Source organism: Brachyhypopomus gauderio, chromosome 16 (genome assembly GCF_052324685.1).
Source record: "Brachyhypopomus gauderio isolate BG-103 chromosome 16, BGAUD_0.2, whole genome shotgun sequence".
In the NCBI taxonomy this organism is placed as follows: domain Eukaryota; kingdom Metazoa; phylum Chordata; class Actinopteri; order Gymnotiformes; family Hypopomidae; genus Brachyhypopomus; species Brachyhypopomus gauderio.
The window spans coordinates 4,791,986-4,862,928 of NC_135226.1; the positions used below are offsets into that span (position 1 = coordinate 4,791,986).

Consider the following 70,943-nt stretch of genomic DNA (forward strand, 5'->3'; position numbering starts at 1 on the left):
ATCCGAGATTTCACTTCAGTAGCTAAAATGGCAGATCTTCTCAGCACATTCCTCTCAGCTTTGCCCTAAGGAGTGAGCATATTTCACTGCTACAGCCCATGCATGTACTACACTAATTCTACGGCAGCCTCTGCCCTCGTGTTGGGGGTACACTGGTCCAGAGTCCACTACAACACTCTGCATGCTTGCACGCAAAAGAGTAAGAATTTGCTTGTACACAGACCTCTGTCTGACAGTGGAGTCCAAGAGTTCACAAGAACAGGCATTTGTCTCTCAGAGAACAGGCACAAAGAAAGTCTAGACATTTCTAGAGAGAAAATATACCCTGGTGATTTTCTCACTACCACAACACTGGTTATGGGAACCGCCCACACGTTCACACCTGCTTTGCCTTTCTTGAGACCAGCGTCGATACTGGGCAAACCGACATCACTGGGTTCATTTCGGATGACCAGTAGGCAGAAGACGGACGAGCCCACGCAGGTCAGGCCGGAGATGAAGAGCGTGGTCCTCCAGCTGTAGCTCTGTGCCAACAGGGCGGCGACGATGGGCCCCAGGCCCCCAGCCAAGTTCATGCTACAGGAGAGGATCGCCCACCACGTCCCAAACTGAGACGGCTCGAACCACTGAGGGCAACAAGACCAACAGCAGATATGTGCTAATTAAATGTGGCCATTAAAACTTTTTTTAAGCACAACAGTCAGTGATCCTCCCCACCCACTGATCTCTGACAGTCGCTTGTCAGTGTCGGCACAGCAAACGACAAAATCTTGTAGACGATAACATATCTGCTAATTTGCATTTTGAATACAACGAACACATTTTCTGTTGGTAAACTCAACAAATAAACGTGAACGTGTGGACACGACAGCTAACGTGACAAGCATTAACTGAAAAGGAACGTGTATAAATATAACTAATGTAAATAAATCAGCACGTTCCACACCTTTCGCAGAACTTTACCGCAAGGGGGCCATCCCAAGCCCTGACCCAGGCCGTTCAGGAACCAGAGAATGGAGAACACGGCCACCGTGGAGGACTGGGAGAAGAGCACGTTAATGGCTCCCACCAAGCAGAGGCCAGTGGAGAACAGCCATCGTGCACTGATCTGATCAGACAGCACCCCGCTAATAAACTTGCTAACTGCATAAGCCAAAGATTGGCTGCTAGTGATGAGACCTGCAAACAAATGAAACAACTGTGAGGAGAACTTCTTCAGATTTTAGATTATGTCTCTGAAATGGCAGGATTTGAGAAAATAACTGTCAGACAATCTGTCATTTCAGGTTAGCTAAACTTCAGTTACTGTCAAGGTACAATTACAACAAAACTAAACATCTTGCAGGGCATTAGGGCTGTGTGAAAGGTACGTTTGTTCATACAGCACATTTCATACACATGGCATTTCAAGGGGCTTTACAAATAAAAAAATAAAAACACAGTATAAATACAAAAAATAAAGTTAATTAAAAACAAGAGTATGTACTATTAACATACAAATTATGCTAAATTAAGGGATTGAAGAAAAGATAAATTGACAACATGGCCAGTCTAATAAACTACAGATGACGTGCTTCTAAAACATGTAACTGCAGGACATACAGCTCATACAAACGTAAGACGTCAGAGTGAACCATCATGGTGAAACGCGCTGATCTCACCTAAGTCATCCTTGTCCAGCTTTATATCTTGCATCAGGGAGGGCATGACAAAAGAGAACGTCTTCCTGTTGAAGTAATACAACGTGTAGCCCACAAACATGGCAAGGAAAATCGAAGTTCGGTAGTAACCATATCCAGACTTCGCCATGGCTGCTTCAGATCTCAAGTAATGACAAAGAAGACTTCAGGACGGTGTCCAGTCGAACACGGGTGTTAGTGCTTAACCCGTGTAGAGTGGGGATATGAACTTTGCATCAGGAGTTGTTGAGAAGCACTGTAGGTAACTGGTAGGATGGGGGAGAAAATGTTGTAATCAATAATGAGGTTAATGGTCAACCTGGAGGTGTTCTGAGGTTCACTGTTGTTTTCAAAGGTACGGCAGTCTGAAGATATGCTGTCATTACACCTTGTACGACATTGTGACATTGAGGTGTACCATTTCTTGTACTGTCCAAAACCTTTAATACAGCTTTGCCTTGGAAATCCAAATGTTCTGTAAATTGGGTTGCCGAGTTCAGCATGCGATGTTCCTGAAGATAAACTTCAGCTGGAGAGATTAATGATTTACTTTGGGTAGTCTGCCTCTCAGTCAAGCTCCAGGATAGGTCTGATCACTGGGGGTGACCGAGCAGGAGATAGCAGGAACCACAGCCTCTAGGGGACTGGCTTCCTCCAAAGCTTGGGTACTAGAAAATTATAGATGTCTCAGATAATTATGTTATGGTTGAAGCTAATCCTAATTTAATAATTTTTATTCTCATATTTACCTGATTGATTATGCATGCATGCACACAACCTCTCTATCTCTCCCTCACACACACACACACACACACACACACACACACACACACACACACACACACTGTTCTCAGGTGTTGTACATATGAGCTGGCATCTTATTAGGAAAGTCACACTCGACACGTAGCAGTCTGCCAGCAGTCTGAACTTCGGGACATGTACTATTGAAAGGTCACATCACTTCTTCAAATCCATTTCATGTCGAAAATAATCGATGGTTCGATAATCTGACTAGACACATGCTATTGTGGGTATATAAAGGAAGTACAAGCACTAATATATTTTCTCAATGGTAACATGTAACTTAAGCTTAGGATGCGGCTATTTACTTCCGTGAAAAAAGTTAGCAAGGTACCTCGAAAACGTCTAAAGCGGCGAAACATTTTTGAACTTTAAAAACTTTCCTTGTCGACGTGTTGCAGAATAAGCATCCAGGTTATTTTTTTCTTCTGAAATTTTTAATCAAATTCCAGAACCGCAGTTCCTCGAGCTGATGTGATGTTGGTCTCGCCTTTCCCAAACACTCTGATGCATTGTGGTTAATGTAGTCTTTCTCTTCAGGAATGGGCGTATATACCGTTCTTTCAACAAGAGTGATTTTCAACATGTGGATATTGATTTATTGATGTTGTGTTATAGTACAACTATAGCTTATGTTATGACATCTGTGATATGTAAATACAAATCCGATATGTGTACACCTAAATTGCATTTCATGACATTGTACACAGTGTGTACATATCTAATGATGAAGTTGACCTGAATTTAGCTAAATTTGATTAAAACTGAAGAATTATTATTTAATAACAGAGTTATTAAAACTCTGGAGCTTTGTGGCAACTGTTTCCACTACAGGTACGTTCCTGTGCTAATGTCGCCATTTGTCTTCTGTGTATGGGTATACAAGAATGGTAAGCAGTAGAAAGTTTTTTGTCTGTCTTTTCTCTTTAAGTCACAAATGCAGTTTCTTAATCGAGTATTGATACAGCAATATACCTGGATTAAATCAGAATTTATGTTACTGGGAAATAGTGTGAGTATGTGATAGTCATGACAGATTTTTCTCAGGTGTCACAATATCCTTTCAGATTTGTTGTATAAAATATTATTGATTATTGAACTCATTATGTGATTCTGTGATTGTGATTCTGCAATTCTTTATTTCAGGTGTTACTTCTGTTCTCTGAAGTGCGGTGAGGGCTTAGCAGCAACATTGCATTAATTTATTCTTTGATAAATGTTTGAAGCAGTTTACAGTAGGATCTTGCAGAGTCAAATCATTTCAAATAGTAATTCCGCACATTTTACAGGGTTTGGAATGAAAGCACCTGCTTCCCTCCTTGGAAAGGTCTTCCTCGGGCTGAAAGGGTGTGCAGCTGCCTTTCCTGTTCTTTAACCTCTTTCTGGAACGTGTCATCACCCTCACCGCATATGTGCTGTGCAGATGTCATGAACGCAGCACTGGGCTGAGGGAGTGCCATCACCCATCTCAGCACAGGGGCTGCGAGCGGAGAAGACAGGGGGAGACCTGGAAGCTCTCATGTTGCTCTGGTCATGGCAGCGGTTTGGTTTGTGCTGGCGTGTCCTGCTTCGGGACTCCACCTCACAGTGGAAAACGGGAGCTTCCTCGAGTCCGTGTGCTTCTGTTTTGAGACCTTCAGAAAGAAGTGATTCTATAAGCTCAGTAATCCCAGTAATCCTCCTGGGCGTTTTATGCACACACCCTGTCTTTAGCCTCGTGTCCATCATCACCAGAGAGACGCTGAACTGGATCCCGCTGCGTTTCGGCTGCTGCGCATGCGCTGGTGTGAAGCACGCGCAGCACGGTGAGCTCTTCTCCTGTTGCCTGGAGCGCCTCGACACCGCAGGGGTCACGTCTGCGTGAACCCGTCACGTGCCAGTTCTGCTTCAGGGAGCGTCCCTCCTGTCACTGCGTGTGCCTGAGGGAAAGGGTGGTGTAGCCATGTCCAATAACTTTCATCAAAACACAAGCATTAATATATAATCAGATGCTCCGTTTAAAGAAGAGATGCTCAACAAAGGCTAGTGTCACCCACCCCACTGTGCAAGCACCGAGCAGTTTCTTGGAACACACTGTAGCACTGAACACACTCGTTCCTGCTCTGGGAGAACTCGTGTAGGTTTCCATGTGATAAATCTTCGAGTAGTGTATAGTCATGGCCAAAAGTTTTGAGAATGATACAAATATTAATTTTTACAAAGTCTACTGCTTCAGGTTTTATAATGGCAATTATACTCCAGAATGTTATAAAGATTGATCAGCTTAACAGCAATTAATTTCAAAGTCAATATTTGCCTAGAAAATGAACTTTATCGCCCAAAACACATTTCAACTTCATTGCACCCTGCCTTAAAAGGACCAGCTAACATCGTTTCAGTGAATGCTCCATTAACACGGGTGTGGGTGTTGATGAGGACAGGGCTGGAGGGCTTAATCAATCTGTCATGATTAAGTAAGAATGACCCCACTGGACACTTTAAAAGGAGGCTGGTGCTTGGCATCATTGTTTCTCTTCTGTTAACCATGGTTATCTCTAAAGAAACACGTGCAGTCATCATTGCACTGCACAGAAATGGCCTAACAGGGAAGAGTATCGCAGCTAGAAAGATTGCACCTCAGTAAACAATCTATCGCATCATCAAGAACTTCAAGGAGAGAGATGCCATTGTTGCCAAAAAAGCTCCAGGATGCCCAAGAAAGACCAGCAAGCGCCAGGACCATCTTTTGAAAGTGTTTCAGCTGCAGGATCGGGCTACCAGCAGTGCAGAGCTTGCTCAGGAATGGCAGCAGGCAGGTGTGAGTGCATTTGCACGCACTGTGAGGCAGAGACTCTTGGAGCAAGGCCTGGTCTCAAGGAGGGCAGCAAAGAAGCCACTTCTCTCCAGAAAAAACATCAGGGACAGACTGATATTCTACAAAAGGTACAGGGAGTGTACTGCTGAGGACTGGGGTAAAGTCATTTTCTCTGATGAATCCCCTTTCCGATTGTTTGGGACATCTGGAAAACAGCTTGTTCGGAGAAGACGAGGTGAGCGCTACCACCAGTCTTGTCTCATGCCAACTGTAAAGCATCCTGAAACCATTCATGTGTGGGGTTGCTTCTCAGCCAAGGGAATCGGCTCTCTCAGTCTTGCCTAAAAACACAGCCATGAATAAAGAATGGTACCAGAATGTCCTCCGAGAGCAACTTCTCCCAACCATCCAAGAGCAGTTTGGTGATCAACAATGCCTTTTCCAGCATGATGGAGCACCTTGCCATAAAGCAAAGGTGATAACTAAATGGCTCAGGGAATAAAACAGAGAGATTTTGGGTCCATGGCCTGGAAACTCCCCAGATCTTAATCCCATTGAGAACTTGTGGTCAATCATCAAGAGACGTGTGGACACAAAAACCTACACATTCTGACAAAATGCAAGCATTGATTGTGCAAGAATGGACTGCTATCAGTCAGGATTTGGTCCAGAAGTTGATTGAGAGCATGCCACGGAGAATTGCAAAGGTCCTGAAGAAGGGTCAACACTGCAAATATTGACTTGCTGCATTAACTCATTCTAACTGTCAATAAAAGCTTTTGTTACTCATAATATGATTGCAATTATATTTCTGTATGTGATAAACATCTGACAAACACACATAAAAACCAGAGGGCAGCAGATCATGTGAAAATATAATATTTGTGTCATTCTCAACTTTTGGCCATGACTGTACGTTTGACGAACACGCGTTGCTCTGCGATTTGCTTTTATGGACTATTCTCTTTTTAGCCAGTAGAGGGAGCCAAATCTCATTTGCATGGCCATGAGTTTTAAAGCTGAAAGGAATGCAGTGATTGTTGTATGACTCATGTTTGTCTTGACATTATTTAAAACGCACTTCGAAATAATGACAGAAATTATTTAAAAATCTAATATTTTTGTTAGTAAAAAATCACTTAAAATAAAGTTGTTTTAATCCGTTGTTTTATAACTTATTAATTATACGTTGATGTGATGCACAGTGCACAACAGCCCAACACTACGGCGCAACTGAAGTGCGTGCGGAGTGCCTTGTGTGACACAGAAACAGCTCGTCGATCGCCAAATATTAAATATTCTGTTTAGTAACTGTTTAGTAACCTGTCCAGTAACAGGACGTGATGGATGGGGAAATTGGATGTATGCAGAAGTGTTCTCTGTGTATTCCAGCGCAAATGGACAAACACAAATATAATGTTAAGAACAATACATTTTGTGATTACCTCAGATAAATAATGTAATCCCGCGGAGGGATATGGTGTACGCGTAGGCAGACCAACCCCGTGTGTCGGTACAGTGGCCTGAAAATGAGATCCGGTTCAACTTCCATGTCTTTTCATACCAAAGATCCCTCAGGTTATACTTAGCGTGCAAGGTCTTGACATTTTTGTAAAAGTCCAACGGGAATCTCATTTTGCGGACTACGCGGTCACCGAGTGGATCTTTAATTAATTTGCGAATAAAATGGTAAGTCATGATGTTCGCTCGCAAGTTATCCGAATAGATATTCGACGGTAACGTGTTAGCTGGGTTGCTAACTGCCTGGCTGGCGCGCGCGCGGGCGGCGCTGAGGTGAATATCTGAGGTGAATAATCTAAGGTGAATAATCTGGGGGGGGTTAGTTTCGCCATTAACCGAACAAGACTGCAAATCCACCACAAAAACATAATGTCCGTGTTACGTCCCACCGACGTGTTCAGACGATAAACGAACGGCGGTCCGTGGCTGTCAAACGAAATGTGGACGACAAGCTCGACTTTTGAACGGCGGCTCTTTTGACAGACGACGCGTTTAGGCCCGGTCTAAACCCCACACCCGTTTAACGGTTTAGTCCGGGCTACTATTAACGGTACGAGGCCCATTGCCTTTAGGAGAACACGGGTGGGCGGGATAATCACATGTGGTACCAAAATAACCCGGCTACACTAACATTAGCGACGCGGCGCAGCGTTTCCGCAGAACCGGACAGTCCGGGTTTGGACCCCGTTAGTCGTTGTGTTTGGATGTTTTAGGAATATGGCAGAAAGGTGAGTTGTGCGAGATCGATAGCCGGCTGCAGACGCACCGCTGAGCACTGCCCCCACCCTCCCTGCGTGGACCCGAACCAGCGGCGGTACCGCAGCACCCTGGCACTGAGTTTGCAGCACCCAGAACGGAGTGGACGCCGGCCTGTGCTTTCCACGAGTCGTACGAACATCGTGGATTTGTAGCAACTCGTTGAAATCTGTCTCATCAATGTTCTTCAATGCAGAATTTGACCTTAAAGACATTAAAGGAGTAATAACTCTGGTCACGTCCAACACGTAGCCCCACACACCTAATGCAACACTTATCACCTCTTTCACTGTGCAAAACATGTAACCTCCCTTGATTGGGAAAACCTGCCTTCAGATATGATACTGTTTGCACCCTTCATATTTATACATGTCAATAATTATAAATAAGGAGAAAGAAGTGTCTGGACTAGTGACGTTATACTAGCACATTATACCAGTTTTAAGTTTGTTCAGTATTGTGGTTGTGGGTTTGTAGTTTTTGTTTTGTTCATCATGATGAATAGCTGCAGGGCAAATCTTGAATGTCCTTGGTCAAATCTGCAGTGCACACATAGGCCTACCTCCTTGTGTAGCGCCCCTGTGGGCCGGACCACACCAGACCAGACCGGAGGACTTCTGTTGCATGACAAATATTTGGTCCCTTGTGCTCTGCTTGATTGTAATTGCTTCGTTAAAAATGGCTGTTCAGGGCCCTCGACCAAAACCTGGCTCCTCTAAAGGGTTTCACCTCCCATTCTCTGATGTCACAGCATGTGCTTTCTGACCAGGTGTCTCAACTTCGCAGCGTTTCAGCTCCTGAACAGTAAGCAGCTTCACCACAGGAAGACTGTAGTCTAACGCTCCTGAAGGCCTGGCTCAGCAGTCCCCTTCAGCCTGCGCTGCAGTAGTCTTGTGTCTGTGAAGCTTTCTGTGTCTGTTCACACAGCACACCTCCTACACTAGGGTGCAGATTGTGAATCTAGATTCTTCCTGTCTCCACACATGCCCTGGCTATATTGTCTTCATAAAAAATGTGTGTAATGCACAGATTTATGATTTATTCTCCAGAACCTTGGTTTGCATTTCTGTATTGTAAAGGTCGTTATTGGCAATTACAGCAAGGCACACCAATAAAAAAAGCAATAGGCTAGACATGGTTGTTTTCCTAATAAACATTCCTAGAGTCTCTTTTAAACATTTATAAACTTAACGACTGAATTTATTAAGGGCAGAAAATTCACTGCCCATAGAGCATTTGTCCGTGTGTGAGGTGACTGAACTGTGATGAAATACAGTAAAATGTCCCTTCAGCAGCACCCACACAGTTGAGCAGCTGCGTAATGAAGTGCGTTTTTGTGAAGTGCAGTCTTGTACTACCTGAGCGACACTCTTGGGGGCACCCTCTCATTAGACCCAGCATGGCTATTTTAGGTTGAGGAACATTTGCACATGTCCTTCGTCACAGTCTCTAAGTCAGAGGTGTAGAAACGCCACACAGCTGGTGTGTGTTTGTGTGGTGATGCTGCCTTGAGTCTAACTTCATCTCTCTTCCTCACAGGCTGATCAGTTGACTGAGGAACAGATTGCTGGTGAGTGCACTCTTTTTTTTGTTTGGCCTAACATTGCTCTCCTCACCCCTGCCAACCCACACACTGGAACCTGAGCGAAGCAGACATCAGCCACTTTAACCACTGGTTCTGTTTTTAGGGACTTGTGGTCATATTCATAAGTGCAGATGCAGCAGTTCTTGTGTAAATTGCTGGCAGAGTCTCTGTGGGATAGTGTGGATAAAACTCTGTCTCTCCTACTCCCTGTACATTGAAGGGTGCTGGCAAGATACTAACGGGACTACTGACTTTCTTTCTAATTCACTAGAGTTCAAGGAGGCATTTTCCCTCTTTGACAAAGATGGTGACGGCACCATCACCACCAAAGAGCTCGGTACCGTGATGCGCTCGCTGGGCCAAAATCCCACAGAGGCGGAGCTGCAGGACATGATCAACGAGGTTGATGCTGACGGTGAGACTTACATGCTGCTGAAGAGTTCAGTGCAGGACAGTGTCCTGTCTTTGTCCTGCTGAGTAGTGATAACACTTGTCTTGTCTTTGCTGTGTTCCACCACAGTCCTGCTGTGTTCTTGTCAGGTTCATGTGCAAAGTGAGCTGTATAAAAGTAAAGGCTGTAGTTGGATTTCTTGATTTTGCCACGCGTGTTTTATTTATTGCTTTGCTGTAGTGATTCTGATGAACTGTGATATGTCATCAGGTAATGGAACAATAGACTTCCCTGAATTCCTTACCATGATGGCCAGGAAAATGAAGGACACAGACAGTGAGGAGGAGATCCGGGAAGCCTTCCGGGTTTTCGACAAGGTATGCATCCCTGTTCTTTCCTGGACGCACAGCTCCCAGCTTTGTTTCTCTTACCTCATTTCTGTCTTTTTTTCAGTGGCGTTTCAGTTTCAGCCTGACACCACCAGACACATTTAAACCATCCAGCCAGTAGTCATTAGCTTTGGGTGCATGGCATGTTTATTATGGGATGTTAAACTCACACTGACATGAGTGCGGTGGGTGCGTGATGTTTTTGGCCTGGTTTCCTTCCCTCTTGACAGGACGGTAACGGCTATATCAGTGCAGCGGAGTTGCGACACGTCATGACTAACCTAGGTGAGAAGCTCACAGACGAGGAGGTGGATGAGATGATCCGAGAGGCCGACATCGACGGTGACGGGCAGGTGAACTACGAAGGTAGGCTGTCAGACACAGGTGAACTATGAAGGTAGGCTGTCTGTCTCAGGGAGACACAGGTGAACTACGAAGGAGGGATGTCTGTCTCAGGGAGACACAGGTGAACTACGAAGGTGGGATGTCTGTCTCGGGGAGACACAGGTGAACTACGAAGGTGGGATGTCTGTCCTCGGGGAGACACAGGTGAACTACGAAGGTGGGATGTCTGTCTCGGGGAGACACAGGTGAACTACGAAGGTGGGATGTCTGTCTCGGGGAGACACAGGTGAACTACGAAGGTGGGATGTCTGTCTCGGGGAGACACAGGTGAACTACGAAGGTGGGATGTCTGTCTCGGGGAGACACAGGTGAACTACGAAGGTGGGATGTCTGTCTCGGGGAGACACAGGTGAACTACGAAGGTGGGATGTCTGTCTCGGGGAGACACAGGTGAACTACGAAGGTGGGATGTCTGTCTCGGGGAGACACAGGTGAACCGTGAGGTTAGGCTGTCTGTCTCTGAATACTGGGTGTCTTTCCAAATCCCCTGGTGTGGCTCTGCCCACTACAGTTTTGCTTACACTTACAACCCCTCCATCGTTTCAGACGAGCTACATGTATTTCTCGTGTGGCGGGTTGTGGAAGGTCTGATGGCCGTTATGAAGTTGTGCTCTTTTGCAGCATGAGTTGCAGCCTCTCTAATGAGAGTTTTTGAAAACGGACTTGGGACAATGCATGCAGTTAATTTCCTGTTAATTTATTTATTTAATGTCTAATGTTTGAAGTTAAATCTGACTTTTTTCCCTTTTTTCTTTTTTTTAGAGTTTGTGCAGATGATGACTGCGAAGTGAGAGGTCAAAGGTGAAAGGTCTTGTCCTTTCTGCATCTCTCTCATTGCTTGTCCTTCAAAAGATCACTCTGTCTTTAGAAAAAAAATCTGAAATTTTCTTCAGCAAATAATAATAAATAATAATAATACAGTTACAAATTCCGCAGACTCCAACCAAACTAGAACTAAAGAGTAATTTGTGCAGAGTAGCTTCAGCAGATGTGAATGGACCAAGCATAACTGCATGAGTGATTTTGGAGCAGTTGTCTCCAGATCTGCCCCAGTTAGGCACGGTGTGGCACACAAGTTGACTGAGTTGAAGACCATATGTACGATGGCAGCCTATTCCTGCAGTTAACATTTATCTTCAAACGATGAGAAAAATGGCTAAAGAAACACAATAAACCAAATTCAATGTGTTAAATGTTATCAAGGTCAGAGTTGTGATTGATTAGAGAGCAAAACTAAGACGAACTACTGTTGCATGAGCCCTTTGTGGTGAAGTCCTGCTTTAACTTTTTAACTCAACAGCTGCAGTCCAGCCTAAAGTTTCTAAGGCAAACCACTGGATGTTTTTACACAGCCACTGTATTATAAATCATACCGTGTACTTCAACATGTTGGAAAGGTGTATCCATGCGGTTTGAGCGCAGTGTCGGGCTATGTACATCTGGACAGGGAGCTGGAGGGAGGTTCCTGGAAGGTTCTGGGGTTTGGATGAGTTCTGGGGGTTGGATGGGTTCGGTCCAGTCATGCTGGGCGAGATGCCTGTCGTGTACGTTGCACAGAAGGCGGAGGCAGTGTGAGCGGCTGCATTGTGAGTGGAGGGTGTGACTGAGGGGGCGCTGTTAAGGAGTGATCATCAGTACTATTATCAGTGTAAGGAAGCACTCGTCAATGCTATTACCAGTGTTGAGCTTTTTAAACGTACCTGTCTTCACTGTTGATGTCTGGTGAACTTTGCATTGCCTGTTGATGTTACAGCATGATGTGTGACTTTTGTTTTAACCATGGAAATGTGACATGTACTCTTAAACTTCGAACTTCTAGTAAATTAGGAGATGGAAAATGTATTAATATATACACATATATACACACACACGTATTTACACATTGGTGTAAAATATATGTTTGTTTTCAACCAGGGAAATTGACTGCTCTTTATGCCGGTCATCTCTCTCTTGTGGGTTTGTCACGACCACTTGTTCAGTGCTTCACAGCTCATCTTCGCTTTATGTGCAGTCTGATTTGGGGGGACGTGTATGAGGGTCTAGTGTGGAGGGACAAAGAGGGCTTCAGTTTTGACCATTTAAGCTGTGTGTTTGGCTTGTAGTGGACTTGTACTCGGAAGCTCTGGAGGTTGGTGGTGTTTTCCGAGTTTTTTAGTGATGGGGGTGAGGAAAGGGAGAGGGGGAGTGTAATAGGACTATGCGTTGCTCATTATGTGATAAATATAAACAATATAAATGTTTCCAATAAAAATAAATGTCCACGTTTCTGCTCCCACTCCGGTGTTGCCTGTGTTCCTGTGTGTGCGCATGAGTTCTTGTGTGTTCATGCTCAGCGCTGTTTTGATGGTCTTAAGACCGGTCATGGCCTGAGGTTTCAGTGCTGGGTAACTCAGGGCTGTAAGGGACGGAGATGCAATCTGGTGTCAGCACATGCTAAATTTCTAAATATCTAGTCCTAGAATTGTGAGGAAAATAATGCAGACCACTGGATAGGAAGACTGGGCCCCATATAACATGGACATTTGGGTTTACATTATGGTGTGTATTATCAAATATAACTCAAGTGATTCCACCTACACGTCTCAGAAAAATGGCTTGTTAGCCAGTTAGTGCATAAATTGTACTGTACTGTTGCTGCGCTCACGTGCCGCTAACCAAGAGCAATGCCTCTGGCTCAGACTGTTATCTCACGTCAGTTATGGAGTCCAGCACTTTTTGTATAAAAATAGCAGAAAATACTTTTGATCGTTATTTTCGGCAGATGAAACATGGTAGCTACAACGTCAGTGCACATGCCTGCCAGTTATCTAATGAAGAATCTTGAATGTTTTCAAATTAAAATACAGCACACATTACTTCGTTTTTATTGGAAAGGATTCTAAATTCAGCAAAGTATTTGAACGGTTTTGCTAGTGTATATAAAGATATTGTCTTGGTTCCTACACCCTATTTGGCTGTTTTAGGTAGGCTATTGTTTGTACCATATATGAGAGAGAGAGACTGACTATTGGTCAATGTTACATACCACAGTTTTTATTTCAGAGAACCAAAGAGGGAAAAAATAAACAACAAAAGCAATGTAATTAAAATAAAATGGAATATTATTTCTGATATCAAAAAATAGATAAATAGTTCAAAAACCTTAAAAAAAACGAATCAACATAGTTAAAAAAAATGACCAGAATCTTGTTCGATACTGAATATGTACAATATCGTCTTTTTCTTGTGTAGAACCTGATGCAAGAAAGAACTCAGCCATGCACCTCGAGAATCTTTCATGTTTCATAAGGAGGTTGATGGTGACCTTATGAGAAACAATAATGAAAACATGACTTGGAGATTTCATCTAACACATGGGTTAAAGTTCTCCGTCACTACGACGGATTTCCGTCATTTGATTTTTTTGGGGAAAAAATCCGTCAAATCATAATAAACAACACACGCGCGTGCTATGTTTTGTGGCCGAAATATGATTCTCACTGGCGCTCATTAGCGCTGGATGGATGACGGCGGTGTCATTTGATTGACTTGCGGTTCATTCCGCCTTCAGATTTGCGGACATTACGTAGAAAGGTTTTTTACCCCCCTCCTGCCTAGCGTGACCGTAGCGCGCGACTCCGTACACCTACGCGAACGGCGGAGGCTACTTGCTGCGTCACATTCTTTTTGCAGTGTAGTCCGAAACGATATGTGGTAGTATAAAGAAACACCCCTCAAAAACGGGAATGAACATTTACCTGACCAATTGTTGCATTAGTGCTAGAATTTATGCTAAAGTACTTTAAAATGCTTGAAAATGTAACTACTTCGTTTCACAACAAATAGCTATCTGACTGAACAATTCTCTTGTATTACGTTAACAAATACGAGCCTCTTGTAATTCCAGGACGAAACATGAGAGAACGTGAAGACGTTAAGATTGGGCGTTTTGAAAATAAACAACCATTAAATAATTTGATAAAAAGCGAATTATTTCGAGTATATGTATAAATATTTAACTTAATTAAATTTAACGTTGAAAACGTGTTGAAATGGACCTTGAAGGTGACGTACAAGTGCTTTAATTCCACCTTGTAAAGGTGTATGAACCCGGCAAACATGACTTAGTTCACTGCGCTGAAGCGCTGCGCGCGCGAAGTTAGTTACTAAATTCGAGAAGTGCACGGGTGGAGCCAGCTCGATTACGTCATTTTCGGCGTGCGGACCCTCGCGCTGCTCACGCCACTCGTGCTGCGTCATGTATAAAGGATTAAACCAGGCTTAACATGGATGGTGTTGTTCTGTTTGTATTTAAAAGCTCTATCCAGTGGTGTGATTTAATTTGCCATTTTTGGACATTACATTTTTTTGTAACATACCTACTTAAAGCAGGTAATCTTACGGCTTATGTTTTTGCGATAGTGAATCTGATAAAAACAAGAGAGCTTCATACCTTTTAAAACTCACCAGGATTCACTAAATTTGACTTGATCTTTAAATAATTTTCTGGAAGAGGACCCCCAGATAACTCCCATTAAATACACATTTAATACATTTATTGCTCAGGTGTTCATTCTCTCTTCTGTCCTTACACAGGCTGTTTAGATAAATATACTTTATAAATGTGTTTATTGTGTAGAATTAGGCAAAAGAGGCCGTGTCCCAACTACACCACATTTTCAGTAATTGCTGGCATTGTCTTTTGCCAGGAAAAATTTTCAGTCAAATGAAAATTTCTTGCTTTAACCCATGATCTAACATAAGAGCACCAGATGTCAAGACCAAATACAGGAAGTAGTTGTGATTAAATAAAATAAAGCAGTGGGACAATTACCTGTTATTAATTGCCAGCTTTTCCAGGTGGACTGAAAGTAGTTCTGCCTGGCACTTGTTTTTCCACATTTTGGGAAGTGACAGTGACTGCATTTTGAGTATTTGTTCCTTGCATTGACAAGGAATTGGGAATTTCTCTGTTGATAAAAATTCTTTTTTTTGTAATTTAATGCAATATTACACAATCATGTGTTGGTGTAATGTAATGGTCGATAAATTGCTTAACTCCTATAGTGGTCTGTCATATTACTGAGGTTTTCTATTAGTGATCAATGATATAAAAATCATTAGTGTATTGGAAAACCCGGCATTAAATAATGAAATAGACATATTTTTTTAACTGCAAATATGTTATTTTGTTTGCTACACAGCTAACAATTGTTTTGTGCTAGGATAAATAATCTGTTGTATAATCTGGAATATTATAAAAGTAGCTAGCAAGCTTCATGCTTCAAGCTGCATTTGAAGCTCTGTGGCAGTCCTCGGTCTAGCCTTGGCTAATTGGCCTTGACAGTTATATGACATTTAAAAAAAAGTTTATGGTATATTGATGTATAACATGCACAATGACCACTGTACAATTAGATCACAAACTGCATGCGTGAATGCAGTCACTGTTAAATCAAATTACATTAATGATGGAAAGTATGGAAATTGATATCTAGTTCATTTTAAACAGAACAGAGCCCATGATCTATGGAATTGGGGGGAAAAAACATTTATCTGACACGGTTCATCCTGCGCTAAAATAGAGACGGAAACTGTTCCACTAGCAGTAACAGAAGCTCTTCATGGATCTTACAGGACCATGTGCAAGTGTCTGGATTCACTTTGTGAATGTCGCGGAACAGTAATAACAGTGGCGTGGCACCTGGCGAGTAGCGTGAGTCAGTAAAGTGTCCCTGATCTTATCACAACGAGAATATCATGTTTAAATTAAAACACTGGTTAAGACTGTCAAACAGTGGATCTCAATAAACCCCATAGTGCTACTGCTATAAGCTGAACATTTTCAGTTCTGCATTTTTGAATGAAAGCTTACACCTTTTACACCAGAGGGTGCTGTTCTTTCGTATTAAATATTTTAGAGGGGTTGCAGGAAGCATGCAGAAATGTTTATTTTGAATATATACTTATGTATATGTGTGTGTAAAAACTAAGTAGTCTAACCAATCTAATTTCCCTCTGGGATCAATAAAGTATCTATCTAATTAAAAGAGAGAACGTCTGGGATGTAAATTGCTAGGCGTCAATAATTTTGCCCACGTTGGACCTTTGTGTCTGACCTTTGAGTCTAACCTTTTGTGTGACAGCAGTGATGCAAAGACAAACAGGATTTACATGCTATATGACTATTAGACCTTCAGACAGATTTGAGTGGGTATTAGACCATCAGACCTATTTGAGTGGCTATCAGACCTTTAGACAGACCTGACTGGGTCAGATCTTCAGACAGAGGGGCGTGAAGTGGGCATCAGATCTTCGGGCCGAGCTACATGCTGTGAACACTGCTGTCTGAATGTATTAATTTCAGGGCAAAAGGAGAAGAAAGTGAGCTCTTCCCCATTTACATACACAAGCACAGGCCACTGACCTGCCAGAGATTGTCTCTGAGTCACTGACACTGCCTGGAAGGCTGCCTGGCAGGATGGTCTGATCTGTGTGTCAGAGCTGAGCCCCTCAGGCTGCTGGTTTGTAGGTCAGGGGATGTCCCCCTTGCAAGGGTCTTTTCCACTGTCTCCAAACAAAGAGGGTGAAAAGGTGAACATATTTTTTTTTTTACCAAGCATGGGGTCTGATAAAATGGCTCATGACGTGATAACGTATTCTAGCCTCTGGCTTTAGTTCTTTGAATTCCCCCTGTTCCCAGTGATATCTGTGGTATTTAAATGGTTGATTGAATGATTAATATATGATATGATAAATATATCAAAGGCTGAAAAACCACAGATAGGGAGAACTGGTTTAAACTTTGATGGATTGATAAACTTTAGATTGATGACCAATGACCTTGTGAAAAGAGCATAATTGAAGTCAGGTGTTCAAATCAGTTCAGACATACAGGGTACCCGCGGGTCCTTAAAAAGTCTTAAAATGTCTTAAATTTAGTTTTCCATATTCAAGGCCTAAAAATGTCTTTAAATGTTTGGAATTTTATGAGGGGAGGCATTAAATTATTATAAGTGTGTGTTGTTCAGTTGTTCTGGCGCGATGTGAACTTTGCCGAATCTAGCGCTAGGACCATGCAGAAAATAACCGCTCCAGGGTCCTAGTGCTAGATGCCTAGCGTTGGAGTATACGGCCTCAACAACGTCAACAATTTTCGTTCGCCAACCCCCCTCCCCCGTCAACGATGTGGAACACACCTGCATCCCCAGTAATAGTATTATTTTTTCTTGTGAGAGGTATTAAAAAGGTCTTAAAAGTCATTGAATTTGAGATTTAAAAATGTGCAGATACCCTGGACATAGTTTTGACCTGCTCTGACCTACAACAAACAAATCCCTAACATTTTGGTTATCTGCTCCAGTTACAACAATTCTGCTGTAGTATAATATTGCCAAATAAAAGGAGTTTCTAGGGGATCTGTGCACAAGTGCTCAGTACTAGACATGGTTAAATATTTCTTAAAACAGTCACTCAAATGTTCAAAATTTAGCAATGCCACTACTTTCTCAAGACTGGTGGTCAAGGCAGGATGGCATAGCCACAGGAAACCTATATATTTCTCTCTCACTCTCTCTGTCTTTCTCTCTTTAATCTAAAATACCACTGAAAAAGGAAACATACGCCAGATGTCTCGCTGTGAGTTTGATTCAAAGTCAGACTATTCTAACTGTTTAAGTGAAGTAATACAGTTTGAAAATGAAATGTCACAGTGACTGTAATAGTGACTTCAGTCCGTACATAAACACGTACCCTCTTAAATGATCACTCTCAGGTGTCCTGCCTGTCAAAGTAGCATCACTGTGTCGCGATGAATGACATCAGTCGTTAGCACGGTGCGGTCTTTGCCGGCGTGAGAAGAGAATGTTGTGGTGTTAGTGGTATCCATCTTCCATCTTAAACGTGACGTCTGATCATCTCTACCCATTGCGTACACAGACAGCGGTACTGATTGTAAGTGACGCACACAGACCTCATAAACGTCAATAAACACCGTGGATGCTTTCCTATGGGTGACTACATCTGACTGTAGAAGTAATTAAACAGTCATGCAGTAATTCAGAACCAATAAATCAGCTGTGCTCATGCTGCACTGACATGATCAAGAAAAAAAGACCTAATTTTCTTTTTTGCTGATAATGTGTAAATGCACCAGATCTTACACTGCGACTGCTGTGCTGCTGAGGTGCACATGTGGTCTACGGTCACGCCGGTGTGCAGCTGTAAAGGAAACTTCACTCACTGAAAGCTCAATTGGTATTTGCAGAACATTCATTTGTTTTCATTCCCTCAGTGTGAGTAAGGACCCAATTGCTTTATGATTGTCGGGACCCTTTCCTAAAGATCTTGCCCACTCCTGTTCTGCAGACCATGAAACACCCACACACGAACATGCCTCACAGTTGCTGATACAGAAGATGCCACCCCAATCTTCATGTGCATTTTTAAAAGTCTCAGGACAGTAGTCATGTATGTTCCACGAAGGCCCGGACAGATATGCTGAAGGTGCAGAGACGTCGTCGGGTCCGATTCGGCTTTCACGTGCTGAAAAGTGAAGACATGAGCAGCCCACACTTCTCCTGAGTGCTGCTTCCTGAAGTTGCACAGTATCACTTCCTGTTAAAGCCCAAGCATGCAGTGTGACCACCTTTAAATGCAGAAGCCTTTTAAAAGCACAGTTTAACAGCTCAGTGTGGCTCGGTTACAACCACCAAGTGCTTCTGTCAGCAAAAGAAACTCGTGCTGTATCCTTCAGTTGTACAAGCCCCAGACACAAAGACGAAAGACTCTCCATGGACTGGCAGGTAAATCTGCTCTGCAGCATTGTGCCAAAATCAGAAACCAACCCCAATCCATGCGGCAGGAGACAGGTGTGAGGAGGTGGTTCTGCAGCCAACACCGACCCAGTTCAAACACACTCACCACCACAACACACCCAGACCCAGTTCAAACACACTCACCACAACACACCCAGACCCAGTTCAAACACACTCACCACAACACACCCAGACCCAGTTCAAACACACTCCAGGACACAGAGCCTGCATAGCTGCTCAAGTTCAAACGTCTGCTACAGACACAAACTGAATCCTCTTGGAGAGTCAGGAGAACAGCTGAACCCCTGGCCCTCAGGAGATCTTCCATACACGTTGTCTAAGGAGGGTCCTCAAAACCACCCCTGAGTGCAGCCATGCAACTTTTTTCACAGACTGTGCCCAGACAGTCGTCAGACTGTCCGTGGAATTGCAGTGGTCAGTCCCAAGGCAGCAGGGACTGACCACTCTGAGCGGTCTCTCTGGGCATCCATCAGTCTCCCCTCACAATGTTGACCTCAGACACACTTCCCATCGTTCCTTGTCTCCTTGGGCGTACTGCAGTATTTCTAAGGGAGAACTATCAGAGTACTGTTGCTGTCCTGCCAATACTGTGATAGTACTGTCCTATCTCCTGTCCTGCAATATATATGTTTTTGTTACACTCCATAAATATATGGATAATATATAGATAATATATGGATAATGATATATTATGTAAGCTCTGTATAGCCACTTGCAGTGCTGATTCATCTACAGTCCCGAAACACTGCGCACTCTTCTATATGTACAGTGCGTCAACACTGCACACTGCTATTAGTACAGAACGTACATTACATATATTTACATACATATGTATTCTCATGACTACCCTCATCACGTTCCCTAACTACACAGACTACAATGTCCACAGATAGGTTGCACACCTGTCCCCCAGAGAACCAGAGTACACACTTCTTCAGCGTGTGTGTTCTGTATTCTGTACTCTTTTGCACCTATATAAACCTGCGCTGTACACAGACCCTTCCCTTTATACGAATAGTTTTTACGTTCTTCATATTTGTACTTCTACAGCTGTACAGCACCTGAGCTTCAGACGTCAGCGTACTGTCTGATTGTGTGTGTGTGTGTGTGTGCGTGCGGGTCAAACGATCCTGAAACCCCATCGTGACAAAAACATGCATTTTATAGATACTTGCTACACAACACAAATGGTAACATGTGGTTGTTTAATTTTGTGCTACAATGTCAAGTACTGTACAAATATGATTCGTTTAGATATGATACAGCGTCCGTTTTAAGCAAGCTAAAAATATGCGTTATGAATCTTTGAGGAGGCCGTCTGTAAACTCACCTTAACAGCACATGGCTCTTGCTGTTTCTTCAAGTGATGTCCTTGCAATATACAAATGCATCAGTGCAGATTGCTACAAAGTTCCAATAAAGCGTCACCTGAACATGGCCGACAGACGACACTCCTGCATGTCTGGGGTTAGTGCGTTTATTTCTTTACTTCCGTACACCATGTTGGGGAACATTTCCATACAGCCTAACTCTGAGTAACACTCATCCCACGGGTAGACATAGATGGTTAGGCAACACAGACTTTACCTCATTCACCACAAAAACAATTCTGAAGGGCGGAATAAAAGAATTAAAAACACATGCTGTACAAAGATTCGGTTTTCTCACATCATAAATATTGAACCACACATATCAACAACTGGGTGAAGAAAAGTGCAACTCGTCTGTCTCTGTCCCCAAATCTACCCCCCCATGTTTCATTCATGTTTTCACAGAGATGAAACTTCAGTGAAACTACAGTGCAGGTAAACAGTCCAGAGCTTGACAGAGCGGCCATTGAAGCACTGACTCTGTCCAAGGTCACACACAAGGTGAGTAAACAATACCAGAATCCAGACTCATCAAAAGAAACGTCAGAGCCAACACTAATGATTATCCAGCATGGCTCTCAATGGGCATGGGACTGTGGCAGACAGCAGAGAGAACAGGTAAACGCCCCGCGGTCTCTCGGACAGGTGAGCAGGTAGCAGTGTACCCGTCACAGGGGTCGGAGGGCGAGGTCAGGGGCGTTCAGAGGTCAGGGGGCGGGCCAGGTTGATGAGAAAGGTCTACAAACCCCTGTAGTCTAGCAACAGGCTTGTGGCTTGAGAAATGTTATTAGAGCCATCGTGTCTGCCTTTGCCAGGAAGAGGCAGTGCAGGTACACCAGACCATCAGAGCATAATTCATAACTCATGCTCATATAACTCAAATAACTCATAACTCATCATGCTCATATAAAACATAACTCATCCTGCTCATATAACTCAAATAACTCATATAACTCATAACTCATCATGCTAATATAGCTCATATAACTCATAACTCATCCTGCTCATATAACACATAACTCATCCCGCTCATATAACTCATAACTCATCCCGCTCATATAACTCATAACTCATCTCAGCACATTCACGATAACAATTAGTGTAATTAATGGTGGATAAGTTTGTAAATGCCTCACAACCTTTAATAAGCAGTTATAAGAAGTAAATAAAAAGGCAAACAGTACTGATTCATCTGTACTGTTCAACACCAGATCGTGCTGGTTTCCACTTCCAGCAGATGTTCATTAATTATGACTAGCATTTAAGCACAGGATGTGTTATTAGTCAGAAATGATTGTGTTTATTAACATATGAAATACTCAATATTTCCATGTCAGAAAGGCAGTAGTGCTGTTTTTATTCATGTTATAACTCTTAATGAATTCTAATCTTATATAATTTAATTCATTATCATCTATAAAATTATACTTTTAATAAACCCTTTGGAAGGGGAGTCATGTTGTGACAGGCCTTTTGTGTTCAGTAAGAGCAGAGGCTAAAGGGAAAACGTCCACAGGAACTTCCTTCTGACTTCATTCATATACATATACAACATGACATCAACATACACTTTCATATTTTATGACAGCATGTAGACAGCAAACTAATAACTGTGATGTCTCCCCTCTGCTAGTCAAGTAATGTACAATCAAGTAACACATATGTACAGTTGCTAGAGACAAATACTCGCCTTTGAAGTTGTGGAGTAGATCTGGTCAGTACTTTTGGTGTTCGAGTACATTTGGTATCACACCCTTCCTGCACAAGTTGTAACAGCCTCAGAATGTGCTACATGAGACTCACACCACATCGTTTGCTTCTACGGTGTAGACACCAGCAGTTCTATGTCCTGAAGCCATCGTGAGTTCATGGATGGATCTTTAGAAGTCTTATTTCTGTACATTCGTGTTTTCCTGTGTTTTATCCAGGGTATTATAGGAAGCCCAGTTTAGTCCTTTCATATCCAGTACTTCTTATACCCCCCCCAGCCCTATTCAAGTGTCCGGGGATCGGCTTCTTCTCCGGGCCTCACTGGGGCAGGCTGCTGTACTTGCTCTGGAGGGCCGTGGAGTCTGCAGGAACCGTGCTTTCCATGGGAAAGGCCACTCCTCCAGAGGGCGTGGTCTTCACCGCCGCCGTGCGCACGCAGCAGCGGGACAGTGCGCGCACCTGCCGGAACACGGACTTCCGTAATATAATGAAGAGCCAGGGGTCCACCACGGGGTTGACGGCATTGAAGCGGAATGCCCGCAGGTTCTGTTCGTCGTTCCCCACTGGACTGATGGCATTGACGAAGCCAAAGATCTGAGAGGCGGGAGAGCATAAAGCAGAGACTCGGGTTAGGCTGAGTTAACCTCCAACCACTGTAGCATTTACACCCTGCGATCCTCCGCTGTGTTTGGGGGGTGGGGGTGGGGGTCAGTGGGTGGAAGTGGGTGTGGGGGGTGGGTGAGTGGTTGTGGGTTGGTGTGAGTGGGGGTGAGTGGGCGTGGGTGGGTGTCTGAAAGGTTCCTGTGGGATAAGCAACCAGACATAATACCAGTGGATAAGATCAAATCAGCAGTGGTGACAGGAGTGAGGAATGGACACGTCCACAGGACAGAAAATGAGCAGGATGACAGCGATTGAAAGAAGAAAGAGAGAGAGAATGTGGGAGGTTAACACCAAGGTCGTCCCAGAGGTCATAGAGGAACTTGACCCCTGGGGTGGAGGAGAGGCTCCAACAGATAACCATGACAACATCAGTCTCAGAGCAGAAGAGCACAATCCTAAGACCAGAAGAAATACCGCACCACATCATCATCCTCCACCCTCAACCTCCACCCCCCAGACTCTGGACGCAATGAGGGGAAAAGGTTACATATATGTTATACATATATATTACAGTTTTTTACAGACCGATTTTCTGAAAGTCTCCTTTTGTCAAAACTTAACACACAATGCTACACACAACACGCAAAACACCTCACACTTTTAGAAAAAGCAAACACTTCAACCAAATCTCTTTACAGTTTTTTGCAGCTGCTAAGTCCTTATAGCACACTTTTTGAAAACACTAACCCATGCAGCCTATTGACCTGCTGCGTTAAGCACATTTTCTGCCTTAGACTCATTTAGAAATTCTTAAACACACTTTTTGCTAAATGTTAAACACAGTTCTTTACCTAAGACACGATATTCAAAACTGAAAGCCATGTGTTTCTTTTGGAAAACACTGCTATGCAACTGCTACACCCACCTACACTTCTATTAACACTTCTAGCTAATTTATACATATCTTTAGACATCAAAGTCTAATCCCTACAAAGAGGCCACAAGTTGCAAATCTTGGTTTGCACATAAATGGAGTCCAACACTAAAGATGACGATGAAGAGGATGAGAATGAGGAAGAGGATGAGCAACCATAACGGATGAGATCAGAGCCACTCTGCTTGACCGTGTGGTCAAGCATGCTTTGGGTTTTCTGGAGGTAAAGGGTCCAGCCGTATCTGTGCTGCTACACTGTAGCATCATCCAGACATTTCAAAATGAGAATAGATAGGTAGACCTGTCCTACATCATGTTTTTGCACTACTAGAAAAAAAAACAGCTATCCACCTCAGAACAGAAAGAGACCATCAATAAGATCCATAATTCAATAAGATTTGTAAAAATTAGCTAGAAGTGTTGTAACCTGTGAGGACTAGGTTTGGATTTTGGTAGGTGAGTGTAGCAGTTGCGTGGCAGTGTGTTCCAAAAGAAACACATGGTTTTCAGTTTTGAATATTGTGTCTTATGTAAAGAATTGTGTTCAGTGTTTTGCAAAAAGTGTGTTTTAGAATTTCTAAATGAGTGTAAGGCAGATAATGTACTTAAGGTTTAGCGCACCAGGTCAATAGAGAGGCTACCTCAATATAGAGGCTACCTCAATAGAGAAGCTTCATCAATAGAGAAACTACCTCAATAGAGAGGCTACCTCAATAGAGAAGCTACCTCAATAGAGAGGCTACCCCAATAGAGAGGCTACCTCAATAGAGAGGCTGCCTCAATAGAGAAGCTACCTCAATAGAGAGACTACCTCAATAGACAGGTGGTTTCCAAAATTGTGCTATCATTATGACTTTTTGGGTCTTAGCAGCTGCAAAAAACTGTATTATATGATATTGAATAAAAGACAAGGCAGCACAATACATTACTTGACTTGATTGACCAGTTCCACCATAGAAACAAGTAATACTATGAGATGGCTATTAACAAAGAAAACAAATCAGAAAGACTGCTTATTGTCATTAAAGCGAGGCAGAGAAAGAGCTGTTCAAAACAAGAAGCACTGGAAATACAGGTTCCTGAATGCAAGTTCCCTGTTACTAATTTAAAACAAGAACACTCAACAAAAACATCTGTCCTCATTAATATTTGTGTCTGTTTCAACTGGTCATTTCCTGCAATACATGTTGAACTGATCAGTACAGTAACCATGGCTGTGTCCTGGATAAATCTTTAATTTGATGGCATGGAAGTGTTTCTGCAGCTGGGCAAACACACACAGACTGGAGCAGGGAACAGCCTGAACAAACACACACACTCACACACATGCACACACATGTACACAGAGGCTCGGCAGGGAATGGCCTGCACAGACGCACACATACACACACATAAACTGGAGCAGGGAAATGGCCTACAGACACACACACACACACACACACACAGGAGCGGAACAGCCTGGACAGATGTGGCATCTCCTTTTTCACAATATTACCAAACTGAAAGGTTCAGATTACTGATGTCATCACAGGACAGTGAGAGCCTCAAGAATCATGGGCATGCACTGCCGAACACTCTGTGTCTGATACATGGAGATGTCTCCCTGTGGAGACATCTCAGTCACTGGAGAGATGTCTCTCTGAGGAGATGTCTCTCTGAGGATATGTCTCAGTCACTGGAGAGACGTCTCAATCACTGGTGAGATGTCTCACTCACTGAGGAGATGCCTCAGTCACTGAGGAGATGTCTTCCTGTGGAGATGTCTCAGTCACTGGGGAGATGTCTCCCTGTGGAGATGTCTCAGTCACTGGGGAGATGTCTCCCTGTGGAGATGTCTCAGTCACTGGGGAGATGTCTCAGTCACTGGGGAGATGTCTCCCTGTGGAGATATCTCAGTCACTGAGGAGATGCCTCAGGCACTGAGGAGATGTCTTCCTGTGGAGATGTCTCAGTCACTGGGGAGATGTCTCCCTGTGGAGATGTCTCAGTCACTGGGGAGATGTCTTAGTCACTGAGGAGATGTATCCCTGTGGAGATGTCTCAGTCATTGGGGAGATGTCTCCGTCACTGAGGAGATGTCTCCCTGTGGAGATGTCTCAGTCACTGGGGAGATGTCTCCCTGTGGAGATGTCTCAGTCACTGGGGAGATGTCTCAGTCACTGGGGAGATGTCTCCCTGTGGAGATGTCTCAGTCACTGGGGAGATGTCTCCCTGTGGAGATGTCTCAGTCACTGGGGAGATGTCTCAGTCACTGGGGAGATGTCTCCCTGTGGAGATGTCTCAGTCACTGGAGATGTCTCCCTGTGGAGATGTCTCAGTCACTGGGGAGATGTCTCCCTGTGGAGATGTCTCAGTCACTGGGGAGATGTCTCAGTCACTGTGGAGATGTCTCAGTCACTGGGGAGATGTGTCCCTGTGGAGATGTCTCAGTCACTGGGGAGATGTCTCAGTCACTGGGGAGATGTCTCAGTCACTGGGGAGATGTCTCCCTGTGGAGATGTCTCAGTCACTGGGGAGATGTCTCTCTGTGGAGATGTCTCAGTCACTGGGGAGATGTCTCCCTGTGGAGATGTCTCAGTCACTGGGGAGATGTCTCAGTCACTGGGGAGATGTCTCCCTGTGGAGATGTCTCAGTCACTGGGGAGATGTCTCTCTGTGGAGATGTCTCAGTCACTGGGGAGATGTCTCCCTGTGGAGATGTCTCAGTCACTGGGGAGATGTCTCAGTCACTGGGGAGATGTCTCAGTCACTGAGCAGATGTCTTGCTGTCTGCCACAGCCAATGAATGCCCAATTCTCCAGGAATGTGTGTGTGCTCACTACCCCTAGGGTGCAATGCTAACTGTTGTGTGTGTTCACTCCGGATCGGGTTAATGCACGGAGGAATTTCCATAAGGAGATCAATAAAAAGTACTTCTGGACTGGAATGGCTGTGGATATTTGCAGCAATGCTTATGGAGAAAGATACACGTGATTTAGACAGGTGTCTAAGTCTAAAACAGTCTCTAAAGTCCTTTCAGCTCCCATGCAGATGACATTGTTTAGGGTTTGGCTCTTACATGACTTTCAAGGTGTTATGTCCTGACATGTTGTCAGTGACTGGAGTTCCCACACATGTTCAACAGACATGACATATTATTGTCACTTGTGTAAATTTCTGCTAAACCCACACACATATCACATTACTACCAATCCACACATACAACACATTACTACTAATCCCATGCACATAACACATTACTGTTAATCCCATGCACATAACAAATGATTGCTAATCCCATTTACATTACTTCTAATCCCACTCATATAACACATTACTGCTAATCCCATGCACATTACTGCTAATTTCATGCACATATCACATTACTGCTAATTCCATACACATTAAACATTACTGCTGATCTCATACACACAACATTGCTCCACAATGCCTTGCTTGACATTGGTATTCCAAAAAAATGGGCAAGGCATTATGTTTCAGTCACCAGAGAAGAACACGTTTCCTCGGGCAGCTGTGGGACTTCACAACATGATACCACAGAATGCAGGCGGGCTAATCAATATGTGTCACTGCACCATGTATGAAGAGCCATTAAGTGATGTTAATAACTGCTGCTGCCCGGTCAGGTAGTGCCAGGGCAAACCACATCTGCTCCACATCACACAAAGCAGGGATCATTCCTGTCCAACGTCGTCAAAACAACTGCAGCAAACACACCCCACCACATTCCCCTGCCCACCTCACAGGCCTCATATGGCCCTCGGGCAGGGACTCCGTGTCCCCGCAGGGCCCCAACAAATCAGCAGTGACACGGCGGCCACTGAACAAGCACTTATCGAAGAGCTGATTTTGGGCTTCATGGTGAGGGGGTGGGGGTTTGTACAGGTCTGAGAGGCTGAGAAGAATCCAGAAGTGAGCTGAAAGGCTGAGGTTTAGAAAGCCACACGAGTGCAAACACAGAGATGTGACAAGGTCAAAGGTAACTCAGTTAAAAACCGCACTGTGGAATGGTAAAGTCGGGATACACAGAGCAGACAAACACAGGCCTTGAGACGACTTCCCCAAATCACATGGTCTAGACAAAGGACACTTTAATAGTAATGCAGATGAGAAAACTGAAGGTCATACAAGAGTTGTATAAAATCTTCTCTGAGTACAGAATTGGGGATAAACATAGCCTGTTGAAAATGTAAAATATAGACTGGCATTCCCTGTGGCTCCTTGGGTCGTGCTCTTCTGGACTGAGACTGATCATGTCATTCCTGGGATCTACTGAAGCCAGTCGGTCCCTAGTGCCTGATCACCTCTGGGATGACCTTGGTGCTAGCCTTCCACATTCTCTCTGGTTCCTCTTTTAGCTGTGGTATTCTTCCAACTTATATATTTTTTCCCCTGGATATTTGCAACTTTGGGCACTGCTGCATCTACCCTTGCTCTCCCTACAATGGAAATGAAGCTAAAGGATGTCCTTGATTCACTCCGCAATCCACCACAGATTAAATGAAGGCATAACTGCCTATGTAAACCACATCATATTCAACGGTAACAGCCTCAATTTGGAAAGTGATCATTAATATTTGGAATTCCACCAATAGTGCCTGAACAGTGATCACATCAAACATACGTTACACACGATACCGTCACATACGCGTACAACTTCATTTACTGTCATCCAAATAGCTAACTAACAGACTGACCAGCTACATTCTACACAGGAACTAGCAGGTGGCAAACAAGTGTGTATTTGGGGGGGTGTCAAACCAGTCTCTTCCTCTTCTCAGCATTGTGCAAGCTGCAGAGATGTGGTATTTGTGTAATCTACTGGCTAAAGCTTGGAAATCTTATTATTCCACCCAACAAGATCCAGAAAGCAGCATGTTTTGAAGCTGATGGTAAAAAATTACTCTGTCACTGTCATAATCTTCAGGTTTAAGAAAATGGGTGACGATTCATTTCTCATGAAATATGTGTGTGTGTGTGTGTGTGTATGTGCGTGCGTGTCTTAAGGTCATTCAAATCACGCCATTGCTTTCCCAGCTCTCCGTTTTTCTGACCTGCATGACTTTAAGCTCTAAATACAGCAAAGCAGCACAGTGATTGGAAGAAAGAATGAAAGACATTTTCAAACAACAGAATATAAAGTTACATGGACAGACCTAATAGCATCCATGATCAATATCCTGGCCCGAGAAACATCAGGGGGCTTTGGCCACCGAGAAGACAATGTTGTTGTGCTGGCTTATTTCCAAAGAGCAGGAAATAAAGCTCTTGATCAATATCACGTTAGCTGTTGGGCTCATGCAATATTCAGTTGTTCAGTCTGGTCTGGAGTGAGAGTCCTCTCTAATGTGTCCTGCCTATGGATGTGCAGGTATATACACCACGCCAGTTTAATGCCACTGCATTATTCACAGGTCCGATGGGATTCTACGGATCTGACTACTACATCATATGATTTCTAAATGAAAATAAGGTAGGCGTTGTAGGAATGAGGCCGTGACGTCACTCGCTATAAACCGACAAGGCTGAGATTGGATCAGCCTTGGTGTTGGCTCAAATCTTACGGTCAGCACTGACACAAATAACCATGGACAAATGGGCCATGTCTGTGAAGTAATAACGTTAGTTCACAAACCCGCTGGCTGGGTCTGGTTAGCAGGGTTCACACAAGGTGAAAATGTGTGCGTGGCCATCTAGACCGGCTATAGACCTGCTATAGACTTGCCATAGACCTGTCATAGACCTGCCATGGACCTGCCATGGACCTGCCATGGACCTGCCATTCTTCCCCTGAGCTCTTTCCTCTATGTACACTATCCCATCATCGAGATGACACAATTAAAGCCTTTTTAAATGTAATACTGTGTACAATGCAATGCAATATAGTACAATTATACAAGGTATGCTGTGTAGTGTAAGGTATGGAAAAGGTCTTATTGAATTTAGAAGGTATGGGTGCATACTTGTGGGAGATCCTTAATGATCTGAGAACATCTGGCACTGCCTTTGGCCTCCTGAAATGGGATTAAACGGTTCTGTGAGGATCTTTCTTCTACAAACAAACATTATTATAGCAAATTATTTGCACTCCTGCAGATCAAATTGAAGAGTCACTGCATGCAGCCAGATGCACAGCTGGGTTTCATTCTCATCAGTGACCTCAGGCATTACAACACCCGCTGGGCTTCTAGCAGTCACCTCATTCATTACTCTCCCGTCATTCCTCTGTAGTCCCTGACAGCCCTCTGAATTCCTCTCTCTGATTCTCAGGGGTCCTGAATCAGTGCCTGTATCTGGAAGTGTTTCACTGTGGAGCTCTTACAGTGTTGTGGGATTCACCACGAATGCAGCCAAACAGATGACTGCCACTGCTAAGACGTCTGGGCCACACGTCTGGGAGAAAAGGAAAAAAGGTGACATATGGAAGGACTGAGAGTGTGGTGTGAGCCGAGAAATGCCCCACCTCTTCCTGGTGTGAGCCGAGAAATGCCCCACCTCTTTCTGGTGTGAGCCGAGATATACCCCGCCTCTTCCTGGTGTGAGCCGAGAAATGCCCCACCTCTTCCTGGTGTGAGCCGAGATATACCCCGCCTCTTCCTGGTGTGAGCCGAGATATACCCCGCCTCTTCCTGGTGTGAGCCGAGATATACCCCGCCTCTTCCTGGTGTGAACTGAGACATACCCTGCCTCTTCCTGGTGTGAGCCGAGATATACCCCGCCTCTTCCTGGTGTGAACTGAGACATACCCTGCCTCTTCCTGGTGTGAGCCGAGATATACCCCGCCTCTTCCAGTTGTGAGCCGAGATATACCTCGCCTCTTCCTGATGTGAGCCGAGATATACCTCGCCTATTCCTGCTGTGAGCCATACATACACCACCTCTTCCTGCTGTGAGCCGAGATATACCCCGCCTCAAATAAATTTGACATCATAATAGAATCAAGCGGGATGGGATCTTGACATGTTTTTGGAAACACAGTAGAACTGCAGGAGTTTCACCCACTCATGAAATTGGCCAAATAGTTTGATATGCAGGAACCCCCAACTGATTATCAAGATTAATGGTTGTAATTAATGGCTTCTTACTTAGTTAAGGGTTTCACTCCTATGTTTGTACTGGCAGGAATAAAGTAATAAATGAAGGGGGGAGCGACTCAGCATTGTGGTATAAAATAACAGATTAATTGCTAAGTAAACATGCAAGAGCTACTGCTGTTACAAGTGGAGAAACAACTTTGATGGATGTCTGCGTAGAGGAAACAAACTCCCGTTGTGTGAGGGTTTCAGAACATGCCCACAGGTCTGCAGATCTCAGAACGTAAAAACTCTGTTCACACTCCATTACATTTCCACCATTATACTCCAAATACACCAAAACACAAACGAGGACCCAGAGGCTTCAATTAAGATATATCTACTTCATGTTCCACATTACAAAAAAAGGATTTCTTTTCCAAATACTTTACACGTTAAACGTGAGTAAAGTTTGATTAGAGTGCTGGAGCTGGAGCCTCTACATGTGCTCACGTTCTTATCAGAGCCTCATCAAGATGGACTACTTAAACGTGACTGAGGATGAAGAGACCTGCAGACGGATGCATGGCAGGCCGCATTAACGGATTAGCAGATTACCATCAGAGACGCCCACGCAGACTCTCACAGCCAGACAGACGCTGGCAGCCAGAACTGCGGTGGTTCCCTGATATACTCCTGTCAGCACTTCATGAGTCTGCTCCAAATAAAACCAAGACAGTTGACAACTAGACAACTAGAGCAATGGACGGAAATGTTGTTTGTTGTGTGTTGGAGATGGTGACATCTCCTTGGTAGGTGTCTCATGGTATCTGCTACTCAAGCCAAGTAACATTTGTGTGTGAGCATACTTTATCAGTAGAGCTTGACGGTGTTGTTACCTGTATTATTATGTTAACTCGGTATGTTATCTGTATATGCTATCTGTGTAGACGTTTGTGTGCGGTTTTGCAGTGTGTATGTGAATTATAATAGTACTTTACCTCACCATGAGGTTTCACAAGTAAGTACATCAGTTTCTACTGTTTGTGCAGTACATTGGGCATTATATTTGAGGGGTACAGATGAGTCTCTCCAACACGAGGCCCAAAAAATGGACTTAAGCATAAAGTAACAACCGCAAACAAAACATCTATCAACATAAAGTGATCAAATAAAACTACATGCTTACTGATTCAAGTTTCTATCTCCACACACACACACACACACACACACACACACACACACACACACACACACTCAAGATTGATTACATGATGAGGCAACAGGAATGAATCGTGATTAGTTTATAGTGTCATCAATGTGCTTCAGTATTCAGTAGAATGTCCACATACATGTGGTCAGTAATTTCTACATCGTTCTAGATACCAAACTATCACACTGCTGCCAACTTTTAAACTCTTTTCTCACATCTGACACTGCTTACAATTTCCTTTAATCTAGCCGTCAAATGTTATTACATTACATTATATCTAATTATTCCAGATTGTTATAGTATACCTTTGTCACACTGTAAACTGAGAGCAAACTGTGGTCTCACAGGTGCTTCATACTGACAGGTAACTGACAGGAAACTGCCTCACAGTCAGAAAGTCAGAAAGTACCTAGTGCGCTTTGGGGCATTTGAATTGGTGCAGACTCATTTTACAAATTCACTTTTCATAACAACAAAAGGCATCGTTGGATGCCTTGATTTAATTTCCAGGGTTCCGGGAATAAAACCTGTCATGACGGAAATGTTCACTCGTTTCATTACTAAGCTGCAGATCTGGATGGGGAAGATGTTTGTGACCTAGAGGGAGGATCCACAAAGAGAAGATCAACTGAGCGCTCAACCACAAACCACAAACAGGGATTATTCCTGTCATGGTTTAGATATGCCAGCAGGTTCCTGGTGACCACAAAAATTACCACAGCTCATGTTCCAGACATGTGTATTAGACGCCCACTGTCCAGGTGATTACTCAGAGGCATCAATGGAGGACAATATCTAAAAAATTAATACAACCACACACAGCACCTTCTGGTAATGCAGATCTTCTATCTGAAATACAGAATGAAACTCCATAATGCACAAATCACTTCCAGAAGAAGCAGTAACCCCACATCTCTTTGAAAATGTAATTTGAGATGTTCATAAAGACCATAAATCTCAAGAAATGTCTGTACTATAATCTCAGATCATACCAGAATTAGCGTTGTCACTGCAGAATCACCAGCAGTACTATCTGCAGTTTTAAACAAGCACAAACCATAAGATTAAAAAATGGAAACCGTAATTTTTTTCTTGCAGTTAATATTTCTAGGGCGATTATAATCCTGTATCACTAGTTAATTTTTCTAGTTAGATTATAATCCTAGAGGCCTGTAACAGGTCTCTTCCTCCTACTGCACTTCTCGCCCATAACACACTCTCATCCGCACCACCACAGTTCCCAGTTCCCAGTTCCCAGTCTTATTCCTCTGTGTCCCTGCACCTTGGGTTCCAGCTGACTGTGCTGGCTGCTGTGTTCTTCTGGCTGGTCTAGTCCACTGCACTCATAGTCTGTGTGTGCTGCTTTAATACATGCATCCTGCACCCTGTGTGTGTTTTCATGACCTTGTGTGTTTGACCGCTGCACTGTGGAGCCAGAAGGGGAACCTTCACAGAAAGCTGATACACCTTGTGGTAAATGTCCTTATTGTGTGAGCTGTGCAAGTGAGAAGCAGGACATTAAAATACCTCTGGGTAGATTCTCAAACCTTTAGAACTCAGCATGGAGTGGAGTGACCTGTGGAGTAATATCAGTACTTCTTTAGGCATTCTGCAGAGGACCGGCCACAGCAAAGTACAGCACAGGACTACAGCACAGGACTACAGCAAAGAACTAGCCACAGCATAGGACTACAGCACAGGACTACAGCAAAGAACTAGCCACAGCATAGGACTACAGCACAGGACCAGCCACAGCACAGGACTACAGCACAGGACCAGCCACAGCATAGGACTACAGCACAGCACAGGACCAACCACAGCACAACTACAGCACAGAACTAGCCACAGCACAGAACTAGCCACAGCATAGGACCAGCCACAGCACAGGACCAGCCACAGCACAGGATTACAGCACAGGACTAGCCACAGCACAAGACCAGCCATACCTCCATAGTTGCTATGCTTTTCAACTTCTCCTAAAGTCCCCCTTTTGTGTGGCTGTGGGTGGATGTGGAAACAACCTCCCTGAGTGTTGGGTAACCGTGTGAGTGAGTACCCTGAGGATGCGTCTGCTTCCTGGCGCTCAGAAAAACTCCAAAGCCACTTGTGCAATTGGGAGAAACCCAAAACACAGACAGCCACACTCACTCTCACTTCACTGCATCATTGACAGGTCTCATTATCTCATCCAGGTCTCACGCTCACTGAGTCTCGGAGAATTCCAGGACATTCTCTGTCTGTGTCCCCCTCTACCCCTTCTAACTCCCTTCTTTTTTCTGACTCCTTTATCTCCAAAACATGAATAATTTTCAGACTAAAATCTGAAGATATTTCTGGACCTTGGCAATGTGGGCAATGATTATGTTGAAGTCAACAAATGTGGGACAGCCTCTATGAAGCGAACTCACAACAACATAAATATTTCAAGACATATCACCTATTTAGGAATAAGTCATTATCATTTATTTATTTATTCAGTATAAATAGTTGGAGGCTCATAAATCCTGAGCCAAAATACCAAATACATAGAAAGAATTAATATTAATAAATTAATTAATAAATATTTTTCATTATTTATTCAACATAACTAATTTCTGTCTCAAATATCTAGGAAGTATGTCCACTGCACTGTCCGACGTATGTGAACTCTTTTAGTGAGTAGCTGGTGGCACCTCCTTTTGCAGCCATTACTTCAACCAAACATCACAGAACTCCATTGGTTGAGAGAGGTTGGGGGAACATCTGACACGTACCGCCCACTTCAGATCACAGCATTTCTGTGAGATTGAGGTCTGGACTTTGACTGGGCCAACCCAGAGTCAAATCCTTTTCTTTTAAGCCATTCCTTTTTTGCTTTTTTCCAGTTTAGCTGGAATGATTTGGGTTGTTGTCTTGTTGCGTGACCCATTTCCGTCCCAGCTGGCAGACGATTCTGGTCAAGAATTTGCTGATAGGCCTGGGAATTTATGGTTCCCTGGATAATATGGAGTCCAGAGGCAGAGAAACTGGCCCAGACCTTCACATCTCCACCACCATGCTTCACTGTTGGGAGGAGGTTCTTCTCTTTATATGGAGTGTTGACCTTTCACCAACCATGGTGCCTGTGGTGGCCAACTAATTAAAGTTTGGACTCTTCAGTCCAGAGAATGGACTTCCAAAAAGCCTCTGGTTTGTCCAAGTGCTCTCTGGCAAAGTTTAACCAGGCAACTTTGTTCTTTCTTGAGAGCAGAGGCTTCCTTCTAGCAACTCTCATGAATGCCACGTCTATTGAATTTTCACCTGCATGTACATTTATCCAAGATGCTTCCAGAGAGGTCTGCAACTCTCTGGAGGTGATGTGTGAGTTGACCTTTACTTGAATTCTTCTTGGTGTCTTGCTTCTTGGTGTAGGTTTTAATGTCCGTCTACTTCTGGGCAGAGCTGCTGTGATGTTCCCTCCATTTGTAAATGATTTTTCTTACAGTCAGCTTTCTCCAGACTGATGGGCTGTTATCACCTTCTTCCTCATGTCCTCACATGTCTCTTTTCCTCCCTGCATTGTTGATCTGTGTGTTTTATGTCTTGACACAACGGTGGTTTCCTGTCCCTTTTAATCAGTGTACCTCAAATCTTTTCTCAAGGATATTTCATTTGATTGATCTGCTTAATTGATTACTTGAGCACACACGTGTTTCACCTGCGTCTTTTATCTAATTGACTTTACCAGTGCAGCTGTAGTTCATTTATTTTTGCACATGCTCCGATAGATAGATAGATAGATAGATAGATAGATAGATAGATAGATAGATAGATAGATAGATAGATAGATAGATAGATAGATAGATGATTAACAATCAGGGCATTTCACCATGACAGCGCTCTCTGTGTCTCTGTGTAGTCTTTAAAAAGTAAGTCATAAATCATTTCACGTGAGAGAGTTAGGGAAACTTCACATATCTGCGTAAGCAAATAGCTCCACCACTGACCTAAATACATTTGTGACATGCTAGAAGAATACACAATAGGCGTCTTAGATCAATAAGGACCAGTGAAATAGTGCTTAGCATTAGGACAAGAAGTGCTTAGAATCATTCTTGTTTATATAAAGTACTTTGAATGACCTTTGTGTTTGAAATGCCCAATAAAATCAATAAGCCCCACCTTGGCTAACAAAATCAATCTTAGATAAACTGGACTCAGCCAATGGAGCCATGGACCTTATTGGAAGCCTGTCTTATAATCAGGCACAGCCACTAATGTCTTTAATTAACCAATTAGATTACTTCAGTAGTACTGGTAACTGCTTTAGTCGTTTCATACATGTCGTCCTAAAGCACATCAACCCCAGTGCTCATCAGAGTCATAAATTGGCAAATCATTAGTGAGACCAATCTATGGAGAAAAGCTCGATCTCTGAGTCATGAAAGTTCTCCTAGTCAAGGAAGAGATGAGACACACTGGAGAGACAGGGAAAAAGTGGCGAGACACATTAGAGAAACAGGGAGAAAGTGGTGAGACACATTGGAGAGACAGGGAGACTCTGGGCCTTGGTGTGTGCTGACCCGTCCAGACAGCACTCACCACAGACATTATAATCAATCAACTAATAAAGCACAACTTCAGAAATACTTGTCACCAGTAGACACTTTAGGCGTTTATTCTAAACCTGCAAATCAACACACAAAAGAGGAAGAACACCAGCCATTATTATTGGTTAATAATAGCTCGCTGGTATCAGCACCACCCTGTCATTGTGAGTTTCACATGCTGGATTTAGTGCAGTTATAACCATGCAGCTGAGGGGACCAGTCGGTTTGGTTGCATGCTATATCCATAACACACAAGGTAAATGATGACTGTACATTTCAGGTACGTTAATTAGTCATTCATCAAAGACTGGTGTCATGACAATGGTATTTATCGGAATACATTTTTTTACAGTAACTATTTTAACTGGAAACAGTATAAAAGTAAAACACATTTCTTTGAAATGGAATTACAGTTTTATTCCAGTGACACGGGGTCAAAACTCAGCCAAAAAAATAAAAATACAAAGCAAAACCAAACAACAACTATGATGTCCCGAGGGAGGGTCACGGCTTTGGGTCATTTATCGTGGGTTAGGATTTCTACAGAAATAGACCGGCTGAAATAATTAAAAACACTCCTGTCCCAGGGTGTGTGGAGGTTGTGAGTGTGAATGCCATGTGAAGGTGGATATGTTTGCTTCTTTGTACCCATTGTAATATCACAGATTGTCCACTGACTCAGTCACACTGGCACTGCTCTAAATGAAGTGAAATTCCACTTGTTTACATCAGCACATGCTCCACCACGTCACCTTAGTCTATAGAATGAGTATTTCAAGGATGAACAAAATGTCTGCATATTATTCCATTGTTCAAAGGGATTGTTGTCATTCCAGTGAAATAAATAGCAAGCATGACAGAACACAATCATTTACACACACACACACACACACACACACACACACACACACACACACACACACACACACACACACACACACACACACACACCATCATATGCCCCCTCACACATACATTCACTCACTCAGTCACCAGGCCCATTACTGTCATATATCTGATGATTGGTGACCTTCAGCAAGATGAGGAGCTCGATGAGACTGCCCTGTGCACATCCGGAAAGCTAATCCAATCCAGCCGTCATCACTTCTCCGGACAGCATATTAAATTTTGGCATGCTCTCCCCTTAGTCTCACACATTCAAGTCATGAACGAGAGGGGCCATGTTGCAGAACATGGATAATAGCGTGTTTTCAAAAGACTTCGACCCTGGGGAAACCACCTTGGACAGATTTCCTATGTGCTTGTGAGGCAAATAGCTTTTAGATGTTTGTGCGTTGGTTTTCCATTTGTGAGACCTGACACCAGCACCATTATTCATTTTATCTTAGTGTGCAGGATTCAGCATTAAGGATTCAGCATTAAGGATTCAGCTTGAAGGATTCAGCTTGAAGGACTTGCCGTTTGACACTAGACTGTAAAGTATTTTCTCTGGGAAAAAATGCTAAAGTGGGCAGTGTGGTAGTTAATCAGAGTGAAAACCTGAAAAGTCCCAATTTAGCCGTTCTGAGCTAAAGCAGAACCCAGCCGTGTGGTGCAGAGAGAGAGACGAGCTCGGTCAGTCTCACGTCCGTCAGGCCGCTGAGGGGGCGTGGTCACTGTGGTCTTGGTCTCCTTACACATAATATAATACTGTTGAGTTATGTACACCGTGTGCAGCTGTGTGGAACCACCTCGCCCGTGCAGGTGTACCAAAGCAAAACATTATTTCTATCACATCTAGTACATTTGCCAAAAGTTAATTATTTAGTTATAAATAGTTTTATTTTATATATTCATTTTATTTTATTTTTATTTTTATAGTTAATAGTTTTATGTTATTCAGTGAACCTTTTTTAAATTTTAGTTCATTTTGTTAAGGATAGACAAAATACTATGAAATATGTTTTAAAGAACTCTATACACCCTCAGTGATGTAGGGGTCTGAGTGAGGGGTCTGAGTGAAGTTAGTGAGGGGTCAGAGTGAGGGGTCTGAGTGAAGTTAGTGAGGGGTCAGAGTGAAGTTAGTGAGGGGTCAGAGTGAAAGGTCAGAGTGAGGGGTCAGAGTGAGGGGTCAGAGTGAAGGGTCTAAGTGAAGTTAGTGAGGGGTCAGAGTGAGGGGTCAGAGTGAAGTTAGTGAGGGGTCAGAGTGAGGGGTCTGTGTGAGGGGTCAGAGTGAGGGGTCTGAGTGAGCGGTCTGAGTGAGGGGTCAGAGTGAGGGGTCAGAGTGTGTCTAGGTCTGTGGTTCACAACTTTCCCGCTATAAACTTTGGGCACCCTCAGAGATGTGGAGCTCTAAGTGTATGTGTGCCTAGGACGATAGTTTACGACTTTCCTACTGTAACTGACCTCCATCGGGAAGCATTCGAACACTCTCTCGGGAACACATCATTTATTCATTTTGATTTAAGTTGATTTAAACTCGGAACAGTAAATATTTCGATCTGTACAGATATTATGCTATTAAGGCTTGACAATCATGCAGAACAATGACTAAAAACTCATTTTGAGGAAAGTGTGCAGCTCGGTCACTTAGATCAACATCTATCACCAGGCTGACACTCTGTAAACTTTACGTTCTTTCAGGCTCGTATTAGAAAGGCTTTCTGTAAATCATTATGAGCTGAAATGACCAAGGCTAGCTGGTCTTCTTTTACAAAAGGAGACGGAATTAAATGGAGTCAGTTTAGCACACAGAACACAGTTCTAAGCAGTTGGACAGCAGTGATGGTTGGATCCTGTTCAGGCCTCTGTGGAATTTAGTACAACTGAACTGAGTGAGAGGTCTGCTCATTACACCTTTTAAGCATTACATTTACAACAATGACTTTACACCTTTACAGCACTTACATTTACGGCATTTGGCAGACGCCCTAATCCAGAGCCACTTACATTTTTATCTCATTTTTATACAAGTGAGCAATTGAGGGTTAAGGGCCTTGCTCAGGGGCACCTCAGTCATGGCCTCAGGTCTGGGAATCGAACCCACGACCCTCCGGTCACAAGACCAGTTCCCTAACCGGCAGGCCATGACTGCCCTGAATAACATAAAAGTATTAACTATAAAAATAAAAATAAAATAAAATGAATATATAAAATAAAACTATTTATAACTAAATAATTAACTTTTGGCAAATGTGCTAGATGTGATAGAAATAATGTTTTGCTTTGGTACACCTGCACGGGCGAGGTGGTTCCACACAGCTGCACACGGTGTACATAACTCAACAGTATTATATTATGTGTAAGGAGACCAAGACCACAGTGACCACGCCCCCTCAGCGGCCTGACGGACGTGAGACTGACCGAGCTCGTCTCTCTCTCTGCACCACACGGCTGGGTTCTGCTTTAGCTCAGAACGGCTAAATTGGGACTTTTCAGGTTTTCACTCTGATTAACTACCACACAGCACCTTTACAGCCTGTCCTGCAGACTTACCGCGACACATCAGACATAAAGAAAAACACCAAAACCCGAAGCCACGGGGGCTGTTAAGAGGTTGATCTGAACCCGAGTCGCGCTTCCCTTCCAGGGATGACAGAATATTGCAGAGACACAGTGGCCTAGGATAATGTGTGTGGTGTGTTTGCTGAGCAAACACTAACTGTTGGGGCAGGGAAGTAGTAAATTAAGTTCAGATGACAAACGTTCACGGCTGAAGTAAAACACCTGGAGATGGGTGATCTCCACACAGGCAGAGCATGCTGGGAAAGGTCACCTGCTGGGTCTGTTGGGTCTTCTGCTGGGTCTTCCCTTGTTGAAGGGAAGCAGGGCAGTGAAAGCTGTACAGAGCAGCTCTGCCCTCTGCCCTCTGGACAGGCTACCACCATGGTGCCCTCCACCACTGGAGCTATGCTAACACCTTCAGCTGATGTGTCTCATCATTAAACCACTCCTTCTGTCCAACTACCAAATAAATATGTATTTCAACACCCAACAGTGACTTCCCAAGAATTAAATGATAAAGACTTTTCAGTGACACAGAGGAAAGCTAAAGCAGATGCAGATAGCTGACACCCACCAGCATATTTCACTCTCCTTCACACATGCTTTTGAGGAACTGATACAAGAGAATTACATTGAACATGCAAGTCAGAGGAAAAGGGAGCTTCTGTGGTAAGTTTTTCACAACACTGATCTCGGGCTGTTTTGGACGGTTACATAACAACAACGTGGCTCTCTGCTTCGGAAACACTTCACTGCATATACGCAGCGACATTAGCGCTGTTCAGTTCACTCGTTTTTACAAGGACCTCCCGTCAGACTGAGGTTTGAGTCAAACTGACACAGTAAAAGTTCACCTGACTCTGTTTCTGTCTGGATTTTGCAAAGAAGCTTGAGGTACTGCTTCTGGAATCTGAACAGTAATGCCATTACTGTACACCTAAAGACAGGCCAGGCTCAGTAATGCCATTACTGTACACCTAAAGACAGGCCAGGCTCAGTAATGCCATTACTGTACACCTAAAGACAGGCCAGGCTCAGTAATGCCATTACTGTACACCTAAAGACAGGCCAGGCTCAGTAATGCCATTACTGTACACCTAAAGACAGGCCAGGCTCAGTAATGCCATTACTGTACACCTAAAGACAGGTCAGGCTCAGTAATGTCATTACTGTACACCTAAAGACAGGCCAGGCTCAGTAATGCCATTACTGTACACCTAGAGACAGGCCAGGCTCAGTAATGCCATTACTGTACACCTAAAGACAGGCCAGGCTCAGTAATGCCATTACTGTACACCTAAAGACAGGCCAGGCTCAGTAATGCCATTACTGTACACCTAAAGACAGGTCAGGCTCAGTAATGTCATTAGTGTACACCTAAAGACAGGCCAGGCTCAGTAATGCCATTACTGTACACCTAAAGACAGGTCAGGCTCAGTAATGCCATTACTGTACACCTAAAGACAGGTCAGGCTCAGTAATGCCATTACTGTACACCTAAAGACAGGCCAGGCTCAGTAATGTCATTACTGTACACCTAAAGACAGGCCAGGCTCAGTAATGTCATTACTGTACACCCAAAGACAGGTCAAGCTCAGTAATGTCATTACTGTACACCTAAAGACAGGTCAGGCTCAGTAATGTCATTACTGTACACCCAAAGACAGGTCAGGCTCAGTAATGTCATTACTGTACACCTAAAGACAGGTCAGGCTCAGTAATGTCATTACTGTACACCTAAAGACAGGTCAGGCTCAGTAATGTCATTACTGTACACCTAAAGACAGGTCAGGGTCAGTAATGTCATTACTGTACACCTAAAGACAGGTCAGGGTCAGTAATGTCATTACTGTACACCTAAAGACAGGCCAGGCTCAGTAATGCCATTACTGTACACCTAAAGACAGGTCAGGCTCATTAATGTCATCACGGCTTGCAGCTTATGACTATATTGGAAATGATTCGGTTTCACATGTGACCACAAATGGAGTAAATTAGGGATGCACCGAAATGAAAATTCTTAGCCGAAACCGAAAACCGAAAATGAGGAAACCAAGGCCAAAAGCCGAAAACCGAAACACCGAAATACATTATGCCAATTATTAGTAACATTGGATTTATGGCTAACCTCACTAAAATCAAGGCATTGCTATTCAAAGAATAAATCAACTACAAAATTTGATTTGAAAATATTTATTTAGCACTGACATTACAGTAATGCATATTATAAAGTAAAATTAGTGGTGGGCCGTTAACGGCGATACCGCTGACAACGGCCGACCACTAATTAAATTAAACTCGCTTGCAGACCGTTTTTATCTGAGAGGATAAATATATGTATTTTATACGAGTTAAATTTAATTATAACTGACTGGCCTGAAAGATAAATATAAATTCTCTCATAAAAACGTGACGTGAGTTGCAACAACATTAAACAGCTCAGGTAAACACACTTCTGAGAAATGTCGTCTGCTTGGCAAAACATAACGGGGCTCAATGTGCTCTATTAGCCTACGAAATCCCTACGACAGAGAACGGCTGATCGTCTAAGGCCGAAAACCGAAAATGCTAATTTAAGCCATTTCGGCCGAAAATTTTCGGTGGCCGAATTTTTGGTGCATCCCTAGAGTAAATATAATGGTTTGTTCATTAGTGCACACACACACAAGCAGAGACACCTGCGTTCTAGTAAAACATGATTGTGATTTTCAAAATAACAACAAATTGTCCTGGCCATATGACTAACTACACAAGATATAACTGCAGATGATAAACTTCCATGTGGGTAGATACCTGATGTTAACACTGTGCATAAATGTTTATAAAGGCTTAGCTGTGTTTTTGTAGGTGAATTGATCAAATAGACTCCAGTGAAACCTTCAACTAGCCAGAGTTTGTGAAAGGGGTCTGTGAGAAAGCGGGACATGCCCAAAGCCAGTGCAGTCCTCCGCACGCACACGGCCCAGGCTGTGAGGGCAGGACTCCAGCCCCTGGGCTCTGGGAACATGCGAGAGTGTGGAAATCAGCATATGATAGCCAAGCATGCAATGTGAGTTTCCAAACCATAACATCTGCATATAAGCAACTAAGGAAATAACTAAGAGTAAATACATTTGGATTATGTACTCACTCGTGTTTTCATTATGCATGTCTAAAACCACTTTCACCTCAGCAAGCAACCTCTTATAAGATCAACACATCAATGTTGCCCTATGTAACATTTGGTTAAAGCTAACCTGAAGACATCCTTCCCTACCGCTTTGTCTGAACATTTCTGTGGCACACCCATGAACACACACACACACACACACACACACATACACACACACACTTACATTTACGGCATTTAGCAGACGCTCTTATCCAGAGCGACTTACAAAGTCACACACACACACACACACACACACACACACACACACACACACACACACACACTGCATGCTTTCCTTCAGAACCTTCTGCAATGTCCCATACACTGGAGTCAGCTCTAGGGTCGACCACGAGTATGTTAGTATCAGACACTGCAGCACGCTAACATGGGGCTGATCCCAGAGCAGATCCCAGAGCAGATCCCAGAGCGGATCCCAGAACAGATCCCAGAGCAGATCCCAGAGCAGATCCCAGAACAGATCCCAGAGCAGATCCCAGAGCAGATCCCAGAGAGGATCCCAGAACAGATCCCAGAGCAGATCCCAGAGCAGATCCCAGAGCAGATCCCAGAGCAGATCCCAGAACAGATCCCAGAGCAGATCCCAGAGCGGATCCCAGAACAGATCCCAGAACAGATCCCATGACTGTTCTCCACGTCCAGGTCCATTTCTCTCCCTTTTCCCTTCCAGAGCTGAACTCGCCCTTAAGAAACAAAGGCAGGGTGCATGCCTCGGGCATATCTTTAGAGCTGGGGTGTCCCAACTGGATAGACAGGTAGAGCTGAGAGGAAGAATGAGTGGGAGACGTAGGAGCTATGATTCAGAACCCAGGTCAGATCTACATCTGTGTGTATGTATATGTGGAGCTTTGAGAACATTTCGAGGATTATCTACAGTGTGATTGACAGTATCAAAAGTGCCAACGCACCTCTCTTAGCTTCAGCCTCCGTGCCACACACTCCTTTCAACCCCACCCACCCCAAGACATGCAGCTGTGGCCCTTAGCCTACGTGACAATGTGCTGTGTACACATGCAACATAACAGACAGGTGGAGAGGACGGACTACCTGCAGAGGGGCTTTCTGATTGGTTAATACTGCAGTAATGCAATTACATTGTTAGCTACTGCTACAGAGCAGTGAATGAGACTCACACACACACACACACACACACCACATCACATCACATACACACATAGATAAGAGCAGACAATGAGGAAAATTCATGCGGTAGATACATAAAGAGTGAAGAACCTGACTGAACATAATAAAAATAAAGTTGTCTTTCATCTGTAAAACAGCACACACACAAAGTAATGGATTCATCAAACTCTGGTTCACTGCATGCATTCTCACGGTTTACACTAGAATCATGCCTCTGTTTGAGTTATTCCAGCTTCATAGATTATAAGGAGCATAACCTATATCTTGTGGCATGTCTGAGCCATACCAAGGGACCACACTCATGTCTGATCTCACCACCGGCACTAAATATCACACCCACTGTCACACAAGGAAATGATGAACAAGGTTTAGTAAAACAGTCTCTGTAAGCAGTGCTATCACACTATGCACACAATACTTTCACTTGCCTTTAAAGAATTTCAGAATCCTCCCTTTGATTATTTCAAAACAACCGTTGTTCCTAGATCAGTATCTAAAACAAAAACACTACCTGAAAGATGCAGACAGCTAAGCAAAACTCTGACCTGATATCAGTGCTGCATTCTTTAACAAGGAGAGTTTGTAAATCCAGCCCTGGGGAAACTGGGCGGGTCCAATCCTGCCCTCAGGTTGTCAGACTCGTAACGAATATTTCAGTTAGTGGAATGGCTATAGCAGAACCTGAATCACATTCATATTCAAATAACATGCTTCATTGCGTAATAGTCCAGGAGGCTGTGACACACGCACACAGACATTGAAACAGACACAAAACAGTCTGACTGCACTAATCACAAATCACAAATCACAAATCATGTATGTACAACAGTGTGACAGCATGGAGAAGGAACACTGGTTCCTGTATGATCATTCACAGCCTGCCTAATGTGTCATTGATGGGAGCTTCTAACCACGAGTTGTTAACCCCCAAAAAAGAGTTTTCACCCAAAACTCGTGCAGTGTAGGTATCTTAAACACTCGAACACTGGCCTACTCAAAACCTTCCCTCAGCTCCTCTGTGTCCCGTGGTCCAGAGACGCTACTCAGACAGGTGGGCGAGCATACTCACGGTGAGAGGAAGGGAGAAGATGACGAAGATGACGGTCATGGAGGCCAACAGCACCAGGTGCTCCACCTCCTCCTCGCCCTGTCCGAACCAGGAGCTGAGTCTGCGCTTGCGTCCGGCCGACACCACGGACCCCCTCCGGGTCACCTGGCTGCGGTGCATCCGGCACAGGCTGACGATGACGGAACCGTTGCACAGAAACACGACCACGATGAGCAGCGCCATGAGCACCGAGTAGGCGAGCGAGAAGGACAGCGTGCGCCATTCCTCCTCCGCGTCCTCGCCCTCCGCCTCCATCTTGATGTAGCACCAGGTCCCGGGGCAGTACTGCTTGTGCCGGCCGAACCCGAGGAAGGGCAGCAGGCAGAAAGCGCAGGTGAAGAGGTAGATGAAGACCAACGCGGCTTTGGCGAAGCTCCGGCGCACGTGTTTGGAGTAAAAGTATGGGTGGCTGATGGCCAGGCAGCGCTCCACGGCCATTGCGCACAGGATCAACGTGGACGCCATGGCGAAGTAGGTCACCGCGAAGGCGAACAGGCTGCACAGGCGCATGTCGCCCGTCAGGCCCACCAGAGAGGTGCCGCGGGAGTAGCACACGAAGACGGGCGGGCTGAGCAGACACGTCCCCGCCAGGTCCGTCAGCGCCAGGCCCGTCACCAGGATACAGAAGGCGGACGACTTGGCGCGGCGCTCCCGCTGACGCAGGCCGAGGATCGCCAGCGCCACCAGGTTCCCCGCCACCCCGGCCAGGAACATGATGGCACTCACCACCAGGTTCAAGGAGTTCTGAGTTGCGGGAATGTGCGTGATGTTCTCACACGTGTTGTTGGAGAACATCGGTTCGGCGTGGTAATTACAAACGGCCAATCGGTCCAGCGGACTCCCTCTGAGTCAAGGGTGCAGGAACACTGCCAATCACAGAAAGCATAATTCATTAATAATTCCGTAATAATTCTGTAATCACACAATAAATTGAACCATTATTAGTCGAGGTTGTAGGCTAGAGTGTCCTGTCTGTAATTATTACCCCAGAAACTCTGTGCTTTTGCATTGCAATTAAGTTAAGTCTATGTAAATAGTAGCCCATGCAAACATCTTGCATTGTTTTTGCATTTATAATTTTCCTGTAATGCAGGCCAGCATAAGAACGGTTTAAATCACAGCGTTCACCTTTCACAATCTCACTTATCACTTTACTCGTTATCTGTATCGGTTGCTTGTTTACACAGACAGTAGAAAATAAGTTAAACCACGCACCTGTCGGCGGACTTTCCATTAATCTTCCCCCGACATAAATGATATACATCTGCAGAAATGTCGGTTATTACCTACGCATCCATTCCAGCCTGGAGTTGCAGATCAACTATAAGATCATGTTCACTTAAACTTAAACTTGTGCAGGCGCAGAAGTGCCGGGTGCGCGTGAGCATCGCGTGTCTCGAGCGCTCCGCCACGGCGCGTCTTCTAAGTCCCTTCCGTGAAAATGAGCCCCATGATCATTTCACACTCGTTATACACTCGTATATTCGCGCCTTTCGCTACGAAATAATCCTACGAAATCGGTTGTTATAGTCATAGGAAGCGGCGAGGCGCGCGACTCGAGCGGTACGACTCGGTGTGGCGTCGAGTCTCGCGCGGTTGAGTCGGGTAGGAAAGACGCGCGCGACGGGGAGGAGAGAAAGGCGCGCGCTTCAGGGCTGCTGCGATGGGTGGCTCTTCTACCATTTATGTACGAGCGCACGGACTCTTAACTGCAATTACTCTTTTAATTGACGTCGCTTCCAGTAAGTTAATGTTACTATAACGTTTCCCAGTGTAATCTGGTACAGTCTGTCACCGTGGCTGACACTGGACCGTGTGGAGAGCCCATGATGCGCTCTTAAAGTTCACCTTCAGGGTGTTTCTTACAGCACCTGGTCTAAGAAAGAAGGTGTTGATTTTATAATTTGTTTTAATTGTAATTAATTACTCATAGTTTTGGCATAGTAAATAATGCTGTTCTACTGTACTGGCAATAAATCAAAAGTTTGATGGGTGAAAAAAACAGAAACACAGATGTTCTTATGTGTGTATGTGTATATATCTACGGTGTGTGTCTGCGTGCTTCTGTGTGTCTGTGAGAGAGAAGAGAGAGTATCTTTGTAACATGCTAATTCACCTTCCAGAGCATGCTGTGAAGATTTCTAGTGATCCAGACCTCATGGGATTTCTAGACAGGAAATAGACCTTTTTCTTAATTGTAAGATGCTTTAATGGCCTGTTTTATCGGGTCGTTACAAGCTCTTTCAAGTGGTTCTTGTTGCAATAAAACTGGATATGTTGATTCATTCTCGCTTGTCTGATTGTTATGAAGTCACCTCGGTTGGTAAAGAGGGAAATGGTTTGGGAAGTGCTTTAATGTGGAAGACCACTGTGAGGGCTGTGACCCTCACCACCAGAGCGCTCCAGATGTACAGGGCGTGATGTTAATCAGCGCAACATTTCCTTTTTCATTACATTATAACTAATATCATGTCATTCCAACGGCGTTCCCGTCTCCCATGACGTCCACTAAGTCTGGCAGCTCGGGTTGGCAAATCTCTCTGCTCTGTGCTCAATATGCTCTCTCCCCCTTATTTAGTCATCAGGCTTGTGTTTCATTCCTACCCCCTCAGAGTGTAACAAGTACATCTGCTCTGGCTATCACGAGTGCAGACCTGACTCAGATCCAGGTGCCGCTGACGGGTTGTGCTGTCTCTGCATACGGGCTGGTGCTCAGGTTCACCACACCCCTGGTGTCTTTACCTTCTGGCTGTGTGATGTCCTCTGACCCAGGAGGTCTATTGCTTGTCAAGCGTTCTAATTCGAATATAGTTAAATATCACAATGCACCGTTTTTAAAAGGACAGGTAGCATCTGGTACGTTGTTCCTCAGCAACACGACCGCCTCACACTTAGGGAGAGAAAAGCGTCGAGCAGCTTGGCGTAGTCCTGAAGTGTCATGGATGGTTTATATCCACACAGACCAGCAGCCCAAACAGGGTGGTGATGTTAAATAAACATACAATGGCAGGCAGCATCTGGCTTCTGCCTTCACAGACAAATCCTGCAATAACAAGTAATTATTACAATCATTTCAAAGTGTAACAATTTAGGCTCTTCTTGGAGTTACGGGTGCATTGTATGGGTTGTGTGATAAATTCCACCTGCAGGGGTTATAATCATTTCTCTTTCTCTTTCAGGTTAAACATAATTTGTGAAAAGTAATTGCTGTCAGTGAGAGTTCGCCCTGCCTCTCCACCCTTATTTGTGAAACGTCTGAAGGAGCTGACCCACGATCAGCCTCTTTGACACAATGATCATGAACTTTGTGCTTTTTAGGAAGTATTTACATTTCTCCACATCATTAACTTTGCAGTGATATTCTAGGCATCTGATGCAATGGAAAAACACAAAGAAAATTATGTCGGTATGTTGCAACTGCTTTCAGATGAACAGTCACATGTGGGCTGGTGTGAACCAAGTTAATTTTTTCAAAGGAACCACATAAGGTCTCAAAAGCAGTAGATACAAATACAAATACCGTTCCAGGTCTGGATAATCTGGTATTATGTCAGATCTAATTTGACAGAACCATAATTCTGCTCACACAGGAGGAAAAATGAAAATGAAGGTAACTGTAAACAAACTGATTTGTTTTGGTGGGAAGTGATTGTGGTGGAATACTGCAATGCAAGAGTTTCAGAGCCTCAGTGGTATTTCTGCACAGCAGTTTCAGTCTCTTTCTGCATCTCTGCATTGGAAATTCGATCTTTGTGGAATGTTGCCCCTTTTTGGGTGATTGCGTGCAGAGAAATCACAAACATTCTCTCTTAATGGAAACATGAAGGTTTTACTAAACGCCTCTACTTAGTGAAACCTCAAGGGAGGAACAGGAGAAGTGAAACCACACACTTCAGATTGTACACAGTGAGGGTTGTACGTAAACGCCTTTTACCCTGGACAGTGACAGTCTAGTTAAAACACCCCAGATCATAGTGCAGTTTGTCCAGAGAGTCTTTTACTGGTCTTCATGATTTTACACTTCAACTGAATGTTGATTTGCATGTTTACTGATGATTTAAACATGAACATCACTGAACATGAACCACTTTGCTTGCTCAGGCATGGCTTGGGAAATGAATCCCCCACTATGTGAACTGGTCTGACAACTGTGCATTAGCACCACCTACTGTTCTGTTTGACATTTAGCTTAGAGTTTGCCAGAGAATGGATGTCACAACTATTCATCCCATATAATGTATAATTAACCCCATATAACGTATAATTTATCCCATATAAACTGTGAGATGGCATGTTTGACATTTTAAAAGTTGTGGTTTCAGGTCATCATGCCATGGTATTGATCCTTCACACATAAATATGCATGTTCATGTGCATACACACACACACACACATACCCTCACACATAAACATGCACACATGCACGCACACACACTCACACATAAACATGCACACATGCACAAACACACACCGACAGTCACACATAAACACACACATGCACCCACACACACACACACACCTAAACATGCATACATGCAGACACACACACACAAAAAATAAATAAATTAATTAAATTAATAAATAATAAATAAATGGAGAGATAAATAAATACAGATAACGGGGGACTTCCTCCAAAACAAGCCTGTTTATTTATTTAACAAAGTCCAGTTTATTATTAAGCAAAGCCCAGTTTATTACAGTATTACTGTAAACAAATAGAGGTTTCTTTATTGAACAGAGTCCAGTGTATTTATTACAGTAAACAAAATTTGGTTTGGTCATTTTTTACTCTAGACCTCAGTCACTCTAGACCTCAGTAAGGTCTTCACTCTAGACCTCTGTAAGGTCTTCACTCCAGACCTCAGCAAGGTCTTCACTCCAGACCTCAGTAAGGTCTTCACTCCAGACCTCAGTAAGGTCCTCACTCCAGACCTCTGTAAGGTCCTCACTCCAGACCTCAGTAAGGTCCTCACTCCAGACCTCAGTAAGGTCCTCACTCCAGACCTCAGTAAGGTCTTCACTCCAGACCTCAGTAAGGTCCTCACTCCAGACCTCAGTAAGGTCTTCACTCCAGACCTCAGTAAGGTCTTCACTCCAGACCTCAGTAAGGTCTTCACTCCAGACCTCAGTAAGGTCTTCACTCCAGACCTCAGTAAGGTCCTCACTCCAGACCTCAGTAAGGTCTTCACTCCAGACCTCAGTAAGGTCTTCACTCCAGACCTCAGTAAGGTCTTCACTCCAGACCTCAGTAAGGTCTTCACTCCAGACCTCAGTAAGGTCTTCACTCTAGACCTCTGTAAGGTCTTCACTCCAGACCTCAGTAAGGTCTTCACTCCAGACCTCAGTAAGGTCTTCACTCTAGACCTCAGTAAGGTCTTCCAGATCAGTGGAGCTACTGCAATGAGATCGTCAGGGGAAGCTGATGATGTGAGACAATATTTAAGAGAGACGTTTCAGTTTTAGGTTTGGCAGAGACATTAGTGGTTATGGATATGGCCATTTGTAACCCTAGCCTAACCCATGACCTCAGACACGACTGTTTGCCTGGAACAGTTTAATGACGATGGCTTCGCACGGTAGCAGTATGATAGATCTGAGAGATACGGGACCAAAGTGGTTCAGGCCCGTGCTGGTCACAAACACTCCAGCTTCCGGGAGGCTGGGAGCCCAGTTGGGGTCCAGAACAACAGTCTCTGAGCCAAAATTCAGCAGCACCAGGAAGTGAACACATCCCCATGAGCGCAGGAAGGCCAGGGGGGGCGTGGCTGTGGAGTTTGTGGGGGCGGAGCTAAGAGATGTGCCGTTGACAGGGAGAAAGGTGAAACTGCCAAACAGAAGGGCTTCTTCACGCGTGCGAACGCGACTCAGCGAGCGAAAGAGCACTCTCCATCGTCTCTCTTCGTCCTGACAAACAGTTTCAGAAGAACATTTTGTGGTTAAAGTTCATGCAGAAATACTGAGGTAGAAAAGAATAATGACTGACCCCTCTCTTTCAAGACAGACCCACTGATCCTGTCCTTCATACTCTTAGATCTTATGGTCAAGTTTTAAAATGACTTTTTTTTTTGTTGTGTATAGTGCATTATTTGTCTGTAGTCAGATTAACTCAGATTAAGTCAGGACTGTGCTTACTGTGGTGGGGCTTATCTCAGCACCATATGTGATCACGGGTGTTCCAGGCAGAGTCATCATCAGGACCAGGATGACTCTCTTCAGATTCACTGCTGTTACTCCATCCACCTGAAAGATATCCACACACTGAGGGCATGTTACCCCAGCACTGACCTAACGTCTTCAATAGCACGCCAATGGTTGTGCATGAATCATGCAAAAACAGAAATAAATGAATGCAAAAAACCCAGTAGCAGAGTTACTGACTGGCTTACTCATTGGTTACCTCAGAGTTACTGACTGGCTTACTCATTGGTCACCTCAGAGTTACTGACTGGTTTACTCGTTGGTCATCTCAGAGTTACTGACTGGCTTACTCATTGGTCACCTCAGAGTTACTGACTGGCTTACTCATTGGTTACCTCAGAGTTACTGACTGGCTTACTCATTGGTCACCTCAGAGTTACTGACTGGCTTACTCATTGGTCATCTCAGAGTTACTGACTGGCTTACTCATTGGTCACCTCAGAGTTACTGACTGGCTTACTCATTGGTTACCTCAGAGTTACTGACTAGATTACTCATTGGTCACCTCAGAGTTACTGACTGGCTTACTCATTGGTCACCTCAGAGTTACTGACTGGCTTACTCATTGGTCACCTCAGAGTTACTGACTGGCTTACTCATTGGTCATCTCAGAGTTACTGATTGGTCACCTCAGATGTCCAGAACTGGGAACAGTGTTCATAAAGGTCTACATGGTTTGGATCATCTTAACTACTGGAGAGTGTGCTCAATGTTATGCTCTATCTGAAACCTCTGAATATTCTACAGTGCATGTGGGAAAGTTATCTTTGAACCATTCATTCATTCATCCTTTCTATCTTTCTTAATAAGTGCAGAATTTACCATTCCTGAGGGGACTGGATATATTAGTCTGTCCAGACTGGACATAGCCATCTAAAATCCCAAGATACTCAAGAAAACTTTGGTACAGTTTTGTTTGTACCAAACTTAGAAGCACTTTGTTCTATTCTGGGGAAAGTAAACAATAAAGCAATAATGGTTGTGGTTGCTTCAGAGTTATGGACACAAAAAACCCAGAACATTTGTGATTGCTTTTTACCCATAGACATCTGTAAGTATTCATTCACGAAATACACTAAATATGCATGACACAATTTATCGATCAGTACACAATGACGTAGCTTAAAGACACAATGCAACAAATCTTAATCCTTTTACAGAGGCTGTAGAATCCAAGATCCCTGGTAAGAAAATTACCTTTCCCAGATCATCTCAAAACAATCCGTGAAGAAGCGGATTCTCAGGAAGATGGCTACTCACGGTCAGGCTCATCCAGTCTGCCTGTGGAGTCTTCAGCCAGGTCTCTGTGATGTGGGCGAGTTGGGCAGCAGTTAATGGGTGTGTGGGGGTGGACACCAGAGGTTGGTACAGCAGCACATCCACCAGGGAGCTGTTGGACTCCAACACCCTGAGACCTGGAGAGGAGGCACCCGTCTGCTTCACCACCATGATCCTGCACACAAACGCACACGGCCCCTTATCAACATCTGCGGACTGCACCGTTGAGCCTAATTCCACCTATATCATTAACAGCAGGAAACAGAACAGATGCAAAAGCTTAACAACCTTTCCAATGGAAGGATATTCAATTGAGATCTAAACCAGGAAGTACCATTCACTGTCCTCAGTGCTAAACGCCTCAACCAGTTCTGTCCAGTCTCCCAGTGTCTAAAAGCCAGGAAACACAACAGAAACTATCACTCAGTTTCATCACTAAACGAATCCTTCTTCTTCTCCAGTGTGAGCAAACAACCACCTCAGTGCCGCCTTGCTGTACAGTACCTTCTCAGAAAAGGCTTGATTTGGGACGCAGACTTCGAATCCTGACACACCTTGCTGAAGCCAGTGTCTAAGAAAGTTCTAGAAAAGAAACCATACACGTCAGTCCGAGGAGTTCCACTGGTCTCACATCCAGACGCAGGTGTTATATAGGAAAAACTATAACTGTCTGTGTTAATGCGGATCTCGAAGACTGCGCTGTAGGTTACTATCAAATAAATAAATAATAGTTTAATAAAAATATGTTATGGTTGTGTTTCTCATCAAAGAAATGGGGCACTAGGAAATGCACAAACATAAGGGAAAACAAACATTAGAGTTGTACATATTTTACCTGGAAATAAACAGATGCATCTGTTTCATTACTGAACTCTGTTCTGTTGAATATATGCAGCTCACAGAGGTCCAGAATAACTCTCACACCTATATTAGACACAATTATACTAATTATGATTTAAGTACAAAGGAAAATAAGGTGTTTTAAATACTATCAATTTTTATCATGAATTTATAATTTGTCATGAATTGTAATGTTCAGTTAACTGGATACTAATACTGATACCGTTATACTATCAGCTAACTTTAATGTCAACTAACTTTAATTATTTCTAATGTAGTTGTAGAGAGTTCAACATCATTATAAAGTTAATGTCCAGACTACAGAGAATACAGAGGATATAGACAACACTAAAACATTTGAAATATCAGTGAACATAAGAAATGTACACACTGGTCATTTCACTAAATAACCCAGTGTGACATGTGCAGTAACACTTGGAAATAAATGGCTGAAGAGCGCCACCTGCTGCAATCTGAGGAGTACTACTGTTACATGAACTGCTAACTAGTTGATAAAGGATACATAATGCATAACATAACGATAATATACTCCAAAGGTTGACAAACCTCCCCAGACGGACGTCTAAACATACCTGTTTGGTGACCGTCTGCGATGAGTTGGTGGAGCTGGCTCGAAGTTCCAAGGTTCTGGTCGGTGTCAGTCAGGTTGAGTGGAGAAACGTCCTGCATGAACAACCCTTCCAGGACGAGGACGCCGACGCCCAGGGACCTGAGGTAGGGCAACCTGTCAGCCACCCCTGGACAAGGACGGACAGTTACTAATGAACAGACCTACAAGAAGACCCATTAAAGCAAAATGGGAGACTGCTGGTGCCAGCTACTCACTGGTCAGAGCACACGACCCCGTGTCCTGGACACCCAGGAGCAGAGCTGGCCGCAGGCGGAAGAAAACCTCCCTCCGCCACCAGCGCTGTGAGGGCGCTTCCTGCCGGGGGCTGGCCACGATCACGGCCACGGCCGCCGCCAGCATGGCCAGCCAGCCCAGCCAGAACAACAGCACCAGCGCAGAGCGGACCTTCTTCCAGCCGGGCCCGCCCGCACCTGACCGCAGCTCGGCCCTCCTCATGGGCTTCCGGATGTCCAGGTGTGGTCCGGCGATGAGAGGGAGCGTCTCGGACACCGCCGGGCAGCCGACCATGCTCTCGTACCCGGGGTCCCCTTCCACCTTTAAAGGCATCTTGTCTTACTGTCTACGAGACATATTATATAACATCAGTTATATATAGTTATTTGGTACTTTTGGTATTTCTGTAAGGGTTGGCTACAGAACCATACTGCAACTGGCCACCAGACCAATCAAGCCTGATTAGCTACACCTGGGTAGCCTTTATAAGGAGCTCTCAAAGCAAGCACGTGTTGCTGTGTCTTTGTCAGTGCTCTGGTAAAAAAAAAAAAAAAGCAGCTGTTAATCCAGTCGGAGGTGCTAGAGTTCATCTCTCAGGTCTCCTTCTTCTTCTCTCTAGTCTTTTCCTCAGATTGTACCTTTTCCTTCCCTTAAAGTATTCCTTGAAACCAAAAGCCCCAATTTGTTCTCCTCTCTCTGTGTTTCAGTCTGGCTGCCCTTTCAGTTGGGACGTTTATTTCAGTTGTATCTGCTGTAGTTAGTGAATCCTTCCCTGCTGTCCTTAGGACTTTGTTTCCCATCGAAACTGTTCTCTGCCTGCTCCCCGGTAGTTCTGTTGCCCTGGTAGTTCCGTTGCCCGGGTACTTCTGATCCTTTTCTATCTGTTTCTCCTGGTTTCTTCAGTTCAGCAGATAACTGCTGGGTTATTAACATGGTGAGCTGGGTTCTAATCCTGGTCTCCACAGGTAACCCTTTGTTGTCCATTCTCATCTCCAGTCACACGCATGCACAGCATTTGGGTTCTACTAACCAGAACCCTGTGGTGGCTCACTGAGTCAACCTCTGATTAACCCTCACAGAGATCTTGGTTCACTCATAACCTCTGGTTAAGCCTCACACAGAGACTGGTTCACTCATAACCTCTGGTTAAGCCTCACACAGAGACTGGTTCACTCATAACCTCTGGTTAAGCCTCACACAGATCCTGCTGCACTCATAACCTCGGTTAACCGTCACACAGATCCTGATTCACTCATAACCTCTGGTTAAGCCTCACAGATATCCTGGTTCACTCATAACCTCTGGTTAAGCCTCACAGAGATCCTGGTTCACTTATAACCTCTGGCAAGCCACCACATTACAATTTTATTTAGATTACTCTGCACAGATAAATTGTTTGCATTTCAAATGATGGCCAGTGAACCAGTAGTTTAACACTGCAGTGAAGCTGTTGCAGAAGGCATTGAAGAATCAAGAACTATTACTTCAGTGTGATTATTCTGAAAACATGAACGGTTATTTCAGTTATTCGGAAACTGCCATAAATAGACAAACTTTTTAAATGAGATTTTGGAAGTCGAGATGTTTGTCTTGCCAAATGGGCGCTTTATAAAACCTGCTAAAAAGCATTAATGTGTCTATGGGGGAAAAGACTTTGATCATCTGACAAAATCTGTTACTTCAGTGTGGTTATTCTAAAAACATGAACTGTTATTTCAGTGCACTTATTTTGGCTATACTGAAAACTGCCATAAATAGACAAACAATAAGCTTTTAAAATGAGATTTTAAAATTTTTTGGAAGAATGATTTAGTCATTCTTCCAAAATCATCTTAAATCCAATACACTGAACACTTTCCAATCCAGTCCTATATGAAACGCAGCAGTGATGCCCCTGGAGAAGAAGGGTGAGGTGAGTTTGGAGGCTTACCCAGCACCTGCACACGGAGATCGATACACTCCTGGTCTGCTTCCTCCTCTGAGCGGTGTCTGTCTCTGAGAGATGTGCTCCTGGTTTAGCTACTTTGATTTCACTGGACGTATTTCTTGTGGGGCTATTTCAGAGAAGGGGCCTCAGAATGTGACCGGGGTAATTAGCAGCAGCGTGGTAAAATGCTCCTCACTTAAGTAACACATTACACACTAAAGCACTAAAGTTTTGTGCCAGTGGTCTGCTTATATATGTATATACAATATTTATTAGACTTTTTATACATCTGTATGTATTATTTATATTCAAAATGCATTGTCAGAACATTTGTTAGCATCTGATTTTGCTGAAGAGTAACAAAATGCATTCAAGAGAATGATTTATTTAAAAGCGCACAGCACTAAGTACCTGTAATCCATTAAATGTGCATGAGATAGTACATTAATTAGAAAACAGCAGATTATTGCAGTGTGGAGTAGGTCCAGCCGTGAGGAAACATGAAGGCACACGCAGGCTGGCGTAAGAGGTCACGTGACTCTCTAACATCACTGAAACATTTGCAGTGAGTCTCCAGGATTACACACCCATTACACACCCAGGCCAGCAGCCCAAAGAAAAAGAATCAAATAGTACAACCATTTCAAGAGAGCCTGAAATGCAGAGTAACCTTAACTGCAGGATAACACGTGCTGTTTGTTAGAAAACATCAACAAAAAAACAACCAGCGTCTCCTGGACCCTGTAACATGGAAGCCTATCGTAGTCTACATATGATCTTCTGTATATACGTGTGGTTTTTTTGTGTGTAAAGTACGGTAAACTTTTATTGTTGCAGGTGCTCGGTCTGTCCAGACAGCAGCATCAGCGTATAGTGAAGTGTAACGTGTCCAGGTAGCGGGTGTTTGGGGTTAGGACGTTTCAGGACAAAATGTTCCTGTTGTTAACTGCAACTTTATTCCATGATCCAGGTAAACTGCCACATTCCATAAAAAAATCCGATATCTGCAGAATTTGACACTCTACCCAGGCGCTCACTACCATGAACATGAGATGTTGACATGTTCACTGAAATGTCCCATCCTGTCTGTACACGTTCATACACTGATCAGAGTGGGTGACGTTCACCAGTCACATCGCAGCAATAAATCACAGAAGCATATTAAACCCTAAGTGTAATGAACCCTAAGTGTATTTTAATCCCTATATGAATTCCTCTGACTCTTCTGCTCAGAGTTTCCTCTGATGGAAAGTGTTGCTAAGGCTTGTAATCCTGTTTCCAAAGTAACCACCAGTATTTTGCCATTTCTTAGCTGGTATCCTAGAAGGACAAAGCACAAATGTGTTTATTAAATTCTAATATATATTATTCAAATGTTTATTCAAAGTAAGGCTACTCAGTAAGACCCCTACAGTGCAGGATGAGATATGTTCACTCCTTGGAGTTGGTCTAATGTACAGCACAGTGAAAACCTGTGTGAGGACGTTTCTGACTACACACCGCAATGTTAATGAGCAGCTCAGCTCACACTCAATAAACAGACGTGAATACTGTAGTCTCCTTCATACATACCACTGGCTCCAGCGTCCTAAATGCAGTGGCATATTTCTGGTATGCTGCAGCGATACAGTGTCTCCTGCAGCAGGAAAAGACCACGTTAAGACCTCCTGTTCTCCTCTAACGTACGGTTACCTGCATCAACCCGCTAGGAGTCCAAAAGAACAATCCTTGTGTCTCTCACTTGCTCGTGATGCCGCCCCCTGGTGGAAGGCCAGGGATGTCCTCTGTTGCCAGTAGCTTCATCACATCCAGCAGCTCGGGCTCCCGACCTTTATTAGACCTGCTAACCTGGATGACCTCTACAGACACATTTGACACATTGCTTATTTACTGACATTCATTTAAATGAAAGTGACTGTCCACAACAGTACGAGGACACGACGGCACACTCACCTTCTACTTTGTGATCCAGGAGTTGTTCAAGCTTTGCCTCCTGTTGCAGTGCCTCTGGTGTCACATGGGGGGCGCCACTGAAGCAGATAATGATGACCGTCATATTGTCCAGGCTTCCCTGATGAGAGGATGAGTTTTACACAGACATCACCACAGAGAGGATGAGAGAGCTCGGTGTGACTGTGACCCTCTGTGCGACCTTGCATGTGACCTTGCGTGTGACCCTGTGTGGTAACTGCATATGAATCTACTGAGGCTGAATCTATTCGGTCACCTTGTTCACACAGTAGCAGATAGCAGAAATGTTTCCTCCAGCGTTCATTCATGCAGTTATATTCATTCTAATGTTCTGTAATAATTTTCTGAGCATAATGACACATATGTTCTGTATTTTGATGTCAGAGCTTTCAGTTACAGAATAAATACAACCCCAGGCTTAGAGCCCTAGTCTGTCATAATCATAATCCCTTAATCTCTCTATCTCACTCTTCCCTCATTTAATCCTGCTATTTACAACACAGATGTACTTTGGGAACAGGTCATAGTGGAGATCACTTGTAATCTTACTTGTCCCAGCATGTGATGAAACATAAGATTAAAATTATACATAATATTACAGATATTACAGTAATTTGACATGAGGAGGGTAAAGTAGTTTAGCACAGCTGTTCGCATTTCAGCCACACCAACCAATTAAAAGGAACTTGTGAAGATGATATCAGAAAAAGTAACAAAAACACAAACAAAAAAAAGCATTTACACAGAACTGCCAGTACACATAAATCCACACGAGTGGAAGTAATTTGCCATGTTTCCAGTCTTATTAACGAGCTGCCTGTTCTAAAGGCCAAAGGTCATGCTGGTGCCATGACTCTGACCTTCTGGAGACAGAGATCGAGGACCTGGGCGCAGACATCCCGGAGGTCATCGCACACGTGCAGACGGTCACGCACAAAGGTGCAGAGCTCCTCGCTGCCGACGGCGTCCCAGACCCCGTCGCACGCCACCACCAGGAACTCGTCACTGGACACTCGCTCCAGCTCACGCACCTCCGGCTCCGGAGACACCAGCTGCTCCGTCTGCGTCCTCCACTGCACCTCCTTAAAGGCGAAGTCCCCAAGAGCGCGGGACACGGCCAGGGATCCGTTGACGCGCCTCCGCGTGACCGAGCCACCCGCGCTCTGTATGCGGTCCTTCTCACCAGGGTTGCAGGGCTTGTGGTCCTCCGTGCAGAAGGTCACGCGGCCACGTCGGGACAGGCAGGCGCGCGAGTCGCCGCAGTTGATGAAGTAGATGTTCTGGGGGGAGATGATGACCGCAGCGACGGTGGAGCCGCTCCGATCCCACTCCTCACTCCGCCCCGGGTGCTGCATGCAGCGGTCAATGTCGAGAAATCCATCTCGGATGCCTGACTTCACCTGCTCCACGTTTTCCACTGCACTTATGCCCCCTGGTGGAAGAAAGTGGAACTTGAAATTTGGATTACAGATGGTATGGTATAGGTTTATTGTCATTTTTTTCACATTTTCTAACTCTGACTATTGTTTTAGTCCTAAATACATGGCCAGGGGGCGTTTCAACAACTATAAGGCATACACACACACGCCTTGTATAAGTGGTATATACCCAAGGTCACAGGTACAGATCATTGAATGGTGCCCCAACCAACCAAGTTATGTCAGTCACAGCTCCAATCCAGGCCACACCCCTGTACTATTAGGCCCCTCCCCTGTATTATAAGCCTTCTGATGGCAGGAATTCCCAGGTTGCACTAAAACAACCTAATATGTGCTCCTTTAGGATAAAAAAATTATTCCTTTATTGCCTGACTCTGCACGTCAGTTTCTATGCAATTTCTACAAACATTTTGATGTCTTGCATAAAATCTGCTTCTCCTCCATGGCTAGGAAGGTCTTCTGCTCTTGTCCGTGTGGTACCTGAGGCGAGGATGTGATGCAGCAGGTGTTTGGAGCAGTACTGGGCCACAGTGCCGCCTCCGTGTCCGTCGAACACCGCGAAGAAGCTCCAGCCAGGGGGCGCTCCCGCTACGTCGGGCGCACAGGCGTGGGCGTCCTCCATCCGCACACGCCACCCCTGCATGCAGGCCAGGGCGTAGCTGACGCCCCACTCCGATTGGCCCTCCGCCGTGTCCATCTGCAGGACTGGTGTGTTCAGGTAGGGGCTGAGGTCCGCCTCCGCGCTCGCGTCCTCGTCCTCCGGGTCCCCGTCTCCGTCTCTTAGCCCGGGCGCTCCCTTGAAGAAGAGCACCATCACCTTCTCCGTCTCCTTCAGCAGCTGTCGCAGGACGGAAGGCGCCTCCACCCGGCTGCTCCGCCCGGCTGTCCTCATGGCCCTGCCCTCCTGCACCTCCGCTTCCTGGCCCTCTTGATCTGCTGCTACACCTCTCCTTGGTTGATAAATAGAAAGCTTTGGTCTCTAAGTTCTAGAGAACTCTAAGTCCCCACACTGTCCCGCAGTCCCCATGCTGTCCCCACACTGTCCTGCTGTCCCGCAGTCCCCACGCTGCCCCGCGCCCTCCTGTGCTTCCTCACAGCTGGTACTGGACTGTGTTTACCGACCTGCAGATAAAAACAAGCCCCACGTGAGCGGATTCACCTGCCTGATAATCCCAGTCCTCTAATCCTGGATTACTTCTGGGCCCTGCGTCAACATTAAAGGGCCCATCTCATGGAAATATGAATTTTTAATAATTTGTAAATATTGTTCATTTCTCTATTCCAGAGAGGCCATATATGTAATATATGCTTCAACGTTTCTATAATAAGAATGAACTAATTAACTTATCTCTGCCTATACATTTAACAGCATTAACAACATTTAATCTAACCCCACCCACTTACACTGCAGTTCTGAAAACTAAGAACAAGAGACACAATACAGGGCAGCCAATTAGAACAGAGATAATTCATCTTACATCTTTCTTAAAGGCACAGAAACAAAACTGTAATCCTAAGGAATAAAGAGAGGTTGGAAAAGAGTTGTCTAAAAATGGAATATATAGACAAAAGGGTTGAAAGTTCAGATCCAGAAGATGGCTTGTTGGCTAAGCCCCTTTAAGTGTGCTGTTGTCATGGGCTTTGTGTGGTCTCCATGACTGCCTACTCTGGGACAGAAATGCTTTGAGATTTACAGTACTGTCTGCTACATAGTGCCTTTAACCATATAAATGTTTGCAATGCATTTTGATAAATGCTTTAAACTACAAAGCACAACTGGGAGAAATCTCAGTGCTCTTTTTGCAATTGTCTGCCTATATACAGGCGTGTATTAAGATAGTAATACCATATGGTGGTATACGTTGATATTTCTCAACATTATTATTTTCTAAGATCATTACGAAATGTTTTCACGTCTATTAGTCTCCACTGTCAGCTCTGTATTTTCCGATTACTGGATTTCAGTGGAGTGATTAAGCGTGTTGGTTGACCTGATCTTTCAAGGGAATCGTGTTGATTCAGGTAAAACCAGACAGACACAGGGCAGTCTGTACACCTGTCTAGGAAGAGACGCACAGGTGTACAGACAGCAGTCATAGCACTTCAGGTCACTCCACTGGGATGCCCATAGTTACCCTAGTTAACTACAGTTAGACTGGCTCAGCTATATCTGAAGTCTCCACACTCCTCAGAATCATAATCATAAATTATATTTGTATCCTTAGAGTTGACCTCTAGCTTCTTAGCCAGATGTTCATTAAAGTTAAACATTTACAATGACAAGAAAAAAAGAATCATCAGATAATTCAGTGCAATGAAACGGAGAAGTGGAATTGGATTATGGAATATGTATCCTGTGGTCTTCCACCTTCCTGAATTCTAAAACGGGGTGGCTGCTTTATGCTGTCATGTGACGTTATGCTGTCATGTGACCACTCCTCATTGGCTACAGTAACTCGAGTGTGGCAAGTCAGGGTAGATGATGAATACATCATCAACAGCATCACCCTTAAGCCAGACTAAGAAGACGTGCAGCTACGGTTATACACTCAGAGCTTGTATATATGAGGTGGGCGAGTAACTGCATGTTGGACATACATGTATACACACATCACACACAGAAAACACTCAGACACACAATACACTGGCTAGACCTCAGCTGTTTGCCTGCAGTGTTTGGATTTAGAGAGAGGGGGAGAGAGAGGGGGAGCGAGGGAGAGAAAGAGAGAAAGAGAGAGGCAGGAGGGAGAGAGAGAGGGGGGGGAGGGAGAGTGGGAGGGAGAAGGAGAGAGAGAGAGGGAGGAGGAAGAGAGGGGGGGAGGGAGAGAGAAAGAGAGAGGGAGGAGGGAGGGAGAGAGAGAGGCTGGGAGAGGCTGGCGTGCTAGAGACAGAGAGGGTTAGGGTTTGCACAGACAGCGAGTGAGAGCAGGAGGCAGCAACGCTCTAAAGGAGGGGTGGAAGGGGGGAGGAGACGGACAACACAATGTGAGGGAGCCGGAAAGAGGACAGGGAGCAGCGTGGACGAGAGGGGACGAGAGGGGACGAGAGGGGGGTCTCCACACTGGACGAATCCAGCAGTGCCTTGATGGAGCATGGGTCAGGTTCTAGGATTCTCCCACTGCAGTGAGTGGATGCTTTGTTCTGTAATTCAGCACCCTGCTGGCATCCTTCCTCTCTCCTTATCTCTCTCTCTCTCCCTCCCTCTCTCCTTCTCTCTCTCTCTCTCTCTCTCTCTCTCTCTTTGTCTTGGATGGTATTATGGAGAGTTTGAAGTGTCATGTGTTTTGCTCTCTCTGGATGGGAGAGATGGCTGGTTGAGCAGAACTGAGCCTCTTGTTTTCGCTTATGCTGCAGTGCTAATGAATGACCCCCCCCCCCCCCCCCACCACCACCTCCACTCTCTCTCTGCTTCTCTCTCTTTTTTTTCTCTCTCTCTTTATCTCTCTCTTTCTCTTTCTCTTTCTCTTTCTCTCTCTCTCTGCTTCTCTCTTTTTCTCTCTCTCTCTCTCTTTATCTCTCTCTCTCTCTCTCTCTCTCTCTCTCTCTCTCTCTCTCTCTCTCTCTCTCTCTGTCCCACCACCTGAACCACATGTGTCGATGCAGATGTTAACAGATCTGAGAGTGGTAATTTCACTGTGAAGACCCTGAATGGGTTTGGTGCAGTTTTTAGTAGTGTCTTAGCATGGTGTCTCATGGTGTCTTAGTCCAGTGTTTTGGTCCAGTGTCTTAGTACGGTGTCTTGGCCTAACGCTGCCCCCCTGCCTGGTAGACTGTGCTTATGGGTGGGTCTGTGTGTGTGTGCTGCTGTGTGTGCTCCTGCACTCCGGAGGATAGTAATGCGGTAGTAGTGTGGCAGTAGTGAGGTAGTGGTGTGTAATAGTGAGGTAGTAGTGAGGTAGTAGTGAGGTAGTGGTGTGTAATAGTGAGGTAGTAGTGAGGTAGTAGTGAGGTAGTGGTGTGTAATAGTGAGGTAGTAGTGAGGTAGTAGTGAGGTAGTGGTGTGTAGTAGTGAGGTAGTAGTGAGGTAGTAGTGAGGTAGTGGTGTGTAGTAGTGAGGTAGTAGTGAGGTAGTGGTGTGTAATAGTGAGGTAGTAGTGAGGTAGTAGTGAGGTAGTGGTGTGTAATAGTGAGGTAGTAGTGTGGCAGTGAGGTAGTAGTGAGGTAGTAGTGAGGTAAAAGTGCGGCAGTAGTGAGGTAGTAGTGTGGGAGTAGTGAGGTATTAGTGTGGTAGTAGTGAGGTCTCCCTTGATTATATGTTTAGATTTGTCACATTTCCAGCTGAATGCACAATTACTTCTCTGTCTGTTTTCATGGCCAAACTTCCATCTGTAGTGAGAGATTCTTAAAAACAAAGAAAATTAACACCCACACATTGAGACATCTGTGTGTTTGTGGAAGTGTCTGAGGGCCTATGGAAGCGTCTGTGGGCCTGTAGAAGTGTCTGTGGGCCAATGGAAGTGTCTGTGGGCCTGTAGAAGTGTCTGTGGGGCTATGGAAGTGTCTGTGGGTTTGTAAAAGTGTCTGTGGGCCTGTAGAAGTGTCTGTGAGTTTGTAGAAGTGTCTGTGGGGCTATGGAAGTGTCTGTGGGTTTGTAAAAGTGTCTGTGGGCCTGTAGAAGTGTCTTTGAGTTTGTAGAAGTGTCTGTGAGCAGTCTCTAAAGGCCTGAAGTAGGGTCAGCTTGACAATCAACAGATACAGAACAGTTGAGTATTCAAACGAATGTAGCTAACCTGCTCAATGTGAACACTGCAGAAGAATTTTATTCCAAATGGGAAGAAGGTCTTGAGAGGGTGAGCAGCTGGTGAGGACAGATGTGGAGAAGAGTACTGTTGTCCTCTCTCTTCTAGAACATCTCTGGAGTGTGGTAGAACGCATCAAACTAGCTCTCGGCTAGGTTACACTCTCCACATTTTCACTATTGAAACATGACCTTGGACCTTTCCAACGAGGCTGCGTGTGACTCAACGGGCTCTTAAGCAGAGTTGTGTCGTGCTCAGGGCTCGTGTGACCTCCCCTCACGCTCCAGCTAGGCTGAGAATCGACTCGACCCATCCAGACAGGACCAGCGGAATGCAGAGCTGAGGATGTGGTGTAATGTTTCTGTTGCGCTGAAGTTCACCTGCAGGATTTGTGTGGTTGTGTTTCAGAGGAGTTTGGCTCTGTGTCCTCCACACCTGACTCCTCGCCTCCCTGTACAGATGGTAAGGATTGCTTCACATTATATTCACATGTTATAGGTGCGACCTACAGATTACACTCATACAGAAATATAGAAATATACTGATATGCTTATAGAACCCTGTAACTCTGTACTGTTGCATTTCATGACATCCCATCACCACTGAGAGAAACGTAGTCTGAACTCTTCCTTTCTCTTTCCTGGCACTCTGTCAGTGTCCTTGTCTTTCCGTGTTTACTCACATTAAACACGTGTGCGTACATGGCATGAGGTCGACTGAAATTTGCACGATACGTTCATTTACATAATGTGTTCCCAGGGCCATTCACATTTTGTGAGACTGCTGTGTCTCTGACTCTAGAACGCTTGCAGTTTGCTGTCACGATGCTACGAGTCTCCGCTAACCGTTTCTTCATCCTCTCAGGTGGTAATGAAGAGTCAGACTTCCCAGAGCTCCTCACTGCCAGGGAGTGGTCTGAGGATGAGGAAGGCCCTGACGATGATGACGGCGGCCTGAGCAGCCCCTCCGTGTGGGGGACGCCTCGCCAAAGCTCCTTTGAGCTGACCTTCTCCTACATCGCCTTCTCGGAGGGGGAGGCGTCGTCGCGGAGAGAGCCAGGCCGACGTCGGGGCGCTGGCAGGGGTAGGCGGAGTTCGCTACAGCGTATGGAGACCGTGGACGCCATCGTACCTCCAGACTCGCCTGCTGTGGACTGGGATCCCCATGCCTTCCTTACCACCGAAGGGGAACAGGAAGAGGAGCAGGATGTGGAGACGCATCCAGAACCAGCTGAGGACGTCCACCGGACTGAGAACGTCCACCGAACTGTAGAGAGTTCTGCTGAAGTCACAGAGAACTTTTCTGATGAAGAGACAAGGACACTCGGACAGGGGGGCGAGATGTCCGGCGCTCAGACACGCTGCATTATGGACACCCAAGGTAAGAAAATATCTCATAGAAGAAAATGTCTTCTTCCTGTTCATGGCAAAAACTAGGAATTCTGGTAAAAATGGTTATGCATAATTTTAGTTTATTCTCTTTGGTCATGGCAGTTTCGACAGGCATATTAGCTTATACATGTGTGCATGTATGTCTGTGTGAGCTGCTTGATGGTTCTCAACTATGATGTGATACAGTTCACACGCATGACACCATGAGATCTGTCTTAGTGTCACAGAGCCAAGCTGATAGCTGACAGTAATCTGTCCTGGCAGAATCAAACACTGGAAGAGTGATGTAGCACTTCACAAAACCCTGATATAAATTTCGCATCTGCACTGTTGAATAAACACTCATGATGTTAATTACTGTACCGCTGAACTCATTTGCTCTTTCTTTTACAAGTGCTAAAACACATTTTCTGAAATAGTGTTCTATTTTTTAACACAAATAAAACACAAATCCAAGAACTCAAACTTAGTTTTCTAAAGTGTATTCCTGCCTGACTATCAAGACAAACGTTAAACTTGTACATAAAAATACTGTACCTTCAAAACACAGATGAAATGGTCAACTGCATTACTGACTATTACAGTATTTTGCAGCCGCTAAAACCCAGGTTCTGAAATTGCTGTCATCTGGATTGAGACTGTAACGGCCATAACTCATGATTTGTATAATTTTTATACAATTTCAAGCCCTTCAGAAATAGTAATAAGAATAGAAAGGAAACTATAGGATCATAGCACAAGCTGTACAGATTTCCACTGATGGGATTAGTGGACCCTCATAGTACAGTTTGATCACTGATGGGATTAGTGGACCCTCATGGTACAGTTTAACCACTGATGGGATTAAGGGACCCTCATCATTCAGTTTGACCACTGACGGGATTAGGGGACCCTCATCGTACAGTTTTACCACTGATGGGATTAGGGGACCCTCATTGTGCAGTATGACCACTGATGAAATTAGGGGACCCTCATCGTACAGTTTGACCACTGATGGGATTAGGGGACCCTCATGGTACAGTTTTACCACTGATGAAATAAGAGCACCCTCATCGTACAGTTTGACCACTGATGGGATTAGGGGACCCTCATTGTTCAGTTTGACCACTGATGGGATTAGGGGACCCTCATGGTCCAGTTTGACCACTGATGGGATTAGGGGACCCTCATCGTTCAGTTTGACCACTGATGGGATTAGGGGACCCTCATGGTACAGTTTGACCACTGATGAGATTAGGGGACCCTCATCGTACAGTTTGACCACTGATGGGATTAGGGAACCCTCATGGTACAGTTTTACCACTGATGGGATTAGGGGACCCTCATCATACAGTTTGACCACTGATGGGATTAGGGGACCTTCATGGTACAGTTTGACCACTGATGAGATTAGGGGACCCTCATCGTGCAGTATGACCACTGACAGGATTAGGGAACCCTCATGGTACAGTTTGACCACTGAGGGATTAGGGGACCCTCATAGTTCATTTTGACCACTGATGGGATTAAGGGACCCTCACTTTCAACTCCAATTCTCACCCTCTTTCCTAGTATCTGTCCCTTATATCTAAATGTCATTTGCATCACTGCTCTACTACCCAAGTCGGCCCAACACTGAACCTTCTTAACAAATCACGTTGTTCTTTTCCTTTTGGATCCTAAATCGATTTGCCCTGGTTCTGTTTACTGTGTTTACACGTATGGACTGTACCAGGCAAGACAGATTGGAAGATTCTGCAGCTGTTCTGTCCCAACTCACTTAATTCAGGTTTATTCCATAATTCTCTACTGAGCTGTGTAGATTCAATTACACATCACTGCTTTCTCATTGGTTGATTACACCTTGTAAACTATGCGTTGAGTTAAATATTATACTCTATGATGATATGACATAAAGTATGTGCTGTTATGTATTGAGATGTGATGTGTAAAGAGCTGATGAGCATTTATGTCTTTTGGTGAATTAACAGTAGATTTAACTGTGCAGCTTTTGAGCTCCCTGTCTCCATGGAAATCTCAACCACATCACCGACTGAGGATACATCAAATGCAGAGCCTCCTCCGATTGGTCAAAATACTCAGGAAGAGCCGACCAGTGAACAATGGTTCTCCACGCTTAACCTATCAGAGCGGACGATACACATCCAGATAGCAGGTTAGACTGTGCTCTAGAAGTTTCCCTCACTGTTTTGAATGTTTTTTATGCCTTGTCATTATGGTGTCTGACATTGTTTTAGTTAGCACAGTTTCTCAGATCACAGATGAGAATTCATGATGGAAAGGTGGATGGTAAGAGGGAGAGAGAGAGGTAGAGAGAGAGGGGGAGAGAGAAAGAGAAAGAGGGGAGAGAGGGTGAGAGAGAGAGAGTCCTCTGGGATTGCTGTATTTTTGTCTCTACATCTATGTACACACGCACGCACGCACGCACGCACACACACGCACACACACACACACACACACACACGCACACACACACACACGCACACACACACACACACACACACACACACACACACACACAGCCTTGACTCTGTCCCACTGGTCCACATGCCTCCTGCCCCCTGTGGGACCCTGTACTAATCTATGATCATGTAGCTGCTTTGTTGTGTGTCTGTGTCTCACGTGGTCTTGGAATGCACTGGCACCTCCTATAGACCACCACACTCCCAAACTGCAGGCTCGGTGTCATAAATATCTCCTTTCCATGGTTTCACACTAACGCAGGAACCTGTGTTTACTGGTGTGAGTCTGCGTGGTGGTGTGTATCTGTGTTTCTCTCTGTGCCAGCCCAAGGTAAGTGTTTGTGTGTGCCTCTATGTCGCCCTCTGGTGTTCACGTGGGACTGCCTCAGTCTTTGATGGGGGCGGGTGTTGTTGAGTCAGTGTTATTTCTGGCTGGTGGACTGGCGTGCTGATGACTGCACACGGCAGGCTGCTAACAGCTCCAGGAGTCTGAGAGGTGGAGAGAGACAGGAGTTAGCTGACCCTCTGCAAGCAGCCAGCATGGCCAGCAGTAGAAGAACATCACTGTCAGAGCGTCTGGGCTGAAGAACGTCTGGCCTGAAGCTCCTACAGCGTTTCGAGCCACTCGGAGAAACCTGAGCTGTGGGATATTTGTGACTCGGAGACTAATCGCGTCTCTCGAGCGCTTGGCCAGCTCGACTTCTGCTCTGGCTCTGCCCGGAGCTGCAGGGATCTGGGAGGTCAGTGATCCGTTGGCACACTGTTCGTTTCAGCAGGGTTTTCCTCCTCGGTGACGTTAATGCTCTCCGCTGGTGTGACTGAGGTGCGGTGGTGGCCACTCTGCAGAGGAACTGTGGCTCTCTTGTGTGTCGTGTCTGTGTGGGTGTTGCTAATTAGATGGAAGGTTGCTTTGTGTGTGTGTGTGTGTGTGTGTGTGTGTGTGTGTGTGGGTGGGTGGGTGGGTGTGTACCAGGTAGATGTGGTTAGATACTTTAAACTTTGTATATGTTATTTTCCGTGACTCTCTGTAACCATCACGGTGCCTTGGACATTATGTAATATAATAATGTATTTTACTTATGTGATTTATGCATGAACAGTCCCTGACAAGAAGGTTAGTTAAACACAGCTGAGCTGTTTGCTAGACAGACAAGACGAGCTTTGTGTTGGTGGTGTAGGTGTGGTGACAGCCTGTGTTAATGTCATACTGAAACGATCCTGACCTGAAGAACAATGACTCACATGCAGAGGATTAAACACTGATGCTTGGTTTAAGTGCATCACTGCTTGGTTTAAGTGCATCACTGCTTGGTTTAAGTGCATCACTGCTTGATTAAGGGCATCACTGTATGTTTTAGCGCATCACTGTATGGTTTAGTGCATTGCTCCATGGTTTAGTGCATTGCTGCTTGGTTTTTGTGCATTATTGCTGTAATGGTCCTGCTCATAACTCTACAAAATAACTACGGAATGTTTCATTACGTTTTCAAGTGGCAACAGATTTGGAAAAATATTGAATTTACAGAATTTATTGCAGAAGTGCAAATTCAAAGGGACAGCCCCCATTGCAGTCAAACCCCATACCGCACATGATGCAAGACAAGCCGTCAGCACTGCAAGAGTGGATCAGAACCATATGCAGTAGGCACCCAGCGTGCTGGTGTACTCCACGCTAACCCCGTGGCGGTTGATGATTTGGGCTATTTCCAGCTGGGGTTTAGTGAGCAGACAGGGGGGGGGCGTGGCCTGTGCGAGTGCTGACTAAAGTTAGCCTCTGGGAATAAGGGCGTGAGACCACCTGCTCCTACAGTAGGCAGGTGTGTGTGCCAGTGCTCTGTCCTACAGAAATAGAGCACCTGCTGCTCGGTGTCACTCACGCCTGAAGGGCAGGCGTTGCTCCAGTGAGATAACGCTGGAGGGACCGGTCACGTCTCCTCCACCCTTCTCCCTCCCTCAGTAACCCGTCTGGCGTAGCGAGTCCGGAGTTCTTGGCTGTGACGTCTCCTGTGGATTTTGAAAGCCCCCCTTTAAAGGCGAATGTCATGAAGGGATACCGCACCGTATGAAGGGTCACCCTCTCACTCTCGCACCATATGCAGCGAGGAAGCAGGGCCTGGTTCTGACTCAGGCAGGGGTCAAAGGTCAGAGGTCAGAGCCCCGGGAGAGTGATGCGTACTGATATTCTTGTCAGCAAGGTGCTTAAAGTGGCTGTGGTTTAAACTACTCGGCCCCTTCTGTCCAGCACGGGCTATATTTAGGGTATGGGAGGTCCTACGCTCTGCTCATCCACAGATCTCTGTGTTCCTGTCTGTCTGTGCCAAACCGCAGATTTCTGTTACTGTATCTGTTACCTGCACAGTGGTGCTGATACATTATGGCTGTAATGGTCCTGTTCATAACTCATAACAAAATAACTAAGAA

General features: G+C 44.6%; 6 protein-coding genes across 11 annotated transcripts in view; 2 read left to right on the plus strand and 4 right to left on the minus strand.

Moving 5' to 3' along the window:
* Nucleotides 1–2,991, minus strand: part of slc37a4a (solute carrier family 37 member 4a) — a 5,646-nt gene extending 2,655 nt beyond the window's left edge. The window contains exons 1-5 of one of the 4 annotated variants that reach the window (XM_076976434.1): nt 2,815–2,991; nt 2,230–2,347; nt 1,662–1,945; nt 947–1,179; nt 383–626 (exon numbers count right to left, since the gene is read on the minus strand). In XM_076976434.1, the coding sequence (XP_076832549.1) occupies nt 383–626; nt 947–1,179; nt 1,662–1,809 (625 nt within the window). In that variant the 5' untranslated portion in view covers nt 1,810–1,945; nt 2,230–2,347; nt 2,815–2,991. Of the gene's footprint in view, nt 1–382; nt 627–946; nt 1,180–1,661 lie in introns of all 4 variants that reach the window. The other 3 variants (XM_076976435.1, XM_076976433.1, XM_076976432.1) reach the window with 3 other exon arrangements.
* A 3,808-nt stretch (nt 2,992–6,799) lies between these two features.
* On the plus strand, nt 6,800–12,596 carry calm3a (calmodulin 3a (phosphorylase kinase, delta)). Its single transcript, XM_076977225.1, has 6 exons — nt 6,800–6,963; nt 9,091–9,121; nt 9,408–9,551; nt 9,798–9,904; nt 10,147–10,282; nt 11,084–12,596. Exons 1-6 carry the CDS (start codon nt 6,961–6,963, stop codon nt 11,110–11,112), a joined length of 450 nt encoding a protein of 149 aa, XP_076833340.1. The 5' UTR covers nt 6,800–6,960; the 3' UTR covers nt 11,113–12,596.
* Nucleotides 12,597–20,988: 8,392 nt separating this feature from the next.
* ptgir (prostaglandin I2 receptor) lies at nt 20,989–47,057 on the minus strand. Its single transcript, XM_076977224.1, has 3 exons — nt 46,628–47,057; nt 45,374–46,278; nt 20,989–22,811 (listed from the first exon to the last, which is right to left on the minus strand). The coding sequence occupies exons 2-3, from the start codon at nt 46,205–46,207 to the stop codon at nt 22,536–22,538; spliced, it is 1,110 nt and encodes a 369-aa protein (XP_076833339.1). The 5' UTR covers nt 46,208–46,278; nt 46,628–47,057; the 3' UTR covers nt 20,989–22,535.
* A 3,587-nt stretch (nt 47,058–50,644) lies between these two features.
* LOC143478302 (4F2 cell-surface antigen heavy chain) lies at nt 50,645–54,926 on the minus strand. Its single transcript, XM_076977265.1, has 8 exons — nt 54,575–54,926; nt 54,322–54,486; nt 53,724–53,812; nt 53,393–53,470; nt 53,223–53,278; nt 52,871–53,063; nt 51,545–51,652; nt 50,645–51,316 (listed from the first exon to the last, which is right to left on the minus strand). The coding sequence occupies exons 1-8, from the start codon at nt 54,924–54,926 to the stop codon at nt 50,939–50,941; spliced, it is 1,419 nt and encodes a 472-aa protein (XP_076833380.1). The 3' UTR covers nt 50,645–50,938.
* Nucleotides 54,927–55,331: 405 nt separating this feature from the next.
* On the minus strand, nt 55,332–60,822 carry ppm1na (protein phosphatase, Mg2+/Mn2+ dependent, 1Na (putative)). Its single transcript, XM_076977266.1, has 7 exons — nt 60,411–60,822; nt 59,352–59,923; nt 58,474–58,591; nt 58,262–58,379; nt 58,064–58,156; nt 57,246–57,300; nt 55,332–55,583 (listed from the first exon to the last, which is right to left on the minus strand). The coding sequence occupies exons 1-7, from the start codon at nt 60,820–60,822 to the stop codon at nt 55,332–55,334; spliced, it is 1,620 nt and encodes a 539-aa protein (XP_076833381.1).
* Nucleotides 60,823–62,848: 2,026 nt separating this feature from the next.
* Nucleotides 62,849–70,943, plus strand: part of rtn2a (reticulon 2a) — a 13,930-nt gene continuing 5,835 nt past the window's right edge. Inside the window, exons 1-4 of one of the 3 annotated variants that reach the window (XM_076976682.1) lie at nt 62,849–63,053; nt 65,078–65,131; nt 65,534–66,049; nt 68,048–68,215. In XM_076976682.1, coding sequence (XP_076832797.1) covers nt 63,023–63,053; nt 65,078–65,131; nt 65,534–66,049; nt 68,048–68,215 — 769 coding nt within the window. In that variant the 5' untranslated portion in view covers nt 62,849–63,022. Of the gene's footprint in view, nt 63,054–65,077; nt 65,132–65,533; nt 66,050–68,047; nt 68,216–68,902; nt 69,346–70,943 lie in introns of those variants that run through there. The other 2 variants (XM_076976684.1, XM_076976683.1) reach the window with 2 other exon arrangements.

Excerpts from the sequence above, each read along its gene's own strand:
- ppm1na (XM_076977266.1), bottom strand. The coding sequence starts at position 60,822 with ATGAGGACAGCCGGGCGGAGCAGCCGGGTGGAGGCGCCTTCCGTCCTG. Across the intron at positions 57,301-58,063 it reads AAGGAGACTACAGTATTCAC|AAGATCATATGTAGACTACG; the intron begins GTCTGTTTATTG and ends ACGTATATACAG. Across the intron at positions 55,584-57,245 it reads ACAGGGTCCAGGAGACGCTG|ATGAGAATGGACAACAAAGG; the intron begins GTTGTTTTTTTG and ends GTGTGACTGGAG.
- ptgir (XM_076977224.1), bottom strand. The coding sequence starts at position 46,207 with ATGTTCTCCAACAACACGTGTGAGAACATCACGCACATTCCCGCAACT. Across the intron at positions 22,812-45,373 it reads TCTTCTCCCTTCCTCTCACC|ATCTTTGGCTTCGTCAATGC; the intron begins GTGAGTATGCTC and ends CCCGCCTCTCAG.
- LOC143478302 (XM_076977265.1), bottom strand. The coding sequence starts at position 54,926 with ATGCCTTTAAAGGTGGAAGGGGACCCCGGGTACGAGAGCATGGTCGGC. Across the intron at positions 54,487-54,574 it reads GGGGTCGTGTGCTCTGACCA|GGGTGGCTGACAGGTTGCCC; the intron begins GTGAGTAGCTGG and ends GTCCTTGTCCAG. Across the intron at positions 53,813-54,321 it reads CGCAGACGGTCACCAAACAG|GTGTGAGAGTTATTCTGGAC; the intron begins GTATGTTTAGAC and ends TGTCTAATATAG.
- calm3a (XM_076977225.1), top strand. Across the intron at positions 9,122-9,407 it reads GACTGAGGAACAGATTGCTG|AGTTCAAGGAGGCATTTTCC; the intron begins GTGAGTGCACTC and ends CTAATTCACTAG. Across the intron at positions 10,283-11,083 it reads CGGGCAGGTGAACTACGAAG|AGTTTGTGCAGATGATGACT; the intron begins GTAGGCTGTCAG and ends TCTTTTTTTTAG.